Source organism: Chenopodium quinoa, unplaced genomic scaffold (genome assembly GCF_001683475.1).
Source record: "Chenopodium quinoa cultivar QQ74 unplaced genomic scaffold, ASM168347v1, whole genome shotgun sequence".
Lineage (NCBI taxonomy): Eukaryota > Viridiplantae > Streptophyta > Magnoliopsida > Caryophyllales > Amaranthaceae > Chenopodium > Chenopodium quinoa.
The window spans coordinates 397082-467301 of record NW_018744718.1 but is presented as its reverse complement, the minus strand read 5'-3'; the positions used below and the strand labels follow the sequence as shown (position 1 = coordinate 467301).

General features: G+C 35.2%; 11 protein-coding genes across 13 annotated transcripts in view; 6 read left to right on the top strand and 5 right to left on the bottom strand.

Annotated features, from left to right (window-relative positions):
• LOC110703151 (F-box/kelch-repeat protein At3g23880-like) overlaps window positions 1-84 on the top strand; it is a 4222-nt gene extending 4138 nt beyond the window's left edge. The window contains exon 2 of the mRNA XM_021880895.1: window positions 1-84. This exon is cut by the window's left edge and continues 246 nt beyond it. The gene's annotated coding sequence lies outside the window, so the exon portion shown is untranslated.
• A 1457-nt stretch (window positions 85-1541) lies between these two features.
• Window positions 1542-5727, top strand: LOC110703066 (F-box/kelch-repeat protein At3g23880-like). The gene is made up of 3 exons (XM_021880826.1): window positions 1542-2257; window positions 2431-2627; window positions 5624-5727. Exons 1-3 carry the CDS (start codon window positions 1542-1544, stop codon window positions 5725-5727), a joined length of 1017 nt encoding a protein of 338 aa, XP_021736518.1.
• Window positions 5728-7376: 1649 nt separating this feature from the next.
• Window positions 7377-9001, top strand: LOC110703150 (putative F-box/kelch-repeat protein At1g12870). The gene has a single exon (XM_021880894.1). It carries the CDS (start codon window positions 7654-7656, stop codon window positions 8734-8736), a length of 1083 nt encoding a protein of 360 aa, XP_021736586.1. The 5' UTR covers window positions 7377-7653; the 3' UTR covers window positions 8737-9001.
• Window positions 9002-25827: 16826 nt separating this feature from the next.
• Window positions 25828-26418, bottom strand: LOC110703065 (putative F-box protein At3g52320). Its single transcript, XM_021880825.1, has one exon. It carries the CDS (start codon window positions 26416-26418, stop codon window positions 25828-25830), a length of 591 nt encoding a protein of 196 aa, XP_021736517.1.
• Window positions 26419-28718: 2300 nt separating this feature from the next.
• LOC110703149 (F-box/kelch-repeat protein At3g23880-like) lies at window positions 28719-31223 on the bottom strand. Its single transcript, XM_021880893.1, has 2 exons — window positions 29948-31223; window positions 28719-28968 (listed from the first exon to the last, which is right to left on the bottom strand). Exon 1 carries the CDS (start codon window positions 31039-31041, stop codon window positions 29965-29967), a length of 1077 nt encoding a protein of 358 aa, XP_021736585.1. The 5' UTR covers window positions 31042-31223; the 3' UTR covers window positions 28719-28968; window positions 29948-29964.
• Window positions 31224-32343: 1120 nt separating this feature from the next.
• LOC110703211 lies at window positions 32344-37035 on the top strand. 3 transcript variants are annotated; one of them, XM_021880967.1, is made up of 5 exons: window positions 32344-32626; window positions 33559-34095; window positions 34183-34969; window positions 35165-35504; window positions 36237-37035. In XM_021880967.1, coding segments are annotated over exons 3-5 (1062 nt in total). In that variant the 5' UTR covers window positions 32344-32626; window positions 33559-34095; window positions 34183-34967; the 3' UTR covers window positions 36957-37035. The 3 variants fall into 3 exon arrangements, with proteins under 3 accessions (XP_021736659.1, XP_021736661.1, XP_021736660.1); XM_021880968.1 differs by lacking the exon at window positions 32344-32626 and having other exon boundaries at window positions 32713-34095; XM_021880969.1 differs by lacking the exons at window positions 33559-34095; window positions 34183-34969.
• LOC110703064 (protein ALP1-like) lies at window positions 33748-34961 on the top strand. The gene is made up of 3 exons (XM_021880824.1): window positions 33748-34095; window positions 34183-34408; window positions 34492-34961. Exons 1-3 carry the CDS (start codon window positions 33748-33750, stop codon window positions 34959-34961), a joined length of 1044 nt encoding a protein of 347 aa, XP_021736516.1.
• A 13182-nt stretch (window positions 37036-50217) lies between the features above and the next one.
• LOC110703063 (AAA-ATPase At2g18190-like) lies at window positions 50218-51866 on the top strand. The gene has a single exon (XM_021880823.1). The coding sequence runs from the start codon at window positions 50218-50220 to the stop codon at window positions 51820-51822; it is 1605 nt and encodes a 534-aa protein (XP_021736515.1). The 3' UTR covers window positions 51823-51866.
• A 427-nt stretch (window positions 51867-52293) lies between these two features.
• On the bottom strand, window positions 52294-54027 carry LOC110703062 (F-box/LRR-repeat protein 2-like). Its single transcript, XM_021880821.1, has one exon. The coding sequence runs from the start codon at window positions 54025-54027 to the stop codon at window positions 52294-52296; it is 1734 nt and encodes a 577-aa protein (XP_021736513.1).
• A 1391-nt stretch (window positions 54028-55418) lies between these two features.
• LOC110703210 (prostatic spermine-binding protein-like) lies at window positions 55419-57753 on the bottom strand. Its single transcript, XM_021880966.1, has 3 exons — window positions 57263-57753; window positions 56175-56218; window positions 55419-56090 (listed from the first exon to the last, which is right to left on the bottom strand). Exons 1-3 carry the CDS (start codon window positions 57401-57403, stop codon window positions 55751-55753), a joined length of 525 nt encoding a protein of 174 aa, XP_021736658.1. The 5' UTR covers window positions 57404-57753; the 3' UTR covers window positions 55419-55750.
• A 1670-nt stretch (window positions 57754-59423) lies between these two features.
• Window positions 59424-66725, bottom strand: LOC110703209 (uncharacterized GTP-binding protein YjiA-like). Its single transcript, XM_021880965.1, has 10 exons — window positions 66267-66725; window positions 64466-64531; window positions 64020-64200; window positions 63412-63608; window positions 63152-63202; window positions 62969-63060; window positions 61261-61379; window positions 61031-61125; window positions 60797-60901; window positions 59424-59743 (listed from the first exon to the last, which is right to left on the bottom strand). Exons 1-10 carry the CDS (start codon window positions 66615-66617, stop codon window positions 59606-59608), a joined length of 1395 nt encoding a protein of 464 aa, XP_021736657.1. The 5' UTR covers window positions 66618-66725; the 3' UTR covers window positions 59424-59605.
• Window positions 66726-70220: the final 3495 nt, after the last annotated feature.

Below are 70220 nucleotides of genomic sequence, written 5' to 3'. Positions count from 1 at the left end.
CTATGTGAGTTTGTATAATGGAGTAAAACTGCTTTGCAAATTGCAATGTGAAAAATGTTAGCAACATTGCTGATAAATGCTCTCTTTGGCTGCTTTTGTACCCAAATGCTCAACATTCAACACCTTGGCTTTGGCTACTTCAGTTTGAATTATGATTCTCATTGCCATAGGGTTAGCAAAGTAGAATAATTAGCATCTAATATAACTTGCTGAAGCACAAGTAATTTAGTATCACAGGTTTAGCATCAGTTGAGAAACAAAGAATATATATATATAAAAAAGGCTATGTATAGAGAAAGGTATTAATGAAATATACGAAGTATTAATTAATTACATTGATCTGTACACAAGGATGAGTAATGAGATTCGATTTTAAGATCCTTTCCAATTGGAGGTCAATCATTGGGATATTCCTCAATTGTCAAAATAGTAATATTAGGGTTACATGTAATTATTTTTATTTCATGAAAAGTAATTTCTTGCCCATTTCCTAAGAACTGACTTTAATTTTTGTTTGGTTGATAATATTCAAACACGAGGGAAGTACTCCAAAATATGTGTGTAAGGTAAGGGTTGAGTATGGTCAATTTAAAAACTTAATCAATTAATTACTCCCTTCATTTTTAAACACTTGTACCACTTTTCTTTTACAACTGTTTTTAAATACTTGCTCCATTTGTTTATTTTGAAAGCTTTTATAATATTTTATTCTTTCTTTTAACTAGTGGGACTCAATTTTATTACTTTTAGATTATCTCTCCCCCAATTTACGGATTTACCTTACACAGTTACACTAATCCTACTATCTCTATACTCCGTATTTCATTACTTTATCTAATTTCTACTAAAACTCCGCGCATGGAGAAATGGAACAAGTATTTTAAAACGAAGGGACTATTGATTTCGTAATTTTTTTCTATTCCGTTGTCTTTGGGCAAGTCACTTGGCGGGTCAAGGATGGGGATAAAATTTATACTGCCATGGTCCACGGATGATGAGGCGGGATAGAGAGAATAATTGGAGGAGACAGAATATGAATTTAATTAAATATGATTTATGGTGAGTCCACTAAGTGAGAGAAATTAATTAAATATTTCGTATAGTAAAAGCTTTCCAAATAAGAAAATAGGGCAAATATTTAACGACCAGAACAAAAAATTGAACAAATATTTAAAAACAGTGGGGAAAAAAAATTGAGCAAGTATTTAAAAACGGACGGAGCATTTAAAGACGGCTAGTCCGGGTGCAAATGAGTCTTACCACTCTATCTTTAAAACTTTCTTTTTTTCCCTATTATCCGCCTGTATGCAGCAAGCTACTCTAGCAAGAGTACTCAACATTTAACGTGGAACAGAGAGGAAAACGATTTTAACATGTTGACAATGACAACTGATATGTAAAGGACTCTGTTTACTTCATACATCATTACATCCTTTTTTTTATTATTATTGAATAAAAGCTTAATTCTTTTATTTTTAAATCCGTGTTCTTAGCTCAAACAACTTTTTCTCTTATACAACCACCAATACTTCCTACCAAAGATGGATGAACATACACAAAAACCAAAATTTCAAACTCTAACAATTCCAGAAGATCTAATCTTTGAGAATATCTTACCAAGACTTCCAATTAAATCTATCACTCGCTTCAAATCCGTTTCCAAATCATGGCTTTCTACAATTTCCACCCAAAAATTCGCAAAATCCCACCTCAAATTATACACCTCTCCATCCCCTCAATTCCTCCTTTTATCGAGCAACCGCGACTCTGATTTTCTTTTCACCTCGGTTACATTCGATCAACACGGCCGTGTCGAAGAGACGCTTAAATTGAACTACACCTTCAACGGTGGTCCTAGTTTTCATTTCTTGGGTTGTTGCAATGGTTTGGTATGTTTTCGTGACAAAAATTTTAACTTTTCTATTTGCAACCCTCTTATTCAACAACGTAGTAGTATTATTAAATGTCCTGATTTCGGCCTTAACCAAAAAATCATAGGTGCTGGGTTTGGTTATGTTTCTTCAATTGATGATTACAAGATTGCTTGTTTAACAAAGACATCCAATGAAAACAATTTTCATGTCAATGAGTTGGTTGATTTTGATGTTTATATGTTTTCTTTGACTACTTTGAAATGGGAAAGATCAACTCCTGGATTAAATAATGTAGAAGGTGTTGCAATTGCTCGAGATGTTGTGCCGGTTTTGGTCAATGACGTTCTGTACTGGTGTGCGATTAACTTTGGGAATGTTGTTGGGTTAATTTAGTCAATGCTGAGATAAGTAAAATTCCTTTAACACCTCCTGATGAATTGCTTAATTCGGTTCAACCTTTTAAAAGGATAGAGTTAATTGGGATTAAAGGGCAATTGTGTGTGTTTTATGATTCTTATGATCCTAATGTTTTGAGGTTTGATATTTTCAATATTAGGTCAAGGTCATCGTGTTGTGTTCGTAAAGTTTACAGGTTGAACAAAGATGATTTGTCTTGGGTGAAAATGTATGATCTTAATCGCGATCAAATGCATTTGTTGGGTGTTTCTGAGACTGGAAAATGGTTGGTATCAAATGATAATCTGGCTGCGTTACTTGATCCGAGTAAAAGTTTTTATAGACAATATCAAGGAGGTACTCATTTTGGTGGTCATGTATACAAAGCATGGGATTACAAGATGAGTCTGGTTTCACCCGTAATTGAGTAAGCGCGACAAGACGATCCTAATCTTTTTGTGTTTTTGCGGTAATTATGTAATTGAAGATTTCAAGCATATGTAATGTAATCCTATCTTATTGGGTATTAATTGTAATCGGTTCAGGCAAAATTTCACGGCTAGATTTACCAATGAGTTAGTTTTTGGATTTCAAATGGCGGTATTATTATTATTTACTAGTGTTGTAATTAGGAAATTAGAACTTATGTAAGGAGTAGTAGACTAGTAACTAGTGGCAGTTTTAGTTGTACACTACTTGCACTCCGTACTTTCAGTTTCTATGTTTGCATTTTTATTTTTTTTTGGAAAGAATTGTATTATGTATATTTAGGCCTTGTTTGGTTGAACAAAGAAAACGGGGGAATTGAAAAATCATGGGGAATTTAGAAATTGGGGGTTTGTTGTTTGGTTGGCTATAAAAAGTAAAACATGTAGGAATTGCAAATTCATGGGAATAAATTACCAAGGCCCCCTTGGTAATTCAAAATTTTCATGAATTACAATTTCATTTATAGCAACCAAACAAATTTATGCAATTCCTGGGAAATTGAATGTGGGAATTTAATTACAATGAGAATGCAATTGCTTATGAGAAATAAAATACCATATCAACCAAACAACACCTTAAGTTCTCCTTAGCTTTTTTTTAAAAAAAAGGTTGTACACTTGTACATGTATCGTTGGTTGGCTATGTTTTTTTGTTTGTGGATGTCATTTTGTAGAAGAACTTTTGTTATGAACTTTAAATATTTTAGGAATAAAGTAAATGCATTTGTTTGACCATTGTATTTTGAGCTAATAATAATAATAAGGAAAATTTCACATTTGCTATCAGGGAAAGGACCTTAATTTACATTTGTTACCCCTTTAAGTTCAACCTAAATCAGAGCATTTTAAAAATCACTACCGCTTAACGGAATCCGTTAGGATTTCCGTTAAGTTTATTAAAAAAAATAATAATAAATAAAAAAAATAAAAACCACCTTCCCCCCTCCACTGCCACCCCTTCCCTCACCCCCTGCCGACGACCGGCGAACCCACCCCCCTCCTTTTCCACTCCCCTACGCAGCCAACGCGAATAGGCAAACCCACCCTCCTCCTTTCCCCCTACCCTACGCAGCCAACGCGAACCGGCGAACCCACCCTCCTCCCACCCCAACGCAGCCAATGCGAACCGGCGAACCCCCACCCGTACTTGCTGCCCCGACCCCCACCCGAACCAAAACCACCCCTTTCCCCTTCCTCCCACCGAAATCTGCCCCCAGCCCCGTTCCCCCTACCGAAATCGACCCCCTCCCCTTCCCCTACCGTTTTCGGCATTCCCTAAACCTAAACCACCCCAAAACCACCCAAAACGAATTTGGGATTTCGTTTTCGGCTCGATTCAGGTTGGGATGGGGGAAATCGGCTGTTTTCGGCTTCATTCAGGTTAGGGAAAGGGAAAATCGGTCGTTTCCGGCTCGATTTCGGTTGGGGTGATGTTGGGGCTGGTGTTTAAGGGTTGGGGGTGGTTGTTTTGGGTGGGGGAAGGGTGGTGTCGAGCTGGTGTTTAAGGGTGGGGGTGGGGGGCAGCCGGCAGCGAGGAGGGGATAAGGGAAGGTGGGGGGGCAGCCGGCAGCGAGGAGGGGATAAGGGAAGGTGGTGGGGCCGACAGGGGGTAGGGAGGTTGCTGGGTTTAAAAAAAATCACGGTGGTCGAAGGTGGCAAACGGGGAGGTAGTGAGGGTGTTCGAGGAGAGAGAGGTGGCAGTAAGGGTGGTTGATCTCACTAACGGAAATTGTAACGAAAAGTGTTAAGTGGTAGCAAAATTAAAATTATGTGATTTTGTGTGGTGGTAATATAAAATAAAAAATTAAACCGGCAGTAAATGTGAAGCTAGGTGGTTTCGCCGGTAGCAAATATAACATTTTTCTAATAATAATAATAATAGAGATAATATTATATGTAGCCCTAAGGGAGTAAGGGTTATATATAAGCATTAAATACACTCTTAGAAATTGTATAAAATTAAAAATTTATGATAAAAACACGCGTAAATAAGTGTAATTAGTGTTTAAATTTTTATGATTTTTTAACTTTTTACGATTTTCAAGTGTAAACACATATTATTATTGAAATTAAAATTAGGAAAAATAAAATCATTAGATTAGATTAAATTGATTTTTGGTTCAAATCAATTCAGCTAAAAAAATGTAATATAAGTAAGTTTAATAGGAGAAAGAAATAATAAAATATTAATATGTCTTTACTAAATAAGGATGTATTACAATTATTATAAAACACATGTAAACATAAAGTGTCAAGATTATTGTGAAACAGAGAAGTAAAAAGTAGAGGGAGTCTCAGTTTTTCACATTTATAAACAAAATTTGTTCATCATGAAAATGCTATTCAAACTCTTAGAAGTAAAAAGTAGAGGGAATTTCTCATATTTTTATTTTGTATTTCGAACTCTTAGATACAGAGGTATATAATTAAATTTGTATGCATATGGTTTGATTAGATTAGATTGACTTTCATTTTTATATTTTGTTACTCATGTAATTTATGATGATAGATATCTTTTATGATCTAATTTGTAAGAACATACGCAAAAATAAATAATACAAATAAGCTATTTCATTTCAATAATTTTTGTAATCTGTCAGCGTACGGGTCTAATCTAGTTGTGTAGCAAATAATTTTCTGATGTTGATGATACTATCTTGTTTAAGGCCAAGAAAATACATACTCCGAATGTTAATTAGACAGACTTATTGTTAGTTTGCTATTAAATTTTTGAAAATACGATCAATCTGATTTTAGTATGTGTTTATATCTTAAGGTGGATGTTAAAGAGGCCAAGATGAAAAGGGGGTAGGACCAAACAAAGGGAAGGCGAAACAGCGCATAATGTAGCAAAAATTGATGCAGAGACTAAGATCATTTCTGATGTTGCAAAAGCAAATGCGGAGCTTGCTGCTCTGAAGGCCGGTTGGTCAAAGTTGGCTCAGTTGCCAGGAGTTGAGGCAGAGTAGGCTGTTTCCTTTAGAGGAGCCAAATTGCAAGTCGAGGTGGAGAAGAAGAATGCTCTCACTAGGACTGAAAAACTCAGGGCTCACCTCTTCAGTAAAGCCACTGTTGAGTATGACATTAAGGTACCGATTCTAATCAGTTTTTGCTAAAGTTATTAAGAGTATATAGTTAACATTTTGCTTTCTTATCTAGTTCAGTTTTCTTTATTGAGGTTATTAGCTTAATGGTTTAATCCTTTTGTTTAACTACATGTTTACTATGTAGTATTAACACGTTACTTTGTATATGTTTATATTTTAAAACTTATTTACTCTTTTTGTCTATTTTCTATTTGATAGAGTATAAAACATATTTTTGAGCTTCAATCATCTGTTTAAGCTTTTGATTGAGTTGGTCCTCTAACATGGTATTGAAGCCAGTGTGACACAAAGGTACACCCCAAAATTAAACCCAGCCCCACCACCATAACTGCCACTGTCGGCATCCCAACCCTAGTCATCGGTGCTCCTTTTCGCTCCTACCCCATCCGTCGGCGCTCCACCCTAGCCAATCAAGACGCGCCTACGCACAACCTTAGCCCAACTGCCAACGCTCCCTTCCCCACCTACCCCGGCTACCATGGCGTAAAACCACCCCCCTTTCCTCACCCTTAAAACGATCAAATCGACCATGAAAATTTACCATTATGGGTTTCCATGGTCGATTTCACCCATTTTGAGGGTGAAAGGGTGAAAAAAATTGGTGGATTTCGGGCTTTTGGCCGTTAGGGTCGTGGTTGGGCTAGCGCATTCAAGACTATGATGTTTCAAGGTGGCTGGTTTTTTTTTCGTGGCTGGCTGAAATGATTTAAGCGCCGGTTGGGCTTGGTGGCTGGGCTCGGGTGAGGTTGTTTCACCGGTGATGGCAGGAGGCTGGGTTAGTGAGGCTTATGGCAGAGGAGTAGAGCTGGTTTTGTCAGTCCAGGGTAGTCGTCTGGGGGAGTCGACAACCGGGATTGGAGTGACGGTGATGGAGGCAAGGAAAATCAGCGCCGATGATGAGGGTGGTGGATGGGGTAAGGAGTTTTTTTTTTTTTTTTTTTTTATATAAAAAAAATCAGATAGTTAATTGACACGTGTAAAGTGTGGTGCCCTGTAACGGTTTTTGTTTTTTTGTGGTGTTAAAATAAAAGATTGAAATTTATAATCAAATTTTTGTTTATTTTGTGTTGTCATTTTCTAAAAAATCCTTAAAAATTGATAATTTATATGGAAAAAATATATTAAGTGAATTCTTGTTAAATTTATAATAATATGTATTTTATTAATATGTGATTTTCATAATTTTTTTTCACTACGAAATCAAAGATATTTAGCGATAAAAATTGCACATAAAACGATGATTTGGTGTGAACTTATTTTTTCTGATTTAAACTTTTTTTTTCTATTGTGATGTGATCTGAACTTAAATTTTCTAAAATAAGTGAAAATAAGGTGAACTAAATAATGCCTAACAAAAGGTTCCAATTTTCATGTTATACGGAGTAAACAAAATTTGTTCATCGTGAAAATGTCATTTTAATTGAACATTTTCATAGATGTATTTACTACTCCATATTTTAGAGTTTGATAAACAAAGTACTTAAGTGTGGGACAATCGAAATGTCATTCAAAATTAATTTTTTTTTTTTTTTTTTTTTTTTTTTTTAGAAATCATTTAAAATTTACTTTCACTAGCTGAAGTGCTGAACTATTAAACAGTGCTAGAGTAGTAGAGTACTAGACTACTTCGAAAAGTTGTTGACCTGTGAAGTTCTGAGACAAGTCTCTCTGTCCTTTTTTTTTTTTTTTTTTTCCCCTTATTTATTCTCTGTTTTCATCTCCACTCTAGTATCATAAACTTTAAAACATTTTATTCTCAAACTTCCAATTAAAATTTCATTTTCAAAAATGGAGAAAGAGATTGAGGATTCAGAATCCCAAACCCTAACTCTTCCAGACGATCTTATTTTCGAGCACATCTTACCAAGACTTCCAGTTAAACCCTTAACTCGCTTCAAATCTGTCTCCAAATCATGGCTCTCCACAATTTCTAACCCAAAATTCGCAAAAACCCACCTCAAATTATTCACCTCTCCATCCCCTCAATTCCTCCTGTTCTCAGGGAACAGCGACAATCATCCTATTTTCACCTCGATTACACTCGATGAACACGGCCGTGTCGAAGAGACCTTTAAATTCAACTTCACCTTTAACGGTGGACCTATTCACGTGCTGGGTTGTTGCAATGGTTTGGTATGTTTTTTTGACAAACATTATAACTTTTATATTTGCAACCCTGTCACCAAACAGTGTAGTGATGTTATTGATTGTCCTCAAACTCCTAGAGGTCATATTGTTGTGATAACTGCTGCATTTGCTTATGTTTCTTCGATTGATGATTATAAGATTGTTTATTTACTGGGGTTATCTGGTGGAATTGTTGTAGAAGACATTGATTTGTATACAATCTATATATTTTCATTAAGGAATAACAGGTGGGATAGATTGTCTATTGATGAAATAGATGGCTCTTCGATTGTCCCGGCTGATGTCCCGGCTTTTGTCAATGATACTCTATACTGGCCTTCGGTTTGCCATTGTGTAGGGGTGAATTTAGTCAATTCAGAGTTAAGTAGAATTACTATAATGTATAAAGATATGATGGATGCGTATAAGCGTTGCGGTGGTTCGGATAGGTTGAGGTTATATGGGATAAAAGGGAGGTTGTCGTGGTGTTTTGGTAGTCATGTTTGGATGTTGGAATCGGATGGTGTTTCTTGGAAGAAATTGTATGATCTTAATCGTGATGGTATGAAATTGTTGTGTGTTTCCGAGACCGGAAAATGGTTGGTTTTAAACCGCGGTGAGGTTGCGTTACTTGATCCGAGCAAACCATTTGATAGACAATATCAAGGAGGAACTAGTGTTGGTTGTCCTATTGTTAACGCTTGGAATTATAAGATGAGTTTGGTTTCACCAGTTCTGGAATAAATATTACTAGACTAACCTAATCTTAATGTGTACTTCTATGATCTATGTCACAAAAAGAATCAAGATGTATGAAAAAGCTACTCTGTAATTTTCATGGCTAGATTTTCAGAGTAGTTACTCAAATTGTAGTACTCCGTATTTTACTACTAAGTACTTCGTAATTATTAGTCAGTTATTTAGGTTTCAAACGGAGTATTATTACTAGTGTTATTGTATTCAGAATTATGTAAGGATTAGAGTGGTTTTTTATTTGTATTCTCTTATATTCGCCTTGCTAATGTTAAATTATTTCACTTTAAAATTTTATTCTTGAAATGTTTGACAAAAGATTATGCCATTCCATTTTTAATTAACTACATATACTTTCTTTTTTGGTGCAACAAAATGCCATTTCTAAATTTCTTAAGTGTTTAATATGACTAAGGCCTTTTTTTCATACGTTGAAATTCAGTTTAGCTTAGTTCAGTTCAGCTCCTAATTTCCTTCTCTTATAAAATATTCAGTTCAGCTCAATTCAGTTCAATTTAGCTGAGTTTAGTCAATGAGAATATGCCCTAATATTGTAATTATCACAAATCGAAAATGTACTATGGAATTGAATTTGTGGCTTTATTTGAAGATAGACTTTTGCATTTTTGATACACCCTATTAATGATTAGGACTTACAATTGTAAATGGTGATAACTGATAAGGTAGAACTTTGACATAGTATATAGTTATACACTGTCTACTAACCCTCAATTTTGACAAATTCGAGTAGGTCAAGATCTCATTGATAGTTTCATACTACGTATTCATTGATAATACGAAGTAAGGAGTACCCAAGTATTCTTTTTTAGTTGGAACATATATGGAATTTTTTCCATGGATGCGGATGTACAATGCTCTTTGCATTTTTTTTTAAAGGCGGAATGAATATTTAGTTGTTCAGTAAAGAACATACATTTATTTATAAAGAACATCTAGCTATTTTATAAAGAACATTACATATAGTTGTATTGTAATAAACATATATTTGTTTTGTACAGAACATATAGCTATTTTGTAAAAAAAAAAAAAAAAATCAAATTTTATGTTCTTTATATATATATATATATATATATATATATATATATATATATATATATATATATATATATATATATATATATATATATATATATAAACATGTGTAATATTCATAAAAAAAATGATAATTAAAGGTGGTCAACTTCAGCCCGGCTCGATCCAGCCCGGAAATAAGGCAGGTTTGGACAAGCCTAAAAATGCATCTTTAGTTAAAAATCCAAACTCCACCTGTAAATAGCCTGAAAAACCCGCTATATTTTCTGGGTTTGGCTACGAGATATTATGTTAAGGCTCGGCTCGACCCGAATTTTTAATCACTTATATAATTTAATGTAATGAACATTATTTTTATTCAACCACTGTAATTTAAAGACAAAATTCAAAGAACATTTCAAAATAAACAATTAATATTATATCACAAATAAAAGTACATTATATTGACAATCAAAGCACATGAAGATAAAGAATATTATTTAACATTTTATAACATGTTCTTTTCACTTTAACTGAATGTTATTTACATTTTTATAAAATGTTCTTTACAATTCTATAACATCTTATTTTCATTTTAACTAAATGTTCTTTACATTTCTACAATATTTTTTCTGTTTTTTTTTTTTTAAAGGATACACCATGCAGATCGTGCATATACTGTAGGAGCCACGCATTTGAACATATATTTGTTAAAACATGTTTACTCTTAACACGTTAGTGCATTTACTTCTATGAGTTCTATTTTATGTTTCAAAACTAACGTAAGTACTCTTCATGTCTCTTATCTGTTGTTATACTTACACTTTTACAGGTTTAATGTAGTATATGTTCAATCATACTCAATATATTCAATATAATCTAAGTAAAAATTCAGAAAAATTGTTCTTTCCAAGGTGAAATTAACATTCCAGGTAATAATGTAGTTAAAATTTAACAACTAAAATTGAAAATTGAAATAACACATACGGAGTATAAACGATACATAGGAATTAGGGAGTACTTAGGTTCGGTTTTGTTGTATACTCCCTCCGTTTCCGAAAAAACGACCCTTTTGGGTTAATTTCGCGGGTATTAATAAAGTTAAATAAAAGAAGTAAAAGTATATTCGAAAGATAAATTTACACGAGATTTACAAAAAAGTAAAGAGAGATAGTAATAAAAATATATGGAAAAACAAAATTTTATATGGGAAAGCTAATTTTGCACAAATATTGCTGCAAATTGGTGGGTATTTTAATGCTAATGGGTCATTCTTTTTGGGACTAAAATTAAACTAAATGGGTCGTTCTTTCAAAAACGGAGGGAGTATAATTTATGATAATTAATTGCTCATAGAAAGTTAAAACAATAGTACATGAGAACTTGGCAAATTGCAATTTCTAGGAAATATTAAATTCATGTTACATTGACATATTGTAAAGGAAATTGTATTTCCAATAAATTACTAAGCTATTTTTTTGTTTGGTTAACTTTATGTGTCTCCAAATTTATGGAAACTTTGAGTGACTATGACTCTGTGTATAAGAAAGGGATAAATTGATTCATATCTTCTATAGAAATTTCAATTAGGGTTTGTTCTCTTACGTTGAAATTATGTTCAATTCAGTTCAGTTCAGCTCAGTTCAGTTTAATTCAGTTCAGTTCAGTTTAATTCAGTTCAGTTCAGTTCAGCTCCTAATTTCCTTCTCTTATAAAATATTTATTTCAGTTCAGTTCAGTTCAATTCAGTTCAGTTCAGTCAATGAGAACAGTTCAGTTCAGTTCAATCAATGAGAACAGACCCTTATTTAAGTAATTTCTACTTGCTACATTTTTACTTTTAAATTAACCAAATAATTACTACCTTCCTTTTATATTAGTTACTCCCTCCTTTTTTTTTTTTTTTTTTTTTTTTAAATTTGCATCATTTTTCTTTTAATAGTGTTTTTTTTTTATTTATAAATGGATCACTTTTATATTTGGTAACTTTATACTATATTTTATCATTTTTCTTTCTTACTTAAACTTCATTCAACTTATTTTATCATTTCTCTCTTTCTTCCATGACCCCCACTAAAATAATACTACATCCGTTACTTATTACTTCCTCCGTTTTTAAATACTTGCTCCATTTCTCCATGCGAGGGGTTTTAGGAGAAATTGGATAAAGTAATAAAATATGGAGGTAGAGGGGTTGGTGGAAGAATAAAAAAAATGTAAAGGGCAAAAGTAGTGGAGAGAATTTGAGAAAAGAGAATATATGTTGGGTCCACTAAGTGAGATAAATTAATTAAATATTGTAAAAGCTTTTCAAATAAGGAAATGGAGCAAGTATTTAAAAATGCCCGAAAAAGAAAAGTGAAGCAAGTACTTAAAAACGGAGAGAGTATTAACAACGATTAAACATTTTTTCTTTCTAGTATATGTCAAATCGTTGCAAATAATATGTAACGGAGGTACTAAAAATATCTATCATCTCTCATATACTCTCTCTTTCATGATTTTTGTTTTTTTTTACTATAATAATTTATTCACCTACTCACAATATTATATTACTCTCTTAAAATTTTGTGCAATCCAAAATGATGCATATTAAAAAACGAAGTATAATTTTTAAATATTATATTATCCTATAAGTAATACAAAGTATCAAATTGACTGAATTCAGCTGAACCGAACTGAACTGAATTGAATTAAACTGAATTGAGCAGAATTGAACTGAATTGAACTAAAGTGAACCGAACTGAATTTAAAATAAATAATTTAAAAAAAAAAAAAAATTAAGAGCTGAATTAAACTGAAATGAGCTGAGCTGAAAATAAACAAAATCAGACTCTTACAATTTCATTTATTTGAATTTGTACCTTTTCATTACTATTACAATCAGCCTTAATTTATCTTGTCCATTGTATACTTGTGCTTTTGAAATTCAAAAGTTACTTTATTGTGTCCTTATTAAATCACACTACTGTAGTTTGACAAGCATTTTAACCACTGAACGTCTTTTGGCAGAGATAAGCAGCAGATAAATCTTTTGGCAGAGATAATTTTTCCTTCCCTATGCTGCACTGAACGTCTGCTCCCCTCTCCCCAGCACTTAAATTTCAAGTTTCTTCTGTCAAGTGTCAAACGCCATGTCGTTCATTGCGTTTGTGGACAAGATTTTAGTACTCCCAAAAAGTTACTTTTGGTTAAAACAAAGGAAACCTCAGACAGTATAATTCGTGATTATTACTCCCTCCATGTTCTAAATTGACAAAAAATTGCTTTTAAATATTATACATTTCTGTTTTAATTGTCCTATATAAATTCACTACAATTTTATTTATTACATACTCCATCTCACATTCAATACTTTTCAATAAACTATTATTCTACTATATTTCTTTTACATTTTTTTTAGTACCCCAACTACTTCATTTACCTCTTATTTTATTTAAGTCTATTAAAATGCCTAAAACTATATGCTGATCAAACTGTAACAATATTACTATAAAACACAGAGGGAGTACTTCGTATTTTTATTTATTTTTTGCATAAAACTTTGTACATTAATTTTTATTTGCATCACTTTATATTGTACAAAGTTTTATGAGAATAATATAATATTGTGAGTGGGTGAATAAATTATTATAATAAAAGTAAGATAGGGACCATGAAAGAGAAATTATATTATTTTAGTGGTAACCATGAAAGAGAGAATAATGATAAAATAAGTTGAGTGAGGTTTAAGGTAAAAGAGGGAAATGATAAAATATAGTATAAAGTTACTAAATATAGAAGTGATGCATTATAAAAATAAAAAAATGAAAAATGAAAAACGCCCTAAAAATGAAAGTGATGCAAAAAAAAATAAAAATAAAAAAATAAACACGTAGGGATTATTAGGGCCTGTTCACATTTACTTAATTTCAATTCAGTTCTTAATCTCTCTCGCATAAAATATTCATTTCAGCTTAGTTCAATTCAGTTTAGCTTCAATCAATTCAGTTCATCTCCAATTAGTTCAGTTCGGTTCAGTAAATGTGAACATGCCCTTTCTTTCTTAAAAATTTGTGCAATCTAAAGTGATGCAAATAAAAAAAAATAAAATTGAGAGAGTATGCAAAGATTATTATACCCTCATTTTTTTAAAAAAAAACTTTTTTCATTGTATTTTTTTATATTATCTTTGAATCTTATGTATACATAAACAAGAGTTTCACTTATTTGTCAAAATAGTTACTTGTACTCCCTATGTCTCATAATACATAACACAGTCAAACAATGCACATATGTCAATGTACTATTTTAATTTTATCTTTATATAACTAAATATTAATGAATATTATTTTAAAAATCACATTATGAAACTTTATATTAAAATCTATCTAACAATTTAATTTATAATAAAATATATTTTTATTATATTAGTAAAAGAAAATTATGATCAAACTTAATGCATGAATAGTGAAAAAAAGTCCATATATTAGAACCACAAATAAGTACTTCGTATTAAATGTGAGAGCAAGTGCACTACTAGAAAACAGGTAATAAATTGTAATGCTTTAAAATTTGTAATTATTAATCAATTTGTGTTTTTTTGTTAAACCGTACATTGTGCGAGAGCAAACTAGTTACATAATAATTGTATAGTCCTAAATCCTAAAGCTCATTCATACGGAGTAGAGCTGTCAATTCGGATAAACGGATCAGGTTGGGTCGGGTCAACTCGAGTCGGATCAATTCAGGTTAATGTCGTAACATACGCGGGTCATGTTCGGGTTTAGTCATGCTTGAGTCGGGTCACGTTGGGTCATACATCTTATCGGGTTTGGGTTTGGTTTAGGTTGGGTTAATAGTAGGTCAGGTTACATTCGGGTCATGTTGGGTTAATGCCACCGGTTTGAACAGGTGTCCTTTAAGGAATTTGGCTTCAGTTTGGTTTGAACCGGTGGCCTTTCTATTAAACTAAATCCCGCCCATTTTTTCCCCACAGGTTTTTAAAAAACCGGTGCCCATTACTCGGTGCCAATTTGTTATTTTCTACTAATGATTCTCTCATAAACAATTCATTTCAACTCTATTCAGTTCAGTCCAGCCCGAATCAGTTTATTTCAATTGTTTTGAGTAAATCGGAATAGACCCTTAGAGGTCATTATGTTTAAAGGTTGATATTTTAAAATCAAGTCATTATATTTATAAAGGTCACTATATCATAATAAAGGTTTTTATGTTAATATATAAGTCATTGTGTTACATTAAAGGTCATATATAGGAAAATAAATATGTTTTATAATGAAAGTTCTAATCAATATGATAAACAAAAGTCATTCAAACTAAAAATATGGTCATTATGTTCAACATAATGTTGTTTGGCATATTAATTTTCAAGATATACAATGATGTTATTGTGAAGTATGTCCTTGAAATTTTTAATAAAGGTTATTATCTTAAAATTAGAGTCGTTATATTAAAATTAAGATCACTATATGTTCAATATCACGTCAATTGGTTCATCAAGTTCACAATAATATTATTTTGAATCAAGTGTACACAAATTTTTTCCAAATAAAAAAAGGAAATAATGTTTATCAACCAATGCAACTACAACTCTACAAGTAAAATAAATTATCTCAACATTGAAAGAACTTTTTTTTTTTTTTTGAAGCTAAGGAAAACAACTTAATTATACGGAGTACATAATGCAAATATAGAAACTGAAACAACGGAGTACAACTGAAAAGACCACTAGTTCATTACTCCTTAAGTCCTTAGTCCTTACACGAGTTCTAATTTCCTAGATACAACACTAGTAATAATACCCCCATTTGAAATCCAAAAACTGACCAAGTACTAGTACAATTCAAGCAACTCATTGGTAAATCTAGGTGTTAAATGTTGCCTGAACCAGTTACAATTAATTCCCAATAAGACTGGGATTATACTGCATATTTATGCACCATATCTTCAAATAGACAATTACTTAGAAAATACACATAAAGATCCCTAATCTTGTAACGCTTATGCAAGTATGGCTAAAACCAAACTCATCTGGTAATCCCATGCATTGTATACATGACCACCAAAATGAGTACCTCCTTGATATTGTCTATAAAAACTTTTACTCGGATCTAGTAACGCAACCAGATTATCATTTGATACCAACCATTTTCCAGTCTCAGAAACACCCAACAAATGCATTTGATCGCGATTAAGATCATACATTTAAGTGGTCACGTGCACATCACGTGATTATTTTTTTTTGGGATTTGTTAAACATCGCCCACAAATTACTACATAAAGCCCACAAAATTCACTTGGTTTGACAATATTGCCTTTGACCTAAAAAAAAAACACTCACACTCTCATCACTCACACTCTCATCGCTCATCTTCTTTCAACCTCTCTAAAAAAAAAAAAATTTCAAACAACGACAATGTCGAGGCGGCAAGGCAAGGCAAGGAATTGGCGGCGGCGGCGGAGGGAAGGAGGTCCCAAGGAGGCAAGGTACAATTTGAAAAAAAAAGGGAAAACCGCCGTGACGGAGGTGGGGCGCCCTGGCTGGACGCCCAGCCAGCGGTGGTGGCGCCAGCTGCAGACGCCGCCACCAGTAGGCTGGCGCCTGGGCTGGACGCCATAGCCACGGTTGTGGCATTTATTCAAGGCGCCGCAGCCGTGGCTGTGGCGTCCAGCCCAGGCGCCAGCCCACTGGTGGCGGCGTCTGCAGCTGGCGCCACCACCGCTGGCTGGGCGTCCAGCCAAGGCGCCCCACCTCCGTTTTTTTTTTTTTTTTTATATTTGTTTTAAAATATTGTTTTTTTTTTTTTTTTGTGTAATATCTTTTTGAATTGTTTTTATATTTTGTTGTTTATTTTTATAATTTTTTTCAATTTTGTTGTATTTTTTCTATGTTTATATTTTGTTTACAATTATTTGTTTGTTTTTTTGTACATTTTTATTTTTATTCTCTATTTTGATTTGTTTTTATATTTTTTTTGTGACTTTGATATTGTTTTTGGTTAGTTAATTTATTTTAAATTTTATTATTGATATTGTTTTTGGTTAGTTAATTTATTTTAATTGGGAATGAATTATTTATGTTTATATATATTCTTCTGTGTTGGTTTTATTTCCTTTCTAAGTGTATTTTTTATTCTATTATTTTTATTTAAGTGTTTTGTTAATTTCTTTATTATTTTAATTTGTTAGTATGTTTTTAGTTTATTTGATTTGGGTAGTGGTAGCTATTTTTCGTATAAATTTTTGTATGTTTATATATTTTAAAATTTTGTGTAGAATTCACTGGGTCGTCATGGTGCGGGGAAGAATGTAGAGCTTCTTAGTAGAATCTATTCAGTGGAGAGGTCGGGGCATAGACATGTCAGATCCCGTGGTATTTCGGCCTCAGCTCGTAGAGAACGGATCCACCGTCGGGATGAGGATGACGATGACGATGATGATGCTGAGGAGGGTGACCAGGAGGAGGAGCAGGAGGAGGGCGCAGATGAGGATGAGGATGTGCACGATGACAGTGGACCGTATGATGATTACGGTCCATTCAGTCAGAGGGTTGATGACATGTACGAGACACATATGGTGGAGGTGTGTAAGGGTAGGGGTGGTAGGTTTGTTAGTAGATCTGGCACATCATGTGCGTCCACTGTATCTGGGGAAAGCAGGAAACGGTCGAGGGCCGGTAATGATTCTTGGGTTGTTAGGAGTGAGGTGCCCGGTGGGCCTGTTGACGGGAGTGTGATTCCTAGCTTTCTAGGACACATAGCTGCCCGTATTTGGGAGGACCAGGAGAGGCCTTCAGTTACGGGGTTGTTGAAATGTCATACCCGGGAAAAGACTTGTAGCTTTTTGCGTACATGGGCTGAGGCTTGGCCGGCGGAGAGCGAGATGTTCGAGCGACTGGAGGGCACTGGGGTGAATCACGTTCCTGCCACCATGCACGATAAGATTGACAGTACGCTGATCACGGCTTTCATTGAGCGATGGCAGCCGAATACAAACTCTTTCCACCTTCCGTTCGGTGAGATGACGATCATGTTACATGACGTCGAGGCTATTCTGGGGATTCGTGTTGAGGGTAAACGACTTTGTGCTGTGGCTGATGCGGATCAGGCAGATTTGCTGGCGGAGTTGTTGGCGGTGGACAGGGCTGCACTGTACACCGAGGCGCTAGGTGTTTGGGAACACGGAGGTGTGAAGATCGCATCCGTGTTGCAGCGGTGTTTGTACCCCAGTGCACGTAGGACGCACGACGCACAGTTGAGTGCTTATGTTTTTCTACTCCTCGGATGTACCTTGTTTCCGTATAAGAGCGGCGGAAACAAGCTCAGGTCGCGCGACATAGTAGAGGCGTGTGACCCCGACAGTGTAGGCCAGTTTTCCTGGGGATCGGCTACGTTGGCGTATTTGTATCGCCAACTAGGATTTGCGAGTCGGGCTGACGCGGCAGGTATCACTGGGTGTCTGACTCTATTGCAGACCTAGATATACGAGTACTTTCCTGCATTGCGACCACATCGTGACCCGGTTCCTATTGATGAGGGGATGCCGCGTGCTTGTGCGTGGAGTCCGCGCTCGGAGAAGAAGTCCGTTGACCGCCTCCGATCGATACGGTTATTGCTGGACAGGCTGTCCCCCTTAGAGGTAACGTTTATAAATTGTTTCTACATTTTATTATTTGCACATATTATATTCATGTTATTAAAGTTTAAAACTATGTGTAGGTGAACTGGATGCCTTTCGGCCCGAACCCTAGTGTTAGGGTACCCAGGACCCTGCACATGGGACTCATTCAGTATCGTGAGATCGTCGAGGCGTACATGCCCCAGCGTTGTCTTCGCCAGCTTGGATTTGTCCAATTTGTCCCTCCTCCCCCGGCATGCCCGATGAAGGCGATCCGACCTGCATCGTCGAGGGACTACGTCGTGCAATGGCCGGATATCATGACCGGGACGTGGGACCAGTTTCCGATGGTGGCCCGCTTATGGACTGTGGAGTTGCAGCGGCCGCCCTCTGGGGTTCCTCCCATGTGTGACCATTACTACATGGAATGGTTCAACCGGTATTCGCACCCGAGGTTGATCGCAGATCTCGACCACAACGATGATGATTATGTGCCACCGCCTACTGCCATGGAAGCGGTATGTCTCATATTATATTTATCGTTGTCTTTTAATTAAGTTTTATATGTTGTTATTGTATTTCATCTTTTGTTTTTTGTTGTATGCAGTGGATGGGAAAGATAATGCAGGACGTACAGAAACTCTCTCTTGAGAAGGACAACATGAGTGCAACAGTGAGAGCTGTTGTTGATAGTCTGGAACAGACCCTTGCGCAGTGGGAGTCGTCGTCGAGGAGGGATTACTGATGGTTTTGTCATTTTATTTATAGAGCACTTTAAATATTATCGTTTTAATTTATTAAATTGGACATTATGTTATAAGTTTGTAACATTTTAGATTGTTCTTTTAGCTTCCAACTTAAACATATTATCATTGCTGTTTTTAGATTTTGATATAACCGTTCGTGGATCCGCGCAACTTACCCATGCAACATATAGAACGCAGTAAGCAATACAATATAAAAGATTAATGTTCTCATTAAAAGAGCAACGTACAAATAAGATTACATAGGAAGAATGTAAACATGAAAAACTAAAATACAGCTAGGGTGTTCCATTCGTGGATCCGGTCATGATATAGCGCATCCCAACCCTCTACGCTCGTTGTGCGAATGTTGTACCACCGAGGTATAATCGGTGGCACTGGAAAATCGGATGACATGTCTAGTCGGATGAAATGTCTGTATGACGACCCAAGAAACGCAATAGCTAGCTCTCTGACCGGTGTGGTGACAGTCTCACGCGACCGCCAAGGGAGAACCGTGGTACAAGGATAATAAGCTTGACTATGCACTCCCAGGCCGAAATGCATGACTGCGCATTTGTAAATGTTTGCAACGGCAAACAGATCTAGGGGCGCGTCAAAATAATGATTTTGGCCGCAAGGTCCACCTCCCCACCGGATACGCCGCAGAGCGCCATCCAAGTCTTCCTGGTACACATGACGATAAACATTTCGGTTAGAGGCAATTTCGCTGTACATCAACTGACGCACCAAACCGTAGTTGTCTTCGCCCATTTGAAAAACATTAGCCACGACCCGGAATCCGCAGTTACCATCTCCGACTACATCATTCCACCCTTCCAAGTACGACATGATGATCGCAGGTATCCTTTCCTTGTACGGAAACTGATTAACATTGTTTCTTCCTATTCACCATATAATTATAGACAGTTAAGAAGGCAGGAGTAACACTTTAAAACTATGTGCAATGTAAACAACCAAAACGTACCAGTTCTCAGGGGCATATTCACAGACGATGAAGATTGACTACGACTAGATGACGATGTCCGACCACGAGCACGACCACGATCAAGACCACGAATATACTCAAACGCACTCCTGTTCCGCCGTTGTCGACCTCGAGGACGGTCAACTCCTTCGGGTTCCTCATAATCTAAGGTAGACGTGTGGAACATGTCATGAAGTACATGAGTAGCGTCACGAATAATAGAAGGATGGCTGGAGGACACTCGGTCGTACATCGAACGAAACTGCTCCAACTCCTCCTAATCACGGTCGGCCGTTTGAGTGTCTGCATGCTCACCAATAACAAGCGTCCTCCAGAATGAATGGACCTGATCAACATGTAACGACGCCCTTTCTTCTGTAATAACGCGGTGAATGGTGCATGCGCAAGGTAATCCATGAGTTACTGAAATAGCACACCCACACCGAGCATACACTTCGTCAGCCCAGTCCCTCATCCTGTTCAGCTCAGTGAGAATCAACCCCAAGCAGTAGTGCGACACACGACCATGGAGAATCTTAAATATAAAATGGCTATACATCGTACCATGTCGTCGTCTGGAGTCCTCTAGAGAGTTCCTGATGTCGTTCTTCTGAGTTTCAATTGACTTGTTAAGTCTATCGAACAGTGTATCCAAAGCAGCGGTCGATGAATCAATCCAGTCCTTGGTAGCTCTATGAGCGCTCTCAACTCTACATGTTGTAGTGTTCCCGAAATGAAATACCTGGTTTGTCCAATATTTGACAAACTTTTCCCGTGAGGGAACCATTGCTGCATCACATAGTCCACCAGTGCCGGACACCACTGGTACGAATCCCTGAAGTTAGCCAATGCTCGCTCATACGCTTCCTCTGTGGTAGCCTGTAGGATCTTCCGCCACTTACCATTCACCAATCTCTCTGCCATTTCCAAATTCTTGTTGAAAAGGTTGTAGGCTTTCACTTTCACGCAGTTGTTGATGTGCCATGTGCACAATAAGTGGTTCGATTCTGGAAACAGCTCTGCTATGGGGGCAAAGAGACCTCCCTCACAGTCGCTGACGATGGCTGCTGGATGAACATTAGGCCCGATGTAGTTTCTCAGCTTCTCCAACACCCAATAATAACTTGGAGCCGTCTCATCCTTGATGATTGCATGACCAATCAGAAAGTTCTAGTTCGTTGGAGTCATCCCCATGATCTCAACCAGTGGGAACTTGTACTTGTTTGTCTTGTACGTTGAGTCGATCAAAATCACAAATGGCCAAGACTTGATCATATCAGCACAATCAGGATGCACAAGGAAAAGATGAGTCACCTCCGCTGTATCTTCATCAGAATCAAACCAAAACAGGTAACCACGTGATTGTGCCTGGTGTAGCAGCTGCTGTATAGGGTTCCTTCCCTCTGACCGTTCAAACCTGAGTTGCTGTCTGACGTTGTAGATGTGTCTTCGGTTTGGATGGTCATCTGGAAATTTCTCTAACACAGATGCTAATATTTTAGCAGGCTTGACTTGAGCATCACTCATTTCTTTCACAACTAGTTTCGCAGCAGGACTTAAGCCGCTCAGCTGTCGATGACCCTCTTCATATACTATCATCTCATGGTTGTGATACCGCCATTTAGAGTAACCAATCACTTCCCAACCGTCACGACTCCGTAGTTGTCGAACCTTTACTCTGAAATCACACCCACAACCTTTCCGCTTCGTATCAAACCGAGTGGCTGTACGAAAATCTCTTTCTTCTCTTTTGCGATAACGGTCACATCTCAAAATGCGATCCATTCTACCATCCCGTTGAGATTTATGAGTTACTACTACCAAGCAAAATCCAGCTGCAATTGCAACCTGTTTTGCCCAATCAATCGCCTGTTGAGCTTCTTCGAATGGACCATCATGTCCAAATATCCCACTGTAATCATTTCCGCCTCCACCATAATCCTGCATCACTTATATATTACAATAAATACATTTAACGGATAATACATTTAATTTCTATATTTACACAGAATTAACACAAAAAAAGCATAATTATGTATAATCAAACTTAGTTTTTATAAAAACCCAATTCGAATTTTCAAACTAAATTTAAAAATATACCATTTCGTGAATTTTCAAACTTCATTTTAAAAAAACCTATTTCGAATTTTCAAAATTAATTTAAAAAAAACCCATTTCGAATTTTTTTAAAAAATCATTTTCGATTTTAAAAAAAAAAAATAAATAAATAAAAAACAACAACAAAATCAAAAAAGAAAAAAATAATAATAATAGGGTGGCGTCTGCCAGGGCTGCCACAGCTACTGGACTGGCGCCTGGCAGGGCCGCCTCAGCCAGTAGAGTGGCGCCTGGCCAGGACGCCAGTCTGGTGGTCTGGGCGTCTGGGCTGGACGCCACTCTGGTGGTTCTGGCGTCTGGCTTGGACGTCCAGGCTACGGTTTGGGCGTCCATCCTAGGCGCCGGAGCCACTCCGACGGTAAACCGTGAATTTTAACGGTGACTTACCTCGTTTTCCGTCGTCGACGACGTACCTCCGGCGTCCCCCGCATCTCCGGCCTGCCCTCCGGTCTCCCCCGGCGAGCCAGTACGACTCCACATTTTTTAAACCGAGATTATTTCAATTTTAGAAAATGGGCATAATGGTCACACCAAGTCATATTTGTGGGTTTTATATGGTAATTTGCGGGCGATGTTTAGCGATTCACTTATTTTTGGCCGAAAAATTTTGGTCAACGCCGGAATTTGGTCAAAGGACCCTCCTCGCAACCCAATGTTCATATAAGGACCTTTCGTGTCACCTTTTTCCACTACTAGAAAACAGCCAAATTACGACTGAAATTTTCCGTCGGAAAACCAGTTTCCAATGGAAATCCGTCGTAACTGGTTGTCGCGATATACTTTGTCGGAAAAACGCACTTTTCCGACGAAAATTCCGTCGGAAAAGAGTTTTCCGACAGAAACCAGTCCGTCTGAAGAGGTTTTCGGGCCTAGGAAAGTCCGTCGGAAATTTCCGACGGACATTATTTCGCCGGAAAATCCCGACGGAAATTCCGTCGGAAAATTTAATTAAAAAAACAAAAAAAAAAACTGCACCCACCCAAAACCACCAGCCCCTACCCCAGAACCACCAGAACCTCCAGATCATTCTTATCCCACCACCACCGACACTACTACACCATTATTGAACCCCAATAAATGAAAATAAATCCCGAAAACACCAAAAAAAACGAAAATTAAACACCAAAAATCGAAAATTAAACCCAACGAAACAAAAATCAACCCCAACGAAATGAAAATCCACCCCCAGATATTCGAAAATTAACACCACAACCAAAATTAGCCCAAAAATCTTAAATTAACAACGAAATCGAAAAAATCCACACAATTATCTAATAAAATTCATAAATTAACATAACAATTACAAAAATATACAATTAGCCAATAAAATTCATAAATTAACATAACAATAACAAAGAAATTAACTAGATCTACAATCTAACCTAAATTTAAACTAGATCTACAAAACAAAAACCTTGAAAACAGTCGGCTTTGTTATAATATTGTTGCGTCGTTGTTGTTGCTGTTGCGTTGTAGCGTTGTTGTTGCTGTTGCGTTGTAGCGTTGTTGATGTTGTTGCGGTCGATGTTGGTGGTGGTTGATGGAGAAGATGGAGGATTGGTGGTTGAGGGAGAAGATGGAGGATTGGTGGTTGAGGGAGGATTGTTGTAGCTGTTGCGTTGATGCGGCCGTGTTGGTGGTGGTTAGAAGATGGAGGATTGGAGAAGAGTAGAGGGAGTAGAGACGGAGAGGAGGGGCAGAGGGAAAAGAGGAGAGAGAAGTGGAGAGAGAAGAGGAGAGAGAAAGAGAATGTGAAGGGGAAAGTGTAAAGAGGCGGAAGAAGGGAATTAGGGAAAGTGAAGGGGGGGGGGGGTTAGTTGTTTAGGGTAGGTTCTGAATTTTTTTTTTAAAAAATTAGTTTACGACGGAATTTTCCGTCGGAAAATTCCGACGGATATAAATTCCGTCAGAAAATTAAATTTCCGACGGAAAAATCCGTCGGAAAGAACATATTTTCCGACGGATTAATTTTCCGTCGGAAATTTCCGACGGATTTCCGACGGAATTTTCGAATTCGTTGGAAATATTCGACGGAAATAAAAACCGTCGGAAATATTGATTTTTCCGACGGATTTTTAGGTCCGTCGGAACCATTCCGTCGGTATTCGACCTGATTCTTGTAGTGTTCATAAAAGAACTTTCCACACAAGGTCGACCTCATAAAAGGACCTTCCTCGCAAATTTTCCAAAAAAAAAACAAAAAATTAAAAAAAAACCCCAAAATTTTCCCAGCCACCCCGACCATCGCCAAATCCTAACCCCTCATCTCGCCGGAAAACGGTCGGTCACCACCAACAATCGGTCGGCCGACCCTGTAGCTCCCCACCTGACCCACCGCCGACCCCCAAAACCACTCACGCTGCTCCTCCCAACCCCAAAAACCACCCACACATCCGCCCCGACCCCAAAACCACCTGTAAAAAGCCCCTCCTCCCTTTCCCCACCCTCAAAATCGGTCGTTTCGACGGTGGGAGAAGGGAGGAGGAGCTTTTTACTGGTGGTTATTAGGGTCGGGGCGGCTGTGTGGGTGGTTTTTGGGGTGGGTGTTTGCGGTTTTATGGGGTCGGGGCAGTTTGTGAGGGTGGTTTTGGGGGTCGGCGGTGGGTCAGGTGGGGAGTTACAGGGTCGGCCGGTCGATTGTTGGTGGTTCCGGTGGTGACCGACCGTTTTTCGGTGAGATGAGGGGAGGGGCTAGGGTTTGGCGGTGGTGGGGGTGGTTGGGAAAATTTTGGGGTTTTTTTTTATTTTGTTTTTTTTTTGTATTTTTTTAACTTTTTTTGTATTTTTTTAAATTTTTATGAATTAAGATAAATAGTCCAATTATATCATGACACGTGTCATGATTAACCCTTAATTACTAACGGAGTTAACGATCGTTGGACATTAATGGGACCGGGTGAATTTTTTAAAAACTGGGTGACATTTGGTGAATTCCGAAAAGTCCGATGGTATTTGGTGAATTTTTAAATTGCTCAGTGGCATTTGGTGAAATAGCCGTAAAATTAATGTTTGGCCTTGAAATAAAAATAAGTGTGAGCTAGGAAAGTACAAATTCTTTTATGGACCCTAGTCCATCTAAAATACCTAGATCTCTATTAAAACACAACCTTATATAATGAAACACAACTTCATTCTCTTCTTCTTCTTCCCACCATCTTTACAAAATTTTGTTTCCTAGACCTCTATTAAAACACAACCTTATATAATGAAACACAACTTCATTCTCTTCTTCTTCTTTCCATCATCTTTACAAAATTTTGTTTCCTTTTTTATATAAAAACTCTCTCTTTTAATCTAATCTCTTTTTATTTCTTTATTGAATTTGCTTCATTTTTTTTCAAATTCTTATTTTCTCTCTCCTCCGTTTTTTTTCCATTAAATTTCTGCATTTAACGTGATGGAACAATTTTACATTCCCAAAGATATCAATCCAGGTTTGTTATTATGACTCATTATGATCATTATTAATTTATTTTTTGATTTTGAGATGAATTTGTGGATAAAATAATTGTTTTAATATCGATTGAATTTGTGAAAGCTAATTTGATTAATTTCAATTCGTAATCGATTACCTGATTGTTTTTATTGTTCTCTTCTTCTCCAATTTCCAGCACTCAAAGAAAACACATAGAAATGAACAAAATCATCATGACGTGACGAGAAGGCACCGAAAATTATATAATCATCTGTTGATGATTCATAGCAAAACACACACCCGGACCGATCAGCCCGACCTACACCACCAGGTTTCTTGATTTTTCGAAGGCGGCGAGTCGCCGGGTTACACACATAGAAGACCTCGCGAGAGCGGTGTTCGTTTCCGAGTAAGCAAACAAGGCCATTACAAGAACCCACAATGTAGTTAACTTCAATTGGGAGATCATAACCATTAGCAAATTCCAATTCAATGAAATTTCTTACATTGCAATTCATATGATCATACTGTAGCAAGTAGATTTCATCATCTGATGCACGATGAAGCGTAGCATGGACGAGGAAGTGAGGGCGAAATGAGGAGATTTTGAGATGGGTTTTAGTGAATTTAGGGGATATGATTGTGGAAAGCCAAGATTTGGAAACAGATTTGAAGCGAATTAAGGATTTTACTGGGAGTCTTGGAAGGATTTCTTGTAATATTAGATGTTTAGGAAGAGTTTTTTCAATAGTGCTCATTTTCTCTCTCTTATGATGAAAATGGAAATCTTATGATGAAAATGGAAATTGGGAGTAACTGATGATTTCAAGTGGCGGCCGGAGAGGCGGGAGACGGTGGTACGGCATGTGGGTGAAAAAAGTATAGAGTTTAACCATCAGACCGAAAGTGGAGGTGAACCACTTTTGACCAAACTCGATTAAAACTCAAATCAAAGCCCAAATTAATATTACCCTTTATTCAAAATGACCCAAACTGAAATTAACTCAAATTAATTGTCCTGAACTTATTTCAACCCAAACTAATTGACCCAAACTTAACACTCCATTTTATTTATTTACTAGATTAGTGTCCGTGCATCGCACGATAGTAATAATTATTTTTATAATTAATTTGTGATATAATATAAAAAAATAAGGCGATTTATATGAAATTTACAAATGCAATGTGTATACAAAAATATGAAATAATAAGGCCAAAATTACTACAGTAAAATTAAATTGAAAAAGTATTGTTGATTATTTGTGTTAAAAAATATTTGATAGTAATATACATTATATTACATTAACGACGTATATTTTTCCCAAAAATAACTACTACCTCCGGTCCAAATTACTCGCAATTTCAGGGTATTATTTGTGAGATGTAAAATATTCCAAAGTTGAGAGTAATTTGGACCGGAGGTTGTATACAACATGCTTTTTATAAATACGGTAAGTAGAATAACGAAAACCAAAAAAAAAAAAAATGATAGTTTGACATGTGTTAAAAATGATGTCAAGCATATTATGTTTTAATATTAATTAATAGATTTACCTTTTTTTTTTTGTAATATATTAAGTTTATAAATTACTTATTTTGAATATTCCTTTACACAATTACATGTATCAAATGATTCAAATCTAATGTGCCAAATGCTTTAATTTTAAAAGGTTCACCCTTTTTTTTTTTTTGGAAAAGTTTACCCATTTTTAACTCGATCCAAAATGATCCTATCACAAATTGACCCGAAATCTCAATCCAATCATCATGGCCAAAACAAAACCCAACCCAACCTGGTCCTGTTGCTGTTTTTGTACTGTGTGCGCTGTTTGTGTATGCTGCTGCAGTGTTGTGTTGGTTTTGTTGCTGTTGCAGTTGTTTGCGGTTGCTGTTATGGTTTCTGCTAGAGCTGCTGTTTTGGTTTTGGTTGCTGCTGTTTTGGCAGGTGGTGCAGTTTATTTGCTGCTGCTGGTTTGATTTTTTGGCTAGAGTGGCAGCTGGTTTTGCTCTTCTGTTGGTTCTGCTCTTGTTGCTGTTTGCTGGCTCTGGGTGGCAGCTGGTTTGGTGCTTGCTAGGTGCTGCTGTTCTGGGTTTGGCAGAGGTTTCAAGCTTGTAGTTTGCTTGTAGATGCCTTGTCTCTAATAGAAAACCTTTGTATGTTTAGGCTTTTGTTGTTTTGGTGGTTTTTGGGTTGTTTGCCTTGTAGTTTGCTGCTAGTGTTGTTGTCTGATCCTTGTTTCCAGAACCCTTCCTAGAAGGTGGCTGGAAATCTGAGTCCAGTTTGTTCTAGGCCCTTCCTAGAACCCTTCCTAGAAGGTGGTTAGGATAGGATCTAGAACTGATTTTTGGGGGTTGGCCTGTTATACAGGTCTTGTGGTATTCTGGTGGTAGTTATAACTTAGCTCTTGTAAGTTGTAACTTTCTCTCTTTGGTAATAAAATCTTATTTTCCAAAAAAAAAAAAACCCAACCCAACCCATGCCGACTTAGTGTACCATATTTGACCCAAAAATCCAACCCGAAGGGCAATAGTTGCAAGTTGCTACAATATTTTTATCTCTCATTTGTGGTAAAAGGGGCATCGGGTAGCTATGTTACTAGGACTCCGGTACCCATGTTCAACATGTGTACATGTCCAAGCGTCCGACTAGGCTATTTTGTGAAAGTTTCATGATTTTAAACTAAAAATACAGTATCTAGGTGTCATACCCATATCCGAATTTCGAGAGTCTGACACGAGTACGTGAGGTAAAATGAAGAGTCCGAGTAACATAATCGGACAATGAAGCACACATCCCTTGAATAGGATATTTTCACTGGGTAGTCAATATACATTCACGCCTTTAAAATACCAACGCATTAAAGACAAAAGATCATAGAAAATTATAACATAGCACAAAAAGAGAGAATTCTCCACAATAGTCCTAACAATTTAACATAGCACAAAAAGAAATGAAATTCAGACCGTATGCAGATGAACAAGAAGCATAATTTTATACAAACACACATGGATAATATATCACAGATACTTGTTTGCAAGGAAAAAACACACAAAAGGAACACAAGGCTAATATATTAAAGATACTAGTTTGCAAGAAATTAACACCCAACAGGGCAACTTCATTAGAACTTAGAATCTAGTACGACTCCTAATATTAGCCAAGCTAATTATTCTTATAATGGCTACATAAAACACACAAGCTGAAATACTCTACTCTGCCCATTCTCTTCATTTTCATTGTCAAACACAGAGAAACCAAGCCAGACAGGTGGTTTTGCATGACCGGCGATCTTCTCAATTCCTCATAGCTGCAAGGCACAAAGAAATCAAGTCAAACAAGCTGTTTAGCATGAATGGCGATCTCTTCAATTCCTCATAGCTGCTACAATGTAAGCTAAGTTTGACTGATTTTGCAAATCTATTTATGCATGCAACTATGCAAGTTTTCACAAAAACAAAATTTGAGTTTCTATATTGCTGCTTATAAGTGATGTGTATAGCGATTATAGCCCCTGTATCATAGAATAAAATTGACTGGTTCTTTAATCTTAAGCAGGAAAAAAAAAAACAGAAGCTTTCTTTCCCCAAAAGAAGATAGCCTGCATGGCTACATGTATCACACACAATGAGATCTGAATAGTTCTCTAATCTTAAACAAGGGAAAATTTAAAGGTCTCATCCCCCTATAAGGTTTTGGTAAATGAAGTAATTTTGAACAAGTCAAGAGTCACCCCCTCCCTTGTCACATAGCTAAAGAATCAAGAGTTAAGATACATCAAGATTGATCTATATTCATTACCAAAGCACCCATATAACTTTTGTTCCATATCACCTAAAAATTTCCTAGAAGACTGAGCTAATTGGTTTAGCTTACAGACTAAGAGAAGCAACTAAAATTTTGCAAAAAAAGTTAGCACATGAAAACATCTCTATGGAGATAGAATTAACTTAACTATATAACAAGCTTTGTGTGTTACCTACCTTGACATAGAGCATAAGTTAAATTCACCTTACCAAATCTTTAAACAACAAAACTTGAATATAAAACTACTGCTCAATAAACACAAGGCTAGCTCCTACATCTATATTGTATGTTAGAATAAAGACTAGAATTGGAGGTTGACAAGATTTTTCAGAATTAGAAGTAAAAAAGAAGGGCACTTGAATGTACATGTTCATATAAATGAGCTGATGGAAGATTGAACCAACAATCAAGCAAAGGAAAGTCATACATAAGCAACTAAGCACACTATAAAAGGCCAATAGAAATAGCAACAAGAGTAATACCTTCAATTATCTTGGCTTTAGAAAGGCGAAATTAAGCTTTCAATATAACTTTTTGATTGAAAAATGCTGTCACCATTATCGAAAGCAATACCCCCTTGAGTGAGTTGAGTCATCTCTGGAGTCTCCCGAATCGGATCGAATACCCTAATTTTTCCCTCAGTGTGTAGCAAACACTTGCCATTCTCAGAGAAACCATAGTACTCCACATTACTATGATTGACAGAAAACAATATCTCCAAAGAAGTAACATCACTGGGATCCTTCAACATCCAAACATCATCTACTTCAAAATTAACAGTACTACAAAGCAACAACAAGCACCCTCTCAACTCCGAAAACCTCACAATTCTATAATTATTCACCCAATTGATCCACGGAAATTCCTTAATCTGTTCAGTACTCAAATCAAACCCAAACATAGGATATTCCACTCCAGCAGACACGTAAACAGTACCATCAATCAAAGCTACATCTTCAAGGTCATTTGACTCAATTCGCTTGTTTAACTTATTAATTCTTGTCCAAATACCAGCCTTAAGAGAAAAGACATAAAATCTTTCATACCTACCAAAAGAAAACGCACCAAAAAGTTTATAATCATCTGTTGATGATTCATAATAGAACACACACCCAGATCGTGAACCCGCTTCTGCACCTTTAGGAATCCTGATTTTCTGATAGCGGCGAGTAGCCGGGTTACCTATGAAGTAGGCCTCACTGTTGCGTTGTTGTACGAGCAAACACACAAGGCCATTACAAGAGCCCACAATATAGAAGGATTTGACTGGAGTATCACACCCATCTTCAAATTCCAATTCCACGAAAGGTTTAAGCTCGTAATTGTCGTTGTTATCATAATCTAGCAAGTAAAACTCTCTTTGTGTTTCATCATCTTCCGATTCACAATCAAGCCCAGCAAGTAAGATAAATTTAGGGGGTGAAGAGGAGAGTTGGAGGTGGGATTTGGCGAATTCAAGGGAGGAAATGGTGGAAAGCCATGATTTGGAAACGGATTTGAAGCGGAGTAAGGATTTTACTGGGAGTTTTGGAAGGATTTTTTCGAAAATGAGATGGTTTGGAAGAGTATTGTTCATTTTGAATGTATTCAAGGAAGCGATGATTTCAAAGAGGAACAGAGGTTTATAAGGGAGAAGACAGAAGAGGTAATTAAGTAGTGTAGTGTAATTAATTGTTGTCGTGGATTAAAGGCTACACCGTGGGAAGGCGTGGACGCGTGGTGTTCACTGTAAACGACATAAAGTAGTCTAGTTCCCTAGTAGGGGTCTAAAAGGATAAATACTGTTTTTCTTTTGGGGTTTTCAAGAGGGTTTTTGGTTTGTACGTCTCAAGTAAAATTCATTCTCCTATGAAAACTTAGTTTGTTTTAACAGAAGGGTAATGTTAGCGACATTCTTATTTAGGACATGTTTTTATTGACTGAACTCACCTGAACTGAATAGAACATTTTATATGAAAAGGAAATTAGGATCCAAACTGGGCTGAACTGAACTGATCTGAACTGAATTTCAATGTAAGAGAACAGGTCGTTATTATTTCAAACTTCAACTCATACATTGTTATATTATGTGTGTCCAATTTAATTGTGTCGATTATTATGAAACAAAGGGAGTATATCAATATTAAGGAGACGTTTATTTTAAAAAAATGGAAATAAAGTGAAAAGGAAATAAACAAATAAGAGGGGAAAATGAATTATTTAGTTGTTACCTTTCATTTATTTGGTTTAACCATTGAAAGGGATTTGTTAAGAACAGGGTAAGGGTCCCTAAAAAAAAAAAAAGAGGGTAAGGGTAATTGTTATCCCAAGTTTTTGAGAGGTAACAAATGAGGGATAACCACCATTATCCTTAGGTAATAGTAATGGTTATCATGCCTTCAAACTAAACACACGGTAATAGTATCAGTTTAATCGAATCTGTTTCCAATCTAAAAAGTACATTAACCACACGATGGTTGCTTTTGGTCAAGGAATTAGGATTGGTTTTAAACTCAATCATAAATAATGTATCGACAAAGTAGAGTTATTCGGACATGGTTTTAATTTCTCGGACATGGTTTTAATTTCTATCATATAGTCATAAACAATGTGTGGACAAAGTAGAGTTACCCGGCCGTAAATGAGCTCATGGAATACAGTTAAGATTGTTTAGCATAGCAGACTAGATACTATATGAGAGGCAACTGAAACTTATCCACAAGAAAACATCAATATGGAGGGTAAATTACTATGTTCTAGACGATCTGGCAATCCTAACATACCTACAATTTGGTATGTTAATTACATGGTAGCTTTATAATTACACTCAGGGGGTGTTTGGTATGGGTTTTTGATAGAGTTGGAAACGGAATCTGTTATCGTTTCCTTTACATTGTGTTTGTTTAATGGGTAAAGAAACAAAAACCGTTTCTTGGCTCTAACCCTTTCCATCATTTTGTTTCCAGAGGAAAGCAAAGGGAAACAAATATCTTTCCTTACTGTAACAAAAGAAAACAAAGTTTTCTCTCTCCTCTCTCCTCTCATCCAACCCTTCTCCTGAGAATTCCCAACCTCCTTCGACATTTTTTCTGAAAATTTTCCTATGAAAATTGCAATTCTCCTGATTTCGCTGCAAAATTTTCAATTTTCTACCTAAAATCTACAGAAATCTACAATCTCAAGTACGGCAAATTCTTTAATTTCGCTTATTCAATTACTAGGGTTTATATGATATCAATTTCGCTTTCTAATTTGAATTCCTTATTTGCTTGTTCGATTGAAGTTTTCTCTTCTCTTTCGTTGATATTTTGCTGAATTTGATTGTATATATTACTATTATTGCATGTAATTGTTGGCTATTTTGTGGTTTCCCCAATTTGATGGTATATATTGCTATTATTGCTTGTAATTGTTGGTTATTATTGCCTGTAATTGCTTTGACATGAGTAGAATACAATCGCCATGACACGTGAAATCGAATAAATGCAAGTTTTGAACTTATGATACTTGGAACTTTGGAAGGGGTTTTGAAGCAGAACTTTCCTTGTCATCATAAACTGATTGCTGAGGAACTTAGGTAGTGGCCAATCTTGAATGGCTTTTATCGTCTTAGGTTGAAGGCAGTTAGTCTCTGAATACTACATGAAGGGTAATTTGTATTCATATTTTTATTTTCTCCATTATATTATTGATTTGCTGCCAAAATAATAATAATGATTTGGTTATTATAAATTTTGAGACATTGTAATTTGTTTAGATGATTCCAACAATCTTGAGCAATTGGGTTGATGTATATTGTATAATGTTCATGTGGATGTATTGGATGTGTTGTATTAGCTCTAATCCTTTGGTAGCTTATTCCCATCAAGTAGTTTGTCTCTAGACTGCCTTGAATCTGCTGCTCTTTTTTTTTTTTTTTCTTTTTTTTTTCTGAAGACTGTAATGCAAAACTGAATGCTATTGAAGGCCAATCTATAGTTTTGTTGCTAGACAGTTCATATGAGCAGAGAGCTTAGTCAGAATCTGATTTCCAACTCTGAATAAGGAGTTTATTATTTTGATGTTATTTGTGATACTAGTGTATATTGATACTATTGTATATTTTTTGGACTAGTTTTTCAAGATTTCTACAATGCCCCGACTTATGCGTTCCACAAGGAAGAAAAAGCTAAAACAAATACAACTAGTTATTTCAATGATTATTATTATTTTGATGATGTATTGGATGTGGCATATGATGTGTGTTGTTACAATAAAGGGTGTTCAATTGAAAGAAAGAAAAAGAAACAAAAAGTTGCTACGAATGTTAGTTTTGAGAGGGCTTTATAAAGAGAGTGATGTGAAATGCAAGAGTGAGCTTCGCGTTAATAGAAGAACTTTCAATATTATTTGTGAGATGCTTAGAGACATTGGGGGTTTGAGTGGAACAAAAAATATGTCACTTCAAGAGATCGTAGCCATGTTTTTATACACGTTGGCTCACCATAAGAAGAATAGGTCTATTGGACAATATTTCTTTAGAAGTGGAGAAACCGTGAGCCGACAATTTTACCTTTGTCTAAGGGCTCTTCTCAAATTACATGAAGTATTACTTTACAATCCCACACCAATATTGGATGATTGTGAAGATGAAAGGTGGAAATTTTTCAAGGTATTGGTCTTTTTTAAGCCCCTAAATTTTGCTAGGATTTTCTTATTTTTGATTGTATATAAGTAATATTTTTTCTTATTTTTGTAGAATTGTTTAGGGGCATTAGATGGGACTTACATTAATGTAAATGTTCCTTCACAAGAACGACCAAAGTATAGAACAAGAAAAGGAACAATTGCTATGAATGTATTGGGTGTTTGTGCACCCAATTTGCAATTTATTTATGTTCTTCCTGGTTGGGAGGGTTCGGCCCATGATATGCGTGTACTTCGCAATGCTCTCTCTAGACCAAACGGTTTTAGGGTAACTCGAGGTAAGTGAAGCTCATTCTTTTGTGAATGTATAAGTTTTGTTAGTTTTGGTAGGTAGTAATCCTTTCCTTTAATAACTTTGAAGGTAATTATTATTTGGTTGATGCGGGATATACGAATTGTGAGGGTTTTCTTGCTCCATATAGAGGTCAAAGATACCATTTAAAAGAATGGACGGATCGACAACCCGAAAGTGCCGAGGAGTTCTATAACATGAAACATGCTAGGGCGCGAAATGTGATTGAGAGATGTTTTGGCCTACTTAAAGGAAGATGGAGTATTCTTAGAAGCCCTTCATTTTTCCCTATAAGAACTCATGGACGTATCGTGATGGCTTGTTGCTTATTGCATAATCTACTTAGAAAATTCATGCCTACCGATGATATAAACGAAGATGAATTGAATGAATCCGATGATGATTCCGAAAGTGATTCCGATGATGAAAGGGAATTTATTACAAGTGTTGCTACTTCAGATCATTGGACCAATTTTAGAAACAAATTAGCCCAAGATATGTTTAATGATTGGAGGGCGAGAGGTAGACATGGTCAATAGCAAAAAATGTATGATTTTTTTTACCTTCGATTATATTATATATATAGATGCATTTTTTTTTTGTTTTTGTGCATTTTGAAGCCACTGCCAATTTGAATCTGCCTTTTTGTTCTGTTCATTTCTAATCTGCCTTATGTTCTGTTTATTTCTAATTTGTCTTCTATTATTTCTAATCTGCGTTATGTTATTTCTAATTTGCTTAGGATGGAGGCTAGCAATCGAGGAAGAGGTAAAAATAAAAGGTATTGGACGTATGAAGAAGATGCGGTTCTAATAAGATATTTGCATGAGTTGAGTTGCGATCCGAAGTGGAAGTGTGAGAATGAGTTTAATAATGGTTACATGAATAAGTTGGAAGAGATGATCAATGGTGTACTTCCTAATTGTGGCTTGAGAGCGGTTCCCCACATTGAGTCGAGGATCAAGCATTGGTCGGAGAAATATAGTGCATTTGCAGAAATGTTATCTACCTCAGGATTTGGATGGGATGCTGAAAAGAAATTGTTGCAAGTAGACAAGGTCGTGTACGATGAATGGGTGAAGGTATGAACTGCTATTTCATTCCTCTTTGTTCATTTTTTTCAATTACACTTTAGAACTGCTGCTGGACAGTTCATATGACCTGAGAGAATTGCTGCTCATAGTGAATATGAGAGAAGTAGGGAGAGAAGCAGTGTGTGTAAGGGAAGGGGGCAGGGAGGGGAATAGGTGATAGGGGAGGGGATAACTGGTAGTTCAGGTTCTCGAAGTCCATCTTCACTGATTTGAGTTTTTGAGTTACCTTGAACATAGCAGTCCCTTGTCTAGTTTGCACCCATGAATCCTCCACAACTTTACTGAAACTAGCATATTCAGCCCAAACATTGAAGAAGTTGATTTATTAATTTACTGTTTTAAGTTGATTTTATGATTTTGCAATTCTGAGTTGTTTGAAACAGATTGGTTCACAATGTGATTAACAACTTTGTCAAAGTTTGGTTGGGATTTATTCATTGTAGATGGAGTAATTGTATCTTGTTGATGATCACTTGACGGTGTGATTCTATTACTTTTTTTTTATAAGCTGTATTTATTTTAAAATTATTAAGCTGTCTTTGTTTTTGAATTTTTAGTTTTTGCAGCGATATGGGAATATGTAGGATAAGCAGAAAGTTTATATCTCAGAATCTAGTATGTACTGCTGCTGAAGCACTCTGCTACAGTATGTGTGGTTATAGTTGCTTGGTTCAATTCTGATTTTCATGTTTTGACTTGTTGCATTCTCTTATATGGCAGACTCATAAGAAAGCTAAAGGGTTGTTTAGAGTTCCATTCATTCACTATGAAACTCTTGCGGAGATATACGCAAAAGACAAAGCTACCGGAGATGCAAGTGAGTCGTTTGTTGATGCTATAGAAGAAATGGATCAAGAGATTGATAAGCAACCATTCAATGTCCAGAGTGATGAAGAAGATGATGTGAATTCTACTCATTCGGACACTTATTCTTCTACAAGTCAATCCGGAAAACGCCCCATGAAGATAGAGGATGATCATATAACTCCTTCAAAAATGGCAAAAGTGAAGGCTTCTACAATTCATTCTTCCGCAAGTGATTCTACTACTCAATCCGGAAAACCCTCTATAAAGGCAAAGGAGACTAAGGTGAAAGGAAAGAACAAGGTAAATTTGAAGAGTTTGTGTAGGAATGATGATGATGATTTGGTGGCCTCCCTCCGTGATTGTTCCAACAATTTTGGGAAGATATTTGAAAATATCAATGTTAATCTCGGGACTATGGCTAGTGCATGGTCTAAAGCGGAAGAAAGGGAGCAAAGGATGGATGAAAAGGTGAACAAGGTATTGGACGAGGTGATGAAGTTAGATGGCATTTCTCCATCCGAAGCTTTAGAGGTTGCTACTATTCTCATGGCGGAAGAACATAAGCTTCGCATCTTCTATCAAGCACCATTAAATATGAAAAAACAATATGCAATTGATCTTCTTAAGAAGTAACAACTTGAGCAATGTCTTTGTTTTTTTGTTAAACATATGCAACTTGAGCAATATAGGTTATGTCTTAGGATTATTCATATGATGATTGACATATTATTAGTCAATGTTTGGATAATTAATGAGTGCCAACTTTGCTTTATATATTTATATGCAATACAAGTTATTTATTTATTTTTATCTTTTTTTTTACCGTAAAATATGTAGCATAGACAATATTGTATTATTCTTTCTTATTTTTCATTTCCGTTTGTTATACCAAACAAGAGGAAATGGAATGGTGATAACTGTTTCCGTTTCCTTTGATGTACCAAACAACTAGTAAGGGTAACACTATTTGTTACCCTTTCCCCTCCTAATTTATTTCCATTCCGTTTCCTATACTAACTCCATACCAAACACCCCCTCAGAGTAGCAGCCAAAGGTGTAGAACATTTAGGTAGAACATAAGCAACCAAAGAGAGCATTCCCCCACAATATTCCTAACAGTTTAGCTTTAGCATATTGCAAAAAGAAATGAAATCCCGGGCCAAATGCAGATGAACAGCAAGCATAAAAGTTTAATACACATGGTTATACAATACAGGTACTAGTTTGTGATAGAAAATTACACTCAAAAGGCCAACGTTGACAGGAACCTAGTACATTCTACTTATATGTTAAACAAGCTAATCTATACCTAAGATACCACTTAAAACACAAAAGCTAAGATTCTTTACTCTGCCCATTCTCTTCATTCTCATCATCCTTAAATTGAACTCAAAGGCACGAAGAAACCATGTCAGACAGGATGTTTAGCATGAAAGGCAAACTTATCAAATTCTTCGTAGCTGCAAGGCCCAAAGAAACCATATCAGACAGGCTGTTTAGCAAGAAAGGCAATCTTTTCAACTCCTTGTAGCTGCTAGTTAACTAGTATACTATGTTGTAAGCTAAGTTGACGGATTCTGTAAAACTATTAATACATGCAAGTTTTCACAACAACAAATTTCAACTTTCCATATTGCTGCTTACATATTATAAGTATAACCCCTGTATCATTAATCTTAGGCAGGAGAAAACTAAAGTTTTTTTTCCCCAAAAAAAGATAGTCTGCATGTATCATACATGATGAAAGCTAACTAGTACTCTGATCATAAACAAGAAAGCACTAACTGATCTCATCCCTCCAATAAGTTTTGGTAAATGATGTAGTAATTTAAAACTAGTGAAGATTCACCACCTCACTTGACACTTGGCACACAGCTAAAGAATCAAGAGTTAAGGACACATCAGGATTGGCCTATATATAACCAAGCTAAAGCACCTAAACAACTTGTCTAAAAGTACTTCAATTTATAACCCTTATGCAATGTCCAATTCACCAAGCATTGGTAAAGGCTACACATACAATTGTTGTATGTGACTCCTGCATACAACCTTAATGTGTCATGTTTTATTGGCTAGAATAATGTGCCCAAGTTCCATTAAAATTCCATTTATATTTGACTCCTAATTTTCTCTCCTCTTTTATTGATGTGTCAAATTTCTAGTGGTGTTGTATGTAGGGACAACATACCATAGTTGTATGTGTATCAAGTAGAAAACAACAGTATAAGGAAAAGAGAAGTTGGAAATCTGCAGGTTTCAAACAACCAGCAGGCAATCTATAGTGTGAATACTGGCCACCTAACGGAAAATTTCTTAAACGTGTGGAATGCCACGATTGCCACCTTAGAGCTACTTTACTTCAGTCATTATGGATGTTCCATATCACCTAAAACTATAATTCCTTGTAGGTTGCCATCCGAAAATTTCCCATAAAGAACAATAATTTTCAGAAGTTATAGTTTTGATGTTAAAATCCTCTCAAGTCCTGTTGAAGCAGGATGATACCATAAAAGAATTGGTGCCAGGGTTACCAGAAAATAGTGGCATTTGAACTTGGAACATGGCTTACCCACAGAGAACTTAATTTGTGGTTAACTCTATACGGCAAGCTTTCTACAAAGTACATATGACAGGGGGATTTGAGATTGTGGATCACTTGTTTTTTCATGTTGATTTTCAAAAAGGATTTAAAACAAAATGCTTGCAGAATGAGGGAAAGCCTAGTCTCTAGAATGAAAAAATGAGAAAAATGGAAGAGAATACTCCATTTTTCAACCAAGCTAAACATGGGAAGTTTCAAGCTGGTTTTTTTTTTTTTTTCTTTTTTTTCTTGCATAAGATGTCTGATAGTATAACTGGTATAATAGTAACCCTCTAATTATCCTATTGGAGCTGGACGATATCAAACATCTAGAACAGTCAAAGTAAATGCTCATATGATGAACAGATGGAAGATTGAACTAACAATTACAGAGCTTGACACAAAATCCTCTGCTCAAGATAGCACATTACTCCTAGAATAATGTTGCCAAAGAAAAGGGAGGTGACTAATTATTGACAAGAGCACACCACATAAAACATCTTATTGGAGATTGCATAACTACGGAGTATTGTTTTGTCATTACCGGTCAAGCTGTTGCCTATTATGCACCTCAGATCAAAATAAAAGAATAAATCATAAGTTCACTACTAATTTCACTAACCCTATCATAACACAAACGAAGATATATTCCAAAAAACCAACCATCATCAAGCAAAGGAAGTTCATACATAAGCAACTACACATAATATAAAAGGCCAACGGAAATAGCAACATTATAATAGGACTAATATTAATTACCAAAATGAGTGTATTCCCTTCTCTCCATTACCTTCATTAATCCTGGCTTTAGAAAGGCTAAACTAGGCTTTCAATATAGCTTTTTGATTGAACAACCCTGTCACCATTATCGAAAGCAATACCCCCTTGAGACATCTCTGGAGTCTCCCGAATCGGATCGAATACCCTAATTTTCCCCTCAGTGTGTAGCAAACACTTGCCAGTCTCAGAGAAACCATAGTACTCCACATTAGTATGATTGACAGTAAACAATTTCTCCAAAGAAGTAACATCACTGGGATCCTTCAACATCCAAACATCATCTACTTCAAAATAAGTACAAAGCAACAACAAGCACCCTCCCAACTTGGACAAACGCACACTACCATAGTCGTCCAGCCAATTCATCCGCGGCAATTCCTTAAGCTGTTCTGTACTCAAATCAAACCCAAATATAGGATTCCGCGATTCAACCAAAATGTAAACACTTTCATTAATCAACACAACCTCCTCAAGCTCTTCCCATTTCACAACTCACAAGATTATCTAAAACACAAATCCGACTCCAAATTCCAGCACTCAAAGAAAACACATAAAATTGAACAGAGCCACCATCATAAGGCGAAAACCCACCAAATATTTTATAGTCATCGTTTGATAATTCGTAGTAAAACACAAAACCGTAGAACGAACTTACATATACAACCTCAGGAATCATGATCTTCCGATAACGGCGAGTAGCCGGGTTGCCGATAATGAACGCCTCCTCACCGGACCGTTGTTGTACATGCAAACACACAAGGCCATTACAAGAACCCACAAGATTGAAGAATTTAACTGGAGTATCAAACACATCTTCAAATTCCAATTCAACGAAATGCTTAAGCTCGTAATTGTTGTTGTTTTCGTCATGATTTAGCAAGTAGAATTCTTCTCCTGATACTCGATTTTGGCCAGCAAGTAAGATTAATTTAGGGGGTGAAGAGAAGAATTGGAGGTGGGATTTGGTGAATTCAGGGGAGGAAATAGTGGAAAGCCATTATTTGGAAACAGATTTGAAGCGAAGTAAGGATTTAACTGGGAGTTTTGGGAGGATTTTTTCGAAAATTAGATGGTTTGGAAGAGTATTGTTCAGTTTCCAGTGGTGTCACCAGGATTTTCGAAGTGTGGGTTCGAAACTTCCGAAATTTGAAATCATAATTAACAAAGGAATAAAAATACAATAATTAAATATTCAGTACATAAATATGTTCAAACTATGGATTACAAATAGATTACACATAGAAAAATGAAAAAAAAAAACTACAGAAGCATTCTTCGAGTCTTCATACTTTGGAAGTGTTCCAATACATCATCATCACTAACTCTTGAAAATAAATCTCTTTCAAGAAAAGTGACTAAATTATCATTCAATAGTTGATCACCCATACTATTTCGCAACTTATTTTTTTACGTATGTCATTGAGGAAAACACTCGTTCCACGCTTGCAGTTGCAACCGGAAGGATCAATGCAGCTTCCTTAGAATAAGTGCAAAGAAATTCAGCAACTGATGTCTTTGGGTTGATAAACATACTATATTTTCTCATTAGCCTGATTATGGAAACTACCAATACCACCCACATGAACATCAAATCTACCAGTCTTATTCCATCCTCTAAATCCCCCTTTAATAAAGGAATCATTAACAGCCAAAGAATAATCAACTTTATCAGTGAACAAATAGCACATAAAACAAAAAGCCGCATCTTTCTCAACACTATATTCAAGCCACTCATATTTATCAAACCAAGTAACATTAAAACGGCGCATACCTCCAACTTTTCTTTGAGGAAAATTATGTGTGCGTGGATCACAACGTTTCTTTGTAATATAGCCTCTCCTTACGGCATCTCGATCATTAGGAGGATACTCCATAATTGGAATTCTTTTTCCAGGGTCATGTGGAAGAAGATCAACATCATAAATGCGAGTATCATCGGAGTCAACAGTAGTATTTGGAACACTTGGACCTGTGTTCTCAGGTGGTGGAATTGTTGCAGCAATAGGAACCTCATCATCATTAGGAGACACATGTTCTTCTATTGGAGGATCCCTTGAACTAGGTGAAGAACAAGTTGAAGACTTTTGTGACTTCCCGGCACGTTTCCAAAATGACTCTAAACTCATGGTATAATAGGTATATTCTGCTAGTCTGCTACACACACATGATAAATGCAGAATGAAATCAATGAATGAATGATAAATCTAGAAAGCTAATTAAAACTATCGTAATTAAAGATTACAGTCAATTACTCAATTAGTAAACGAAATCTAGACGGCAGAAAACGAAATAGCATATGAAATTATGAAAACTAGAAGGCGGAAAACGAAATACAGAAAATAGCATATGAAATTCAACAATGTAACAAAAAAAAATCCCCAAATTGAGAACTTGAGAAGTAAATTAGATAATTATAACCAAACTTCAGCAATTTACAAAAAAATTGGCAATTCGTTATGTATATTAGCAATTTCAAGTATTCAATGATTTAGCAAAAAAAAATCCCCAAATTGAGAAGTAAATTACATTTGCAAAAAAATAATCCCCAAATTCACTTACCTACATACACCGATACACGGCTGTGAGGCTGTCAGTGCTGTGACGGACGACGGTGGGTCTGCTGGCCTGCGGGTGAGTGGCTGGTGCGCTGCCGCTGCCACCGTGTTCTGGCGTTCTGCTGACTGCTGTCGTGTTGCGCCGGGAAGAGAAGGAGGAAGAACGGGAAGAGAAGGACTGAAGGAGGAAGAACGGGAAGAGATTAAGAGAAGGAGGAAGAAGTTAGGGTTTTGCAATTTGGGGGAATGAGGAAGAGGAAAACTGGAAGCAGGGAAAGCTCAGGAAACAAAATTAAAAAAAAAAGTGTGAGTTATGGGTTTTGAACCCACAAACTCTTGTGTGATGGGAGGTAAAAATAACCACTGGGCTACAACTTTACTTGTTGTCATATAATACACAAATATTCTATTTAAACCTATTTTGATTTTTTTTTTTTTTTAAAAAAGTTTTTAATTTTTTTCAAAAAATCAGTGGGTTCAATGAACCCACTTGAACCCACCCTAGCTCCGCCACTGTCAGTTTCTCTGTTTTACACTGTAAAATGGAGGGTTTTGTAGTGAAATTGGATGGAATTGATTATTTGAAGTTGGATTAGAGAAGCGATGATTTTAAGGAAGAACAAGGGTTAAGTACTCTAGTAGTGTAGTACAGATAGTACAGTAGTACTCCCTAGTCCCTATTCCCTACTCCTACTTAGAGTTGTCAAAAGTTTACCCGACTCAAAATACCGAATCAAATCTGATTATTAACCAACCCATCTGAATCCGAAAAAATAGTAAACCAAGCCCGACCTGACCCGACCTAATAACAAAAAACAGGAAACAAGAAAAATGTGTTTCCACTTTTTTGTTGTCAGTTTTCAAAATTATTATTAATAAGTTTAAATAATTTTTGATTCATTATGTGACATATATCCTATACTTTTATACAACAAAAAACCAAAAAACAGAAAATCACAGCAATGCCAAACGAATCCTAACTATTTTGGGTCAAGTAGCCAATTAAGGGACTTACTTTTCCTATGGTGGGTTAAATGACCGGAAAGTTAACTAGAGGTCCTAAAAGGTGGAAAAACAAAAGTGAGAGGTCTCAAAAGGTGAAAAAAATGAGAGTTTTATAGTTAACTCTATTTTCTCAAGTTCAAACAGTTCGAGTTATGATCGAGTTCGGATTAATTTTTGAATTCGGATCAGCTTTTGAAGGCTCTATAAAAGACATACTCGGATGAGCTTTCTCTCTTCTGAGTCCTTCCCTGAAGCCAACTTCGTTAGATAAAAAATTTCTTAGCATGTCATCACACAAACGAGTATTAGTTACAACCTCCATATAATTATGTGGAATAATAATGAATATTTTAACACTAATCACAAAATGCATGAGTAAGTTCCGTCAAAAAATGCATGTGTAGGTTACTATATCTGATGACCAACGGCTTCAATTTAATCCAAAACTTATACTTCCCCTTTTATGTTGAAGAGCGTACCGTACCAACCTAAGCTTCTATAAATAACAAAGCTAATGTGAGGAAATTAAAGGCAATGAAAGCATTATTTAGCTATACAAGAGATTAATAATTTCGATACGAGTTAAAATGATGAAGGTCTCACCCAATTTCTTTGCACTTGCTACTTTAGCAATGATAATCGTGCGGTGTGCTGCAACAGGTTACTAAAATCTTGAATTTTATATGAAGTATATTTTTTAATTTGGTTGATTTAGGCTTTTTATTGTCAATCAAATTTTATAGTCGTAGTATATAAAAATTAGAATTAGTAAAACCTTTAATTGGTGTAGCATCGACAAGATGTAGTGTGACTGGGCGTAGATTAAGTGCATATCCAACTTGTCATCACAACAAATTTTAGTTTATTGTCCTTCAATAATATTATTTACTTCCATTTGTTTAAACCCGTGTCCCCAAAAGAAAAAATGTAGATGATAATAGAAATGTTTTTCGGATAAGTTCAGATAAGATAAGTTTAGAAAAAATAAGTTCAAATAAGTTGTGATAAGGGTTAATCACTTAATTAGGGCTACCCTAGTTTAATTTATAGCTAAAACTAGTTTTGTGCCCCGTGCGATGCCCGGGTTTTTTTTATGGACTCTTAAGATAAAATTATATTATGATTTTTTTTAGGGGAAAAATTATATTATGATTCAATTTAATTGAATATAGAATTCTTAAGTAACTTTTTTTTTTTGCTACAAAGTCTATCTATATTTATCCAACGTGGTACGGCACTTGGTATGTGAAAATAAAACGTTAAATGATGTTGTCTTGTGGCCTAATTATAAGTTTATTATTTGGTATTTTATCAAAAGTAATACTCTAAACTAACAATCTTATTCTAAACTAACTTTTTATCTTATGAAATCTATCCAAATATATCCAAGGTGGTGTGACACTTAGCGATTTTTATGCATGAAGTCTATTAAAATCTATCCAAGGTGGCGTGACACTTGGCGAAAAGTTGTAATGCCAAGTGTCGTTATTTCGTGACCTGACTAAAAGTTTAGCTTTATATATTAGTAGTTATATGATAAGTTCTAATAAAGACTAATAAGTTCAAATAAGTAAAAACCAGGTGAATAGTAAGTACCCTTAATCCTTGTTTTTCCATTATAAGCATTCTATATTTCTTACATATAATTAGCGTGTTTATTTTTTATTGCATATTATTCATGCAGCTCCAACGGAGCCTTTGGAGGCTGAAAACAAGAGAATTGCAACAATAATGTCGTCCACTTCTATGGAAAACAATTTGATGTGTGCAGCCGTAGGAGCTTATTGTAACCCTACATTTGGACCTGGTTGCTGTCCAGGTAGCACATGCGCGAATCCTGTACCTCTTACAGGTGGTGTGTGTGTGCAGCAAAAAACTACTCCTAAAGCTATGATATATTAAGGCATCATCTGCGCGATTGTATTCCTTAGTTTTCAGATAGCTCTATAAATGTATGTTCAACCTTTAAATACGGAAGCTAAATCAGGCCAAATTATTGTATAAGAATTGCAATTAAGGTTGTAATATATAGTAATATAATTGATGATGAATTGTTGTTATTAACGTGTGTTTGAATTGGTTGGTGAATGATTAATGACTATTGACTAATGAGTATGTATGTATACTAGTATACTACTACTATTTGAGTATATTGACTTCATTAAAATTTAATTTAGTGGATTTATTATGAGATCAAATTTACTAATTATATTTCAACTGCGTATGAAGTTATGAACTCATTTTGACACACCACACACCTTATATTGACACCCCTTAGGCAAATTTGAGTTGCCAGTTTTGCGACTTTCCTCCAATTGATTGGAAACTGCTAACTCTTTTATGCCCAAACAATGAAATTGGGAAATTATAAAACAGTACTACGTAATCATATTTAATTTGCGGATTTGGCATTGCAACTCTTCTTAACATTTGAGGGAAAACGTTTAATTAATAAAGGCCCTGTTTGGTTTGATGTAAAAGGTTTTCATGGAAAATGAATTTTCCATTTTTTCCCATTTTCATTTGTTTGGTTTGTTAAGGAGTGGAAAACAATTTTTCAAGGGTGGAAAATTCCATCTTTAATGATGGAAAACATTTTCCTTCCAAAAACAAGGGAAGCCACATTTTCCTCTCTCTTCCTTACCTCTTTTTTTACTTCCCTCTCATTCATCCCTACATTTCCACTCTTATTTTTTTATTTTTCTTGGACTTTTCTTGTATGCAACCAAAAAAATGGAAAACTAATTTGCAATGGTGTTTTTCCTTGAAAATATGTTTTCCATGAAAACTAATTTTCCATTGAAAATGTTTTACGTTAAACCAAACGGGGCCTAAGTCTCATCATTTCACTATCATCGATCTACTACTTCATTCACTTTTAAAGAGCCAAATCTCTTATCTAATAATTTTATTATTCACTTTTTTTGCAAGTATTTTTTTTTTTTTATAAATATTACTACCTTGTTTATTTATTCAATTTTAATCAACCAATTAATAAGGCAATAACCCCCTTTGGACCCTATCTTACTTTTTTCATTCAATCACTTAGGGTCTGTTCACTTCAGCCTAATTTTAGTTCAGTTCAGCTCCAATCAGTTAAGTTTACTTTAGTTTAGTTTAGTTCGGTTCAGTTCAGTTCAACTCTTAATTTCTTTCTCTCATAAAATATTCATTTCAACTCTATTCAATTCAGTTAAGCTCCAATCACTTCAGTTCAGCTCCAATCAGTTTAGTTCAGTTACTAAATGTGAACATGCCCTTAGAGATGATGGAAGGAGACAAGGAGTACAATTCACAGCTTCTGACCTACACAACCTTAGCCTTTAGGAAATTTGATGATGTCCATCACCGATAAATATTGGATATAAGAAAGTATATTTGTATGATTTATTTTCATTATATAATCTTCAAACTGATATTATAAAACTAATATCTTTGTAAAAATATTTTTAATTAATGCTAAGAAATGATTTGCTAATAAAGATTTACATTAATTACTTAAACAGAGGTTTTTTAGTACGGCAAGCCACATGGTGCGACAGGGGGTTACTTGTAGAGTGTTACTTGTATTTTAGAGTTACTTGTATTTTGGGATTACTTATATGGGTTACTTGTAGGGTGTTACTTGTATTATGAGGTTACTTGTACGGGTTATTTATATCGTGGGGTTACTTGTATTTTGAGTAACTCCTACAAGTAACTCCAGACCAAAATCCCATACTAAACCAGTAACACCCTATAAGTAATTTCTGACCAAAACAAGTAACACCCATACAAGTACCCCAGAATACAAATAACCCCTGACAAAACAACACCTACAAGTAACCCTTGACCAAAACCAGTAACACCCATACAAGTAACCCCAGAATACAAGTAACACCTACAAGTAACCCCTAACAAAACCAGTAACACCCTACAAGTAACCTCTGCTGCACCATGTGGTTAGCCGCATGCAAAACACAAACTTTTACATGTGGCTGGCCACACGGTGTGGCCAACCACAATTTTTTATTTTTTTTTTAAATCACGTTATCTCTCCTTTTTCACTTTCCTCTTTTCAGCTGTTCTTCAATTCATCTTCTTCAATTAATCCCCAATTTCCAGATTTTTTCCTTTTTAGGGTTCCATTTTCTCCAATCTCAATCAAATTTCATGAAGGTCGTGGAGACTGACATCGGAAGCATGGTGACGGCGGAGAATGTCGTCTGATTTTCCAATGACGGTGATTTTACCGCCGTTTAAGACAACGACATTTTCGAAAATCGAAGCTCGGAATCCATGGTTACAATTAGTGTGATGTGAAGACTAGAATTGGTAGAACCTTATTTTATTTTTATTTATTTATTTTTTGAAAATGTAGAACCTGCTAATACAATTACTTCTCTCGCTCCCTCAGTACCAAATAAGTGTAGTTCATCATTTGATTTGGTGCTAATAGAAAGATTTGTGATAAATGCTTGTAAATTAAAGTTTGTTAAAGCTAGTTATTCACAATTATATTAGTTGTTGACTCCATTGTTTGAGTTGAGTGTAATTTTTAGTTTCTTAGGACATTGAAGAGTCAGAGATGGTTGATTGTTGTGGTGGTTGGAATTGGTGGTTTGGTGGCTTCTTTAGTGGTGGAATTGGTGGTTAATTAGGTTAGGAGTTACTTGGTCGGTCAGGGGTTACCGATTCGGTTATGGGTTACTAGGTCAGGGGTTACTAATTTGGTTTGGGTTACTTGGTCAGGGGCAGTGGCGGATCCAGGATTTCCGACTTGGTGAGTCACTATCAATTATTGATTACTTTTTTTTTTTTTTTTGAAAAGCAAAAATATTTCATTAATTAAAAGTCATACGACATCTACAATAGAGATTCGACGTTAACAAATACATAAGATATTGAATCAAATAGAATATTCCTTCATAAAAACTACGATCGTCGAGTAGATCTTGCACTGCGGAGCATCTCCCGCTTATATCGCTAAAAATTACAGCCTTGTTGGAGAGACAATCTAACGATCCTTTGTAGCCGTGAGGATGTTTTCCTTCTGATTCATCTGTTCGTATTCGAAAACTTAATAACTTTTTCACCAACGAAATACTTTCACGACAATCCATTAGATCTGCTACTATGGATTCAAAATTAAGAAATTTCTCCCTCGAAAAGAGGAGATAAACCTTGTCTTTTGAAGGAGGTCGAAAAACCCTTGTCTTTCGAAGGAGATCGGAAACCCTTTCTTTCGAGGGAGAAAAATTCCTCCCAAAAGGAGGAAGTATTATTATAAACCTAAAAAAACAATAAAGAAACAAGGATTGGGGCTTTCCACCGATTAAAATCGATGGAAGCCCCTTAATTATTGATTACTTGTGAAAGTACAAATAATTTTTCCAAATCTTGTTCATAATTAATTTCAATCCAAAAATTATATATATATATATAAAAAAAAAATTATATTTCACCAAATCGATTTCAATCTAAAATAGGACACAAAAATCCATAATACAACCAAATACTCCGTACTACTTAAAAATTCAATCTTAGAAGTTGAAAATATTACAAATAACATGTTACAAACAAATAGTAATATAAAACTATTACATTAAATTTATGATTTTTTACTTAGATTTGTGGGAAAATATTAAGATTGGTTGCACAAATATAGGATATAAAATTATAAATAGAAGCAAAAATTAAGTAAAAGAATGAGATAACTTAAGAGATCTGTTATTAAGTATAAGCGGTCTCTTTAATGAAGAAAGAAAGCAGCTCCAAAATGTGAAATGCAATAGCAGCATCAAAGAGACCACTTACCTTTATAGTTGGTCTCTTTGATATTTTTATAAAAGGAAACCCGTAGCATCAAAGAGACCGCCTCTCTACAATAAGTGGTCTCTTTGATATTTTTATTTTAAAAAAAATTCAATTTTTTTTGGTGCTGCTGAGTCACGTGACTCAGTGTGCACCAACACAAATCCGCCACTGGTTAGGGGTTACTAGTCCGGTTAGGGGTTACTAGGTTGTAAGGGTTACTTTGTCAGGGGTTACTAGGTTGGTCAGAAGTTACTTTGGTGAGGGGGTTACTTGTGTGTTAGCTGGACATACGGTATGGCCGGCCACACACAAAAATTGCTGTTACACCAAATATATCTTTAGAATATAAGATAGGCTTTAGGAGATTGTTTCATTTTTTATTTTTATTTTTTTTGAAGAAATAGGAGATTGTTTCATAATTTATGTTACGGAGAATTATCTTTGATTTTGTATAAATATTATATCTATTTATACTTTAATTTATAAAGGATCTTGTTAACGAACGCCTTCGGGGCGTTGGATAAGCATTTAAAATCTTACCTAAAGTAGTATTAATTTGGAAAAGCATCATAAAATCACGCGTCGATCCTTGTAATTAATGTTAGTTTTAATTTAATCTTTCTATTTTTAACTAGTTTATCTAACACGTGGGATGTTCCTTAGCATTTTTCATTTATAAATCAAGAAAATAAAAAACTTTCTTTAAAAATATCGATCAAAGAACCCACGCAACTACCATGAGTCAGCATGACCTATTGTCCACCAAATTATCCTCCTCTCCCTCTACTCATATTTTGGTGATTAGCATTAAATTAATTTCCTTGGTCTCCAAGCTTTTTTTTAAAACAAAAAAATATGATTATTTAATTTTATTTACAAGATCGAGCTTGGCCTCCAAGTATTTGCTTAATTAACTTTCTAAAAATCTTATCATATATTCCCCTAAATTTATCTTAGTTTTAGGTTTCCACAAAAAAACAAATTCGTGCCTCTTTAGTCCCTTACAAGGCGGTTTAACACACACTATAAATACAAGTTGTTCTTCACTCTTTCAATGAAATACAGCTAGTGTTACTAGCTAAATTTTCCTCCAATTTCTAAGTCTCTCCGATATTTTAAAAATCGGAGAGAATATCATCACTAGAAAACCCTAAAAATTCCTATCCTGGCTTAAATCATGGAAACTACATTTAATGTAGGGTCTATATTTGGGTACTATGCCTCTTTTTCGGCTTTTTTAACCCTAGGCCAACAATCTTACAATCAATTTGTCCCTCAACAAATACGTGAATACATTAATGAGAAAGTCTTGAATTGGTTCAAGAAACCATCAATTTTAGACCCCAAGATTTTTACATTAGTCGTTCGAGAGTGCTACAAAAACGAAGGCTACAATTGTAGCAACGGTGTATACAGGGCTTGTGAAGCATACCTTGCCAACAAGCTCAAGCCTTTATCGACACAACTCGAGGGATGTCGTAGGGACGAGGACCACGGGCACGACGTGTACTACCACCTATCGCAAGGGGAAGAGTATGTCGAGTATGTAAAATTAGACGAAAATAATGTAAATGTAAAATTACATTGGGAGTTTTCTTGCAAGAATGATAAAGGAGAGAAAGAACAGCAGATTAATGCCTCTAATGTCCATAAATCCTTTTTGTTGAGTTTCGATCCTCAATACAAGGATATAATTCTCGGTAGCTATATTCCCTCGGTCGTGATGAAGAGTTACGACACTATGATCGAGATGAGTAAGGATATTTTTCTGTACACGTATCAAGGCGGGATGTCATCGAGGCATTGGCACCCCGTGTCGTTTAAACATCCCTTCACATTCGATGCCTTGGCATTGGATCCGGAGTTGAAGAAGTCGATTGTAGATGATCTCGATAGGTTTATAAAGAGGAAGGAGTTTTATAAAAAGATTGGGAGAGCTTGGAAGCGAGGGTACTTACTGTATGGACCTCCCGGGACTGGCAAATCTAGTTTGATTGCAGCTATCGCGAATTACCTTAAGTTTAGTATCTACGACTTACAGCTTTCTGGCATCGAAAAAGATGCTACCTTAAGAAATTTGATGATGTCCATTACCAATAAGTCTATACTTGTGATCGAGGATATCGACTGTGCCACAGGGTTGTCGAAGAAGGCTCCTCTTACAAGGGAAAATCATGAGTACAATGGTTATACTTCTGATGAGTACGATTACAATGAATACGATAATGATGATAGCATTAAAGTTCAACCAGGAGGTGAGCCTACTTCCAATGATGTAGCCGAAGTTAGCAACACTTTATCGCTTTCAGGGCTATTGAACTTTATCGATGGATTGTGGTCTAGTTGCGGAGATGAGCGGATCATCATCTTGACAACGAATTATAAGGAAAGGTTAGACCCGGCATTGTTGCGTCCAGGACGTATGGATATGCACATTCACATGTCTTACTTGAGAATGCCGGGGTTCCGGATCCTGGCTTCCAACTACCTTGGCCTATCAGGGGAGCATCCTTTGTTTTCGAAGATTGAGGAACTACTAAATACGACAGACGTGAGTCCTGCTGAAGCAGCGGAGGAGCTTATAAGGAGTGAAGATCCTGATATTGCCCTTGCCGGAGTTGTTAAAATGTTAAAGCAGAAGAAATCAGATCAAAGCTCTCAAAAACAGAAGAAAAGAAAGAAGAAGAGAAATAAGAAGGGTAGAAAGGCAATGAAAAGGGAGAAAGTAGATGCAAATGTAAACAATAATGATGAATTGACTAGTCAAGTAGTAGAGGGTTGAATTTCGCAGTATTATTGTAATTTAACTCATTGAAATATGCCTAATAAAACTCGATTTCAAGTAACTCTGAAACAGAACATTAACAGAGATGACCAAATTTTCGACTTTTTAAACAGGCAAAGCATGGACTGTGTGAACATTTAGACTGTAAGAGACATTATTGATAAAATTCTTTGTTAACTAAATCAAGTCTACTGTATCGGAGACTATTGCCAGGGCTAAAAACAGAGGAAAAGCAGCAACTTATAATCACACAATACTCTATATTTTAGGATCTTGCAGGTAAAGAGCACATGGAACAGAAACAATTTAACAATAATTTATAAGAAATAATATAGTCATATGAGATCGTGTTATATTTGTTGCGGAAATAAAACATTCAGATACAGGAAATTGCAAAAATACTCTACTAGTGTACTTATTACAATAAACTCAAATTAAAACTACACAAATAACATCCAATCAGATTCTTCAAGGTGGGTTTGGATCCTTGAGGACAAGACAGCCTTGCTGCAGGAAGAGTTTCTGGTTTTCGTCATCTGGGTATATGCGAGATGATGACACCAGTTTTCTCAAGGATGGTCTGTTTGTCACTATCCATGCTATTATACTGATATCCAAATTCCAACAGGAACTTATGCTCAAGTATCTCAGTTGTTTACACGATTTCACCACTTCCTTTACTCCTTTTTCTGTCACTAGAAGGCAAAACTCTAGATCCAGGTGAATCAATCTGGGGCACACCCTCCCTAACTTGGTAAGCAATTTATCATTAATATCTCTAAATGAATACTTCAAAATCAGCTTCTCTAACACTGGCAACTCCATGTCTTTTGCAGTTAAATCCTCGATAATACCATGGGATCCTCCTATATCCAGTTTCACAAGCTTCTTGCTGCACTCTAGTATATCAGGAACATTCAGTTTATCATGGCGTACGAATTTACAATGACTTAGGTCGAGCTTCTCCACTTCGGGAAATATGGTAAGAAGCCTTTTCAGAACTGTAAGGCTAAAGTCATAATGAAATGCTAGGTTCAAGTACTTTACTGCACGGTTCTTCATTAGGCCATCATAATTGTATTCTTCTGTTCCGAGGCTTGAACCAGTCATCGCAAAATGGCACAGACGAGGGCATCTTTGTGTGATCATAACAAAAGCTGAATCAGATAGATTGGAACAATTAAAGAGCTTAATTGATGTCAGGTTTTGGAGAAAACAGGATAAGTACTCTATATGCTCATTTGTGAGGAATTTTACTCCCATGAATCCCCCCAAGTCTAAAGACTTGAGAGATTGAGAAGTTTTCAGCAGGAGCCTTGAGATCCCAGTAAACGTGTAGCTTTCGCAATCTATTACAGCCAAGTCGGTAAAAGAAATTCGTGCTTTTGCTATAGAAAAGAGAAACTCATCCGATATGTCAACGTCGTAGAGCCTTAGAGATCGTAAGTTGGCTAGGAAATTAGAAGAGCCATTGACTCCAAACGTATCAATATTAAGATCTTTATATATGTAAAATAATTTCAAATGATGGCTATTGTTAACGAGGAATGATATCCCTTCTACTGTCACTTTATTATACTGATAAATTTTAATATGCTCGAGTAATGGACAGTTTTTTGACAGAGAAACAAGGGACTTATCTGTTATAAATGCTCTGTTGGAAAGGTCTATCTTACGTATTCTTTTGAGCTTGGATGACATGTAATCCACCCCTTCATCAGTGACAGTAGTAGTATACTCTCCTTCATGATCGATATAAAGTTCTTCAAGATTAGGAAACGAGTCTGCTATTCTGGCAAGATCAACATCTCCACGTCCACCTGAATATTTGAGTACTTTCAGATTCTTCATGTTTGAACTCAGCTCCTCATACCAAACTGCTCGTTTATATTGATCGTGTGACAAAGCAATCAACTCTTCCAAGTCCAAACCTGACCGTGCAATCAAAGTAACAGCTTCATTCAGGTCTCCTCTAAAGTTACAGAACTGTATCTTTTTAAGGTTGGAAAATCGCTGCATTAGCCTAGAGATGGTTGAGATTGGTGTATAATCTGAGAACTTTATGCTAACTCGTAAGGAATTGGTGATTGATAGGAATCTCTTGCAGACTAAAGAGATTGATTCTTGGTCCCTTTTATGATGGAGACGATCAAAGATCATCTCCCAGCATTCATCGTGCAAATCTTTGCTTTCTTCTTCCATTTTGATCTGCACTAATGGATGGAATTGGATCAGATTATTAGCAACATGAGACAAGATATTAATATATTATCAAGCCAGTGCATTTTGGTTTCCTTTACATAAGTAACATAACAATGTGATCTTTATATGCACCCGAAAAAAAAAAAAAAAAATGATCTTTTCGAATTTGACTGGTTTTATGTACAGAACAAGGTTATTATCAAGCCAGTGCATTTTTTTTTTAACATATATATTATGCTTTGACATAGTTTCTAATAGTGATTGATCACCTAAATCTGAATACAAAAATCCCCTTAAAAAAGTTACTCAGTCCTGAATTCAATTACTTGATTTTCGCTCAACTACACACAACGTGATAGGCTAATAGCATTCATATGTAGATTCAATAAGCTACGAGATGGGATTCGTTAAAAGACCAGCTGAGCATTATTAATGGTGTCATTACTGAGACCTATTATCTTTTTTTTTTAGTACATCCCAATACAGAAAAAAATAAATTAAACTAAATTAGCTCAACAATATGCACGTCTTTAAGCGAATCCTATCTCATAGCAGATTGAATTTATGTACGAATGCTATCACCCAATAATGTCAGTATTTTTGCTGAGCAATAATAAGTGAACTGAACTTCACAAAAACAGAGTAACTTTTTTTTGCAGTAAATTTCTGTAACCAGATTTAGGTGATCAATCCGCCGAGTATTTGAAACTATGTTAATGTATAGTATATTAAAAAGTAAAAATGCACCGGCTTGATATATGATAACCTTGCTTTGTAAATAAAACCAAAGTGTCAAAACTTGAAAAGATCAAATCACATTGTTATGTAAAGAAAACCAAGTCAAATGTCGAAAAGATCAGATCATGTTGTTATGTAAAGAAAACCAGTCAAAACTTGAAAGGATCAAATCACATTGTTATGTAAAGGAAACAAGTCAAAAATGGAAAAGGTCAATCATGTTATTGAAAGCATAGTGTTAAATTCAAAAAGATCAAATTGTTTAAGCAAAGGAAACCAAAATCAATCAAATAACACTGCAATTTTTCCCAGAATTGCGTTCACATTAACTACTCATCCAACTCAAGTATTACACCAGGCGCTCTGTAATATGATATTTGTGTTGCTAAAACACAACTAGTGTATTAGAACTGGTAAGAAAAATGACAATTGATTCTACTTTATCTTACATACTAGACTTTCAGTTGATTATATGGCACTCCTTACCCAAAATCTTTTCTAAGCACGGTGCACGTAGATCTTAGGCGCTCGCTCTCTTATGCTTCTCTGCATTGACAGACTTGTGGTGCTCTGTTTTTCCTCTGTCTCAACAAGGTCTTCATATAGTGAAAGAAATTTTATAATTTTAAGTTTGTTGAACATATAAAATCAAGTTAAGGACATAATCATGAATTTGTCAATATGTTCTGTTTCTTGGACTTCCATTTCAAGGGAAATCATTTCCAATGTAAAAATTATGAACTAAATGAATTAACATAAAACAGATCTAACGAACGCCTAATACAGAGAACTTTGATCATTATCAAAGGACATAGATGAATCTTCCCCCATCTACATAAACAAACTTTAAACTATCATGAAGACATTGAAACTAATTTTGTCTACCGAAATCCTAAATAGAGACCAAAGACCCAAAAGCCCCACCAATGACAATAACTAGAGAAGAAAGGGAAGAAAGGGGGAGAGTAAATACAAACATTCCATCTCACTTCTTTTTTTTCTGTGGCGGTTGCTGCTTTTCATCATCATCGTCTTCTTCTTCATCATCATCATCTTCATCATCATCGTCACCATCGTCATCATCGGAGTCGTCATCATCGTCATCATCATCACTACTGTCCGCACCACCGTTTGCCGTATCCTCTTCAGGATCTCCATCATCATCACTCTCCTCACCTCCTGAGAAGTCCTCATCATCATCGTCGTCATCATCACCACCATCACCATCATCATCATCATCTTCTTCATCGTCGTTTTCTGAATCACTGGCATCCTTGGCCTCACCTTCAGCTTTCGTTACTTCGTAAAAGTCAGACAAAGAAATCCTGCCAATTCAGAGTAATCACCGGTCAACTAATATTCCACACAGTACAACAGAAATTAAAAAAATGTGGAAGGTAAGTAAATACCATTTGTTCTTGAAAAGATCACTGTCTGCAAGATGTTCTGCAGTCTGTAATGGTAGAGTAACAGGAGAAAAATCAGATTTAGCATAGAAAACTTAACATGATTCACTATTCTTACATAGCTAGTACCTAAAAGAAGGGGAAAAAAAATCAATAATCCAAGTCAACAAGACCAACAAATGGCAGATTGATTAATTGAAACATGCTCAAACATTATGCTTCTTAGAACTGTACACTATTTAAGTAAAAACACCATCCAGTGCATCCACCAAAATCTCAACTATGTAAGTGTTTTTCTCCCAAAAATTGATCTCAATCATATAGAAAGAACTCGAAATTGAACACGTATTATAGGAAGTTCAACAAAGCCAAAGCACACCAGCCAGTGCATTTACCTACATCTTAATTTTTCCCATATGATGTATGAATACATCTTATATGTCACAGAACCAAGACGCAAAAAACCGACTAAACCTAAATATAAAGGCTCAAATGCAACATGACTAGACTAGCAAACACCATCATTGCCAAAACAAAACTGCACAATTGGGAAAATTACAATGAACCCATTTTCAGGAACATCAGTCAAAGGTCAAATAATTGGAAATTAAGATAAACTCAACAAAGTGTCAAAAATCTTCGCACAAAAGTCAGCTACTATAATTGATAAAAAATCAATAATGACCATTTTAATCCAAAATTAGAACCCAATTCTGAAATTTAAAAGAAACCCATTTGCAATTACTGGCTAAAATACAAATTCAACAACAAAATACCCTCAAAAACACAATAAAGTTCATAAATTGACACATTTTATTCATATGCTTAACAAAGCATTGAACTTTTTCACCCAAATGCCAACTGCAAACAGTAAATAAGCAGGTTGAACATCAAACAAAAAATTGAAATCAATTCCACATTTTCCTTAATCACAAAAATGCACTAAACCCAAAAAAGAATTCAATTCTGAAATTAAAAGATACCCAATTGCAATTACTCACTATAAACAAAAACCCAGAACAAAATAGCCTAAAGAAACCCAAATTCTAGCAAATATTAATAAAAAAAATGAAAAGGGTTGAGAAAATTACCAAACAAAGGAGAAGAAATCTCTGGAGAAAGGCAAGAGATTGAAGAGAAGCAAGAAAAAGTTCAACCTTGAGAAAATCCATCAAAGAGGAGACAGAAGCCTCCATTGAACCAGAGCAACTGAGAAGCAAGTGTGTGTCCATATTGAAGTGGAGTTAAAGAGAGAAAAAGAGACAAAGATTGAGATTGGTCAAAGGAAAGAAAGTGAGACTAGGGAAGAGTTAAGAAACAGGGGAATTCAGGGTTTTTAGGGTTTTAAGATTGTCTGGGCCGGGTCAACTATATCTACAGTGATTGGCCAATGGCATGTGTCATAGACTCATAGGTACTGTAATACACTAATACGTATAATTTTGTTTTTGTTTCTCTCTTTTTCTTTTTTATTTTTGTAAGAAGCGATTGTTACATTGTTACATGTAGACATGTAGTCATGTACCGAGTGGATAACGGGAATAAGTAGTGACATACTCCCTCCATATACTTGCTTCATTTCGGAATTTTAGTAAGAGTAGTAAAAATTACTTGGTAATAAAGTATGATGAAAATGATGGGGTTAGTTGAAAGACTAAAACAATCTATAAAAACAAAAGTGAGTATAGTAAGAGGAGAGATAATATGAAAAAAAAAATATATATATATATATATATATATATATATATATATATATATATATATATATATAGTTATGATAAAACCACTTGTGCCCGTTGTGGGAAGGAAAATAGTAAAATATTGTAATTTTTTTCGAAAAAAAAATAATTAAGTAATAAAATACGGTTAAAAAAAGGTAGAGCAAGTAATGAATTTTAGAGAGAGCAACAATTTATATACTCTAGGGGGCACAATCTATTATAGAAATACTAAGTGTCTGTTCTCATACGTTTATTTTCAGATTAATTCAGCTCTAATAAGTTCAGTTCCTAATTTCCTTATCTTATAAAATACTTTCTCCGTTTCTTTTTAGTTGACACGTTTCTTTAATCACGTTTGCCAATGCACTTACTCAATCATTAATATCTTTAATTATTGATAAACAAAATTATGAAAAGTTGATATTTTGAAAGTATATAATGTGACAAAATCTAACAAGATCCCACGTAACTATATTTTTCATTACGTATAAAGTACAAAACACGGTCAAGGGGAGGTGTGTGAATAGTGCTAAAGTCAAAACATGTCAACTAAATAAAAACGGAGGTAGTATTCATTTCAGTTCAGCTCTAATAAATTAATTTCAATTCAGTTCAGCTGAGTTCAGTGGATGAGAACAGGCCCTAAATCGATTTTAAAAAGTTACTGGTATATCCTACTTAATTTTTGTATAAAAATATCATTGTTGTGAAAATTTTTTATTAAGGTGGAAAAGTTTTTTTTTTTTTTTGACAAGACGAGCTAAAAAACAACGAAAAACTCAAAAGGAAGCAGGAAAAAAAAAAAAAAAAAAAAAAAAAAACTAGAAGGACCACAACAACAGACGACGCTGACGAGCTTGAGTTGCCAACCAATGAGCCGAGACCACCCACTGACGAGGAATCTTCTGAATTACACAAGAAGAAAACCGAGCAACTAAATCCTTGATGTCCTGAAGCAGCCATAAACAAGAAATATCCCGACACCCCTTGTTAGTAAGGAAAGGTAACAAGGTAGAGCAGTCCGTATAGATCAGCAGACGGCGAAAACCATGACGATCAGCAGCCTTCAGAGCCCACAAACAGGCTTGCAACTCTGACTGAAAGGCCGAAGATGAAATGAAAGCTCTAGCACCGCCACCAAGAACTGTATCAGAATGTGGATATCTAAAAATCCAACCAGCCCCTGCTGCATGATCTTGGGAATTATAAGCACCATCGAACACAAGACAGATATCAACAAAAGAATCTGAAGAGCCCGTGAGATAACATGACGAAAGACGAGCAAGCTGTCTAATAGGATAAGAGACAACCCCGGACAAACGAGCAGAGGCAGAACTCCGAGAAACCCAGTCTTGCATAATATGAAGAATGAGACTAGGAGAAATAACAGCCTGGCGAAAGACCTTGTGATACATGGACAAGCTATGTTATTTTTCGTAATCACCATACTGTTTTCCATTTACCTACACAACAAATGAATCCCCTACCAGTAACATGCAAACCATTTATCAGAAATAACGATAATGAAAATGAATTTATGAACGACATGATCTTATTAAATATCAAAAATGAAATAGTCACAAACTCACAATTTTCTTGAAATTTGAAGTGTAACTTCCCTAGTAACAATCAGAGATATAATGTTACAACAAACAATGACAATCTAATGAGCCTATGTATAGTTTTCTTATGTATTTTCTAAAATACATTACATCACAATAAACAAGTTTTGAATCCCTTTTCAAGTTCCTGGCCATCCAAGTTCTTTCCAATGAATACAATTTTGTTGATCCTTGGTTCATCGGGTCCCCATGGACGATCTGGTGAACCTTGGAATATATCATGAACTCCCTGGAGAAAGAAGAAATTAACAGCCATTCAGAGATACAGCAATATAATAAAAAAAATATATACAACTAAAGGTGTGATTGGCCTCATGGCCATTTATAAATCGCTCAACTTGCAGTCTTGCACACATCATTAACAATGAGTCAATAAATCAATAACTAGTTTTTTTTTTTTTTGAAACAATCAATAACAAGTTTTGTTAACTGCTGGAGTAAAGATTAGATCAAATAAAGAAGCAAATTTTAAAGATTGTGTTACACTGAGAAAACATATTCCACATCATCCATTGGTATCACGTGTATAACTAGCACGCATGAACAAAATGGGGAAAATAGAGATGAAAACTCTGGTGTTCCATGCAGATCTTTCAATCAATAAAAACTTGTAGTGCTTAAAACCAATATTTAGCAACCAATACTCCTTATGAAAGCCTTAAGGGCTTACAAGCCTAGAAGCTACCAAGAGAATCAATACAAGAAAATTGGGATGGGATCAAGGAGGTAAGCATTGGTGAAATAAGAATGTCAATTCTGTTTCATCAAGGAGTTGAACTCGGTAAAACTGTGAAAGTAATAAAGTTCTAATTGGTGGTAGCCTAACAGTACGAGGGGAGGAATAATAAAGCATAAGAAACCATGTTGATAACAAATAAATTGTAGTGGGCACTGGAAGTGTTACTGGACTAATAAAGAAAAGTTAGATTTTAGGGCCCATAATGTATGCATCAGGACTCGAGCTTTAAAAAAAAAATGATTCTTTTTACACATTGAATGGGAAAGGATAAATTAAGAATGGACTGAGCTTAACAAAAATTTATGAAGCCATTTGGTTGATATAAACCCAGCCCCTAGAGACATTTCAGAGAAGTCAAGAAGATTCTCCTAAAGGGCTTCACCAATTTGACCTTCTAGGCAAGAAATTCTACTCTATATAATTTCCCTATGCAAACAATAAGTTGAGATAGGTCTTCTAACAAAAGAGCAGGGATTAGTTTGCCATGAGCAGAATAATAAATGGATGTAGCCTTTCAAATGACAGTGTGGAAGGGCTTCATACCTGAAATACAAATCTTTCATCCATACCCTCAACAGACAAAAGACCTTTCATCCTATATATGTCTTCGCTTCTTTCCAGTAATAGAGTACCTAGCCACATGTTTGCCTGAAATTTAAGACAGCAGTTCTTAGACAAACTCAAGAGTGAATAAGCAACCAGAACTGCATTGATAAAATCACAGAAAAGAAGAACGTCAGCATAATGGCTGAAAGTTGCTAAACCCACAAACCTAACCTTATCAAGGTCCAGGCTCCCTTCACAAACAATGCTGACAGAAGAAACTCCCGGATCATGTGTGTGATCATGGGAATGATGATCATGATGATGTTCTGCAGTTAGTGACAAAATTGATTCATACAAATGAGACATTGTTATAACATAATCGATTTCTATTATGAGGAACAGAGTCCCGGATATTAAATGACATAGTAACAAATAAAGTCAGAAAAATTATCAACATTTACCATGCTCGTGTTCATGTTTGTGTTCATGCTTGTGCTCGTGGTGATGTTCATGGTCATGATCATGATCATGACATTCATGATCTTCTTTTGAGCTTTCTTCTGTAACTGCACTTTCTATCCTGTCAATTATTTGACAAAAAATCAGCTTCTATAGACCAGATTAATCATGCATTTCCAACAGAAATCTTTTTATACCTTCTTGATATGAATTTATTACCCTCATTCATTTTTCACTTCTTGAGATAAGACTTTTTAGGATTTTGTATATGTATGTGCCTTAAATGAAACTTTTACACTTTGTTTGGATAGGAAGAAATGGAAGGAAAAGAAGAGAAGAGAAATGGAGGGGGACAAAATCTCTTGTTTGGGTAAAAGATTGGGGGAAGGAAGGGGAAGGAGAGGGAGGGATCCATTTTCCCTCTCTCTTTAATAACCATAATCTCTCCAAAATTGGAGAGATTTGGAGGGAAAATGGAGCTCACCTCCCCCTCCCTTTCTTTTCCCTTCCCTTCCTCCATTTTCCCTCCCCTTCTTTTCCTTCCTTCTTTGCTATCCAAACAAAGCGTTAAAGCATGATTGTTAAACATTAACTCCTACTTACATTCCAATATATATATACAGCTCACAAAGTTCTCTCCTACCCTCTCTCTGATGTTGAACACCTCCCCCCCCCACCCCCCCCCCCCCCCCCCCCCCCCACACACACACACCAAAAAAAAAAAAAAAAAAAAAAAAAAAACTACCAATCACCTGCCATAAATCACTCTCTACCCACACAACTGCACCACCAGTAAATTAGTTATTTTCTTGCAGGTTGTTTGGATAGGCACAACATTCTCCAAGTAAATAGATCTACTGCATGAGGTATAATGACTAAAACTGGAACCTTGCATCAAGTACATAGATCTACTTACAATAGCTTATACAATGTTATTGGTTCTCCCCTCCCGCACCAACCCAAATTTTTTTTTTTAATGATATTAGCAAAAGAATCATTGGATGCATGTAGTACCAAGTTATTGCCAAATAAAAAGGATAATTGGCGATATTGAAGGTTGTGTTCAGACTTTTTTTTTAGCATATTGTAATTATTTTTTACCAAAATTAGATCTAAAAATGAACTTTAATACGGAGTACTATAAATAATCCAAAGTTTTTGACATAATAAATTCACTACTATAGATGATATTAATTATAAAGGTCAAATTGTGACATATGACTATTTAGAGGTACTTTAAAAATTATAAATATCACTAATCTAGCTCATTTCAAAACATAATCAAGTAGCTTAAAAACTGTATCACAGTGTTATTTAACTTCCTTTTGACAACTTGCTATTTAGTTGTCAAATTATGGTGAGGTTTGTCAAAATGTGAATGATACAAACTTAAGCCATCTATTTGTGAGGTCTTCCTTCCCCCAATCACATTAATGCTTTAATATCCTAGTAGATTATTTGCAATTCCACATATATATCTAATCTAATATCTCTTGCAGCATTTGCATTGTCATGATGACTAGAAATTTAACTTAAAAATCATACAAATACCTTTGACTTGAGAATCACCACAATACAAAGTTCATGGTATGAACCATTCTTATCATTAAACACTAAGAAAAGTACAACTTTGAAGAATTCCTTAAATAGTTGGAATTTTTTTAAAGAAAAAATCACATTATATGTAAAAATTCAGGGAAAGAGCATCACCTTTCTAAGTCAAAACCTCCAATACCAAGAACATAATCTAGTTCAACATTTCCGAACTGTGTTTGCTTTAAATTAGCCATACGATTTATTTTCTGCACAAACCACAATCAACAGTCCCATTATAAGTTTGAAATTTATCTAAGATAAAGATAAGGCACTTATGATGTTATAAAAGAGACAAACCCTTATTCGTTGTATCAAAGAATCAATATCTGGTTCATTGACAAGATCAGTCTGTGGAACAACTCATAGTTAGAAGAATATCAAAACAAGCAACTAAGCAAGACAATTGCAAGTTTCAATTATTTTGATATAACAAACAAAAGGCAGATAAAAAATAATGGGGAAACAAATTCAAAATTCTTTCAAATGCTTTTGCGGTATGTAAACAAATTTAACACACACTCAAGGAATTATATTAATTTTTAAAAAGACAATTATACCTTATTTACTATTATACGATCAGCATAGGCAATTTGCTCTATAGCCTCATTTACTACTCCATCAGGCTTAACCTCATCTAAGTGTAATGTCGCATGTTTAGCATCAACCAAAGTGACAACACCATCTAGCTTCACATCATTAAAGATAACATCTTCCGCATAAAATGTTTGAATGATAGGAGCGGGGTTTGCTAAGCCTGCAAATCAACACAATCATAATGTAATCAAGAAAAATACATTGCTTAGCCCATCATATTGCTTAGAAACAGCCAATTTTTTTTTCTTTTTTTTTTTTATTCTTTTGTTTTTTGTTTTTTTTGTTTTTTTTGAAACAACAACTTGACCTATGGACAGGATAAGCATTATTAGCTATTATCTTTCTGTACAATTAAAAAATTTAATTTTAGCTTATAAAAACAACCCTTAGGGCTAGCATTCCCACAAGTCAAAACATGTAGCATTGGTTCAGTCTAAATCCAAAGGCACAAGTCCTCCCTTTATTTCTCCACCCACCAACCACTAATTAGACATAGATAGTTAACGACTTTATGGAAAACTGTACAATCACTATAACACAAATTTTTATATACTTAATAAATTACAGGTACCTGTAGTCTCAATTACAATATGATCAAAATTCCCTCTCTTCTTATCTACTAATTCTCCAATCATCCTCACTAGATCACCCCTCACTGTGCAGCATAAACATCCGTTATTGAGCATAATAATGTCTTCAGCTCCAATAGATTTAGCAGCAACCAAGGAACCATCAATGTCTACTTCACCATACTGACATTCAAAAGGATCATCAGAGGGGAAGAGATCAAAACATATTAGTACTTGATAGCCCAAACTCCAAAGTGTATCATTTACAAGAAATACTCCTGATCTACCAAAATTGAAGCTGAGTTTCAATTAAGAATATATATTTATTGACATTCATTAGACAAGCATTACACAAATTTGGAATAATTCTATTTCCACAAAAGATTTTGGAGATTCAAATATCATACATTTACTATAGCAATCTAGAATGAAAAGTTGAAAAACATACCTCGTTTTCAATTACTGCAATACGCTTTCCATGATCAGCAGTCAATATATGGTTCAACAATGTAGTCTGTCAATAAAAATGTAAATCAATTTCAGAAAGAAAGCATACATAGTGAATCCACAAAACAAGACCTGATCTGAAACAATCAAAATCATGATCTAGCTCAAAGCTTCATGGACTTCAAGGTAAAACATATGCAGAATAAATGTATACATGGCTACAGGCACTTATCAAACTAGTAGTAAATCGATGGTACAATGCACTCCAAACACTATTACCTTGTTACCTATATACAAAATTTAAAGCCAAAATTTGAAAACCTCGACCTATATGTGTTGATCAAATTCTTGACAAATAGTTTTGAGAAATAAACTTTAAAAGTCTAACTTGTAATCTACTTTTTGTGCAATATAAAAGGTTAAACATTGCTGTTGAAGACCACTAAAAATTGAAAGTAGGAAGATAAATCATTGATATAGTTACATACATTCCACTCATATAAACCAAAAAAAATAAAAACATTAAGGAACCAACAATTCTGTATAATAGATTGATTAATAAGATTTATCCATAGATATATAGATTACAAATTTACAACTATATTTACATTGAGATAACCATAAATTCCAACATAAAAGGTATTTCCTAATCCAATCAGAAGCTACAACAATAGTGCTTCCATAAGACTCTGTATGATAAGATATATTTGACTTTTATTTACTCCACACTAGATATGGAGAGGCTTATATAAGTATCCTTTATGCAAGGGGCGACCTATAAATGATCATTTGAATATGGGGTGCTTATTAATGACAATGGGGTAGTTTTGACTGTCTTACTAAATAATCCTGTCACTAATTAACTAGATCCAAAGTTACAACTTCACACCAAATGTGCTACATGAATGATTAGTTCAACACTGTCATCTCGAATAACATAATTACTTAAAGAACTTACCTTTTTTCCATAAGAGACAATACTTAATAAAAAATTTATCTATTTAATCAGCAAACTAATCAAATTGAAACTTACAAGTGTATAAATATAAACTTAACCAATTCAACTAACAAAAAATGAGCAGATTGAAACAAACTAGTAGTATATTAATTAAAATTAACAAACCCAATTGCAAGTTAAGCATTAGTACTTCAAGAATCTAAACATACCAATTCAATTAGTAATTTAAGCAATTTAAAACAAAACATTACCATGAAAAATATAAGCCTTAACAAATTCAATTAGCAAAATAATCAAACCGAAACTAAACATAGTACTACATCTGTGAATTTAAATTTCACCAGTTCAATTAGCAAATTAATCTTAACTTATCCGATTCAATTAGTAATTTTAGCACATTAAAACTAATCAAAACTATGAAAAATATAAGGCTTAGCCAATTCAATTAGAAAATTAATCAAACTGATACTCACTAACTATAGTATGTGAATTAAAACTAACTAATATATGAATTTAAACTTAACCAATTCGATTACCAATTTAAGCAAAGAAACTAACTAATACTGTAAAATCTAAACTTAAACGATTCAATTAGTAATTTAACCAAATTAATCAGTATTATGAAAAATATAAGCCTTAACCAATTCAATCAGCAAAACAATTAAACTGAAACTAATTATAGTATGTGAATTTAAACTTCACGAATTCAATTAGTAAATTTAAACCCAAACCAATTCAATTAGCAAAACTAACAAGTATGTGAATTTGAATTTAAAATTAACCAATTCAATTAGTAAATTAAAACTTAAACAAATACATTAAGCAAAATACTCAATTGAATTACCTTTCCGGAGCCCAAAAATCCGGTAATAATAGTAGCAGGAATACGATTATCCGGAGGAATTTTGGTAACAACATCATCTTCTTCCGTAAACTCCGCCGTCGACGACGAAGCAGCGACAGAAAAACTGCGGAGATTCCGACGGAATCCCGGCGATTTGGAGGAGAGAGAAAGTGGTGAAAAACGGTGGCGAAGATTGAAGGAGAGAGAAGTTGTGGTAGAGTGATAAGGTTTATGGTGAAAAGGGGTGAGAGGAAATTGGGGCTTTCGAAGAGGGTGGTGGAAAGTATGCCTAGTAGCTAGGGTTATGAAGGTTGAAGCTTTGGCAATGTCGATTGAGAGATATGACGCCATTGTTGATAGGAACAAAAACTGGTGTGGTTAGTGTTGTTGAACGGGGGTTTATGAGTTTTATTTGATGGAAGAACCAAGAGTTTTTTTTTTTTTTTTTTAGTTTAAAAATCAAGGGGAAATTCTCTCTGGTAATCACAAACTTTTTTCTTTTCTCAATGGTAGAATATGTAATTTTTGATTATCAATGGTAATCAACAGTTTGTATTACTGATCAAATGGTAACTTTAATGATATTAAACATCTTTAAATGATTAATTAGGGTTAATCTTGGTTTAATAACAATGAATTGACATTAATACCCTAAGCTTTAAATTGTTATTTTAAAAAAAATTAAATCAAAACCCCTCCCCACCACCCAGTAACCAGCCTCTCCCTCCTTGCCGGCTAATGGCATCTCAATTCCCTCCCTAGCCGGAGATAAATACCTACGACCAACCACTGCAGACGTACAATTACCCACGATTTCACCACTTCCTTTATCCCTTCATCTGTCACTTCACTACAATACGACAGATGAAGGTGCATCAATCCGGGGCATATCCTCCCCAACTTTATAAGAAGTATATCATTTATCACTGAAGATTTCAAAATCAACTTCAGTGACGTTACGGGATTCAGTTAAATCCAATTCCACAAGTCTCCTGCTGCACTCTAGAATATCAGGAATATTCAGTTGATCATCATCGGGTAGAAATTGACACTTGTGTAACTTGAGCTTCTCCACTTCAGGACATACATTAAGAAGCCTTTTCAGAGCTGTAGGCCTAAATTCATCATGAGATGATAGGTCCAAGTATTTTATTGCACGGTTCTTCTTCATTAGGCCATCATAATTGTATTCTTCTCTTCCGAGGCTTGAACCAGTCATCACAAGAAAAGCTGAATCAGATAGCTTGGAACAATTAAAGAGCTTAATTGATGTCAGGTTTTGGAGAAAACAGGACAAGTACTCTTCCAAAACTCCCAGTTAAATCCTTACTTCGCTTCAAATCTGTTTGTCCAAGTTGGGAGGGTGCTTGTTGTTGCTTTGTAGTACTGTTAATTTTGAAGTAGATAATGTTTGGATGTTGAAGGACTTTAGTGATGTTTATTCTATGGAGTTTTTGTTTTCTGTCACTCATAGTAATGTGAAATACTATGGTTTCTCTGAGACTGGCAAGTGTTTGCTACACACTGAGGGGAAACTCAGGGTATTCGATCCGGCTCGGGAGACTCCACAGATGTCTCAAGGGGGTATTGCTTTTGATAATGGTGACTGGGTTGTTCAATCAACAAGTTATGTTGAAAGCTTAGTTTCGCCTTTCTAAACCCAAGATTAATTAAGGTAACAGAGAGAAGGGGATACAATCATTTTGGTAGTTAAAATTACTCTTATTATCATGCTTGATTGCTTTGTATGCTTGATGGTTGATATTCATCCACAATTATGTTGTTTGAAGATTTGGACTATTTCTTTGTTTTGTGCTGTGAAAGGGTATTAGGGTTAGTATGTTGGTTATGATTTATGCTTTTATGTTGAGGTGGTGGGTAATGGGCGAAAGCTTGTCCTATAGATCTATGATGACAAGTAAAAGTTATATTTCATTTGGTATGCTCTTGTCAATAATCAATTGCCTCCCTGCTATTCTCTAGCGAAAATTATTCTAGGAGTCTTTGGCCTTGTTTGGTAAAGAACTTTTTGAAAAGCTTTTAGCTTATCGAGCAATATTAAAGGTTTGGCCAATTTAAAAAGCTAATTTGGGTGTTTGGTAAATAACTTATTAAAAGAACTTTTTGGTTTCAAAAAGCTGTTTTTGAAAAAGCTCATTTTAAGAGGTTTTTACAATTAGCTTATTGAAGAATTAGCTTTTTTGGTATTAAATAAATTGAAACAGCTAATAATAAATAACTATTTACCAAACACTTTTGCACAATCAGCTATTTACAACTAGCTAATCAAATAAGCTAATATAACCAGCTAGTCAAACCAGTTAATATAATCAGCTATATCAATCAGCTAAAAGCTAATTACCAAACAGGGCAATCCCTGTTTGGTAAACAGCTTATTGGGAGAAAATTAGCTTATTTGACCAACATTAGCTGATTGACTAGTCAAATAAGTTAATACTAGTGTTTGGTAACAAGCTTATTGGAAGAGCTTATTTACCTCAATAAGCTTTTTTTACAAAACGTTGGTATGGGCAACGTTTCCAAAAAGCTTATTCGGTTAGGTGAGTTTAAATTACGAATTTGCCCTCATGGTATTAAGCCATATGACATACAGCAAGTCAGCAATGCAATTGCAATTCATTTCTCACTTCTTCCTACTTCAACTCCACAAGTCCGCATACTCCATAGTAGATCTAATTTTGTTAATTTTCTCAATTTCTTTTCCTTATTTTTTTTAACAATCTTTTCCTTTAATTTTCTTTGTTTTGTTTATTATTTTTTTAAGTACAGTTTTTTCTTTGTTTTGTTTATTGTTTTTTTTTTCTTTCAAAATGTTTTAATCTAACTTTTAGTAATTCTTATCTCCTCTAAAATTTTCGAAATCCTTGACCCAAACCAAATAAATTTGATTTTTTTTTTAATTTATCAGTCATGTTTTTTTTAATTATTTGTTTTTTTTTATGTTAGATAATTTTTTTTGAAGAAACAGGTTTAATTTAATAAACATAAATTTTTTTAATATCATAAAAATGATTGTAACATTACAAAGTTTATACTGTAATTTTTCTTTTATTAAATAACTAATCCTTCAAAGTTAAATATGCCAATGTCCTTATTGGTCATTTTGCATACTTAAACAGCTTTAAGTAATCAGCTATTTACCAAATACTTTTATACAATCAGTTAATACAATAAGTTAGTCAAATCAGTTAATAAAATCAGCTAGTCAAAATCAGCTAACTCAATCAGCTTCAGCTTTCAGCTTTCTCCCAAACAGGGCCATATACTATCAGACATCTTCTGCTAGAATTAAAAAAAAACAGCTTGAAACTTCCCATATGAAGAAATTTAGAGTATAATCAAACTCCATCCGCAATTATTTTGTTTGGTGATTTGGACTACATCTTTGTTTGTGTTATGATGGTATTAGTATAATTAGTTATGAACTTATGATTTATGCTTTTATGTTAAGGTGGGTAATAAAAGAATGTTTGTCTGGTAATGACAAGCAGTTAATTTTCATTATTCTTTGGCAACATTATTCTAGGAGTCATGTGCATCTTGAGCAGAGAATTTTGTGTCCAGCTCTGTAATTGTTGGTTCAATCTTCCATCTACTAAAATTACACTTCGATGTCTTCCGGCTCCAATAGGATAAATTAGTGGGTTACTATTATACCACTATACTATCAGACACCTGCAAGAACAAAAATTTCAGCTTGAAACTTCCCATGTTTAGCTTGGTTGAAGCAAAGAAAACTCTTAGCATTTACCACCATTTTTTCCGGATTAAATTCATTCTAGAGACCACAGCTAGGATTTTTCCCTCATTTTGCAAGCAACATGAACAAACAGTTGATCCATTATCTCAATTCCCCTGTCATATGTACTCTGTTGGAAGCTTACTGCATAAAGTTAACCACAATTTAAGGCAAAATATTCTGTAGGTAAGCCA

What these genes read in the sequence shown, in the direction of transcription:
- LOC110703149 (XM_021880893.1), bottom strand. Translation starts at nt 31,041, where the DNA reads ATGAACAATACTCTTCCAAACCATCTCATTTTCGAAAAAATCCTTCCA.
- LOC110703064 (XM_021880824.1), top strand. Translation starts at nt 33,748, where the DNA reads ATGTTAGTTTTGAGAGGGCTTTATAAAGAGAGTGATGTGAAATGCAAG. An exon ending in AAAGGTGGAAATTTTTCAAG is followed by an intron (nt 34,096 to 34,182) that starts GTATTGGTCTTT and finishes TTATTTTTGTAG; the next exon opens with AATTGTTTAGGGGCATTAGA. An exon ending in CGGTTTTAGGGTAACTCGAG is followed by an intron (nt 34,409 to 34,491) that starts GTAAGTGAAGCT and finishes ATAACTTTGAAG; the next exon opens with GTAATTATTATTTGGTTGAT.
- LOC110703062 (XM_021880821.1), bottom strand. Translation starts at nt 54,027, where the DNA reads ATGGAAGAAGAAAGCAAAGATTTGCACGATGAATGCTGGGAGATGATC.
- LOC110703211 (XM_021880967.1), top strand. An exon ending in TGTACGATGAATGGGTGAAG is followed by an intron (nt 35,505 to 36,236) that starts GTATGAACTGCT and finishes CTTATATGGCAG; the next exon opens with ACTCATAAGAAAGCTAAAGG.
- LOC110703066 (XM_021880826.1), top strand. Translation starts at nt 1,542, where the DNA reads ATGGATGAACATACACAAAAACCAAAATTTCAAACTCTAACAATTCCA. An exon ending in AACTTTGGGAATGTTGTTGG is followed by an intron (nt 2,258 to 2,430) that starts GTTAATTTAGTC and finishes TTTCAATATTAG; the next exon opens with GTCAAGGTCATCGTGTTGTG. An exon ending in TTATAGACAATATCAAGGAG is followed by an intron (nt 2,628 to 5,623) that starts GTACTCATTTTG and finishes AAATTGATGCAG; the next exon opens with AGACTAAGATCATTTCTGAT.
- LOC110703065 (XM_021880825.1), bottom strand. Translation starts at nt 26,418, where the DNA reads ATGAGCACTATTGAAAAAACTCTTCCTAAACATCTAATATTACAAGAA.
- LOC110703063 (XM_021880823.1), top strand. Translation starts at nt 50,218, where the DNA reads ATGGAAACTACATTTAATGTAGGGTCTATATTTGGGTACTATGCCTCT.
- LOC110703210 (XM_021880966.1), bottom strand. Translation starts at nt 57,403, where the DNA reads ATGGACACACACTTGCTTCTCAGTTGCTCTGGTTCAATGGAGGCTTCT. An exon ending in GATTTCTTCTCCTTTGTTTG is followed by an intron (nt 56,219 to 57,262) that starts GTAATTTTCTCA and finishes CTACCATTACAG; the next exon opens with ACTGCAGAACATCTTGCAGA. An exon ending in GATCTTTTCAAGAACAAATG is followed by an intron (nt 56,091 to 56,174) that starts GTATTTACTTAC and finishes CTGAATTGGCAG; the next exon opens with GATTTCTTTGTCTGACTTTT.
- LOC110703150 (XM_021880894.1), top strand. Translation starts at nt 7,654, where the DNA reads ATGGAGAAAGAGATTGAGGATTCAGAATCCCAAACCCTAACTCTTCCA.
- LOC110703209 (XM_021880965.1), bottom strand. Translation starts at nt 66,617, where the DNA reads ATGGCGTCATATCTCTCAATCGACATTGCCAAAGCTTCAACCTTCATA. An exon ending in ATCGTATAATAGTAAATAAG is followed by an intron (nt 63,203 to 63,411) that starts GTATAATTGTCT and finishes GTTGTTCCACAG; the next exon opens with ACTGATCTTGTCAATGAACC. An exon ending in GGAGGTTTTGACTTAGAAAG is followed by an intron (nt 61,380 to 62,968) that starts GTGATGCTCTTT and finishes AATAATTGACAG; the next exon opens with GATAGAAAGTGCAGTTACAG.